Raw genomic sequence first — 72,089 nt, forward strand, 5'->3', positions numbered from 1 at the left:
CCAAAGACTAGGAATATCCCACACATAGGGTGCATCTACGCAAGACGTGTTAATGCACATTAGTCTAATTTAATGTGCATTACAGGCACCCATCTAAATGTGTGCGCCCTTAATGCACATTAAAAATGGCAAAACTAGGCTAATTATGCTTAAATTTAATACCTGCAAACAAAGGTATTAAATTTAGGTGTGATTAAAATGCATTAATGCATGTGTAGATGTGATCCGGCACTAACTTTAGTTACACGTGTAGACACCTGTCAAAAATAGCTTAATGCACATTAAATTTAGTCACACTTAAATGAACGTGTAGATGCACCCACAGACTCCAAAACAGCTCCAAGCCAGCACACCCACTGCATAAGCATTGCCTTCATTGTTTATGGATCTCCACATTTCTTTAAAAATTTCTCTTCCTGGGACATCTGACATTACTCCCACTGATCAGCCATTTCTCTCAGACGTCTTTTCTATAGAGGAGTTGATTTCCTCATTACAAGCAGACAGTGCTTTAGATGCCCTACACAATAATGTCTCCTTCTGCCTGTGTCTGGCATTAGCAATTTTTCTTGCCTTAGTGACACAATGGCAAGGGATATTTAGCAGTTCTAACCACTCCCTTTTTTAAAAGTATGCATCCCTCAGTTCCTTGGCTAAGCCATATTCCACAAATCATAAAGATATACAGGCAACGTAACAATCCATACAGTGCTAACAGCAGCCTGAATGGATGCAGTATAATACGGGCTTTTCAAAGAGACCCAACACAGCATATCAGTGATATAAACACAAGAAAACATTCATGAAGCCCCAGACCATTCTGGGATTTGTGACACATAGCTAGCACGAAACTTTTTGTGCCTGATCTACTCACTATTTATATAGGCTACACCATTTAACCCTCATACTATATTTCAGGTGTTTTCAACCTTTTTGGATCAGTGTACCCCTGGCAGCCAGACGCAGAGCTGGGGGGACAGTGACACACAGTCAAACGCAGAATGTCAGCAGTCACCACGTGCAAGCTCCCCCACCCCTCCGTGTCCGGCTGGGCAGGCAGTGCCTGCATGGCAGTGCAGGATGATGCATGGCTCCATCCTTATACGTGTACCCCCAGTTGACAACCCCTGCTATATTTAATATGTATAGCAGCCAAGTTGTTCTGAAAGGTCGTATCATTTGAACCTTGATGGATGTTACTTTGATATCACACATGAAAATATCCTGTGCATTAGTCTTGTTGGTCCATATTGAATCCTGAGGAGCACAGTTGGGCTCGGTGCAGGTACAGGAGTTTACACATATGAAACATCTTGCAGAACTGAGACCTTTACTTTTACTATCTTAGGAACCAAAAGAAGAGATAGATTTTGCCCCAGTAAGTATAAATCTTTATCTTTTTTCATTACACTTAAGCAGAACATTTGTTGTATAGGTTAGATTACTCACGGGTCCTACCTAAATCTCCGAATCTGATGCTGTGGAGATAAGGTGAATTTTTTTGACCTGTATGTATCACTGGGCCAGCCTATTTGTCCGTCACAACAGGTCTTCTGTTTTTATGGAGTTCAGAGAGCACAATTCTTACATTTGTCATAATGACTTTTTTAAGTCTATCCAAGTCTCAGCTCCTATGGAGGAGAGTAAACTCTTCTATTATCTCGGGTCTATCAATTTAAGGCCTTGTCTATACTACAATTAAATAAATTTAGAGAGCACAGTTGTGCCCTAAACATTTTATAACAAGTTTTGGTTTTGCAAGTGTAACTCAGACTAAATTGTATTTAACCATGAACAGGAAACATTATAAATCCCACAGTTTGAGCTGGCCTACAGAGGCAAATTAAATCATGTTAAAATATGGTTAAGATAAAAACATATTGCAGCAGACTCCCCTAACATGGACAAATTGTAATTCAGACAAGGCCTGAGTCAAACCTTTAAAATTATTTAAACCACTTATTTTATTTGGTTATATAAAGTAAGGTTTCAGATTCATAGAACTCTTCTCTCTTTTGTGAAACTTATCTTCCAAGGCTGAAGGAAAACCTTCCAAAGGGACATAAAAGCAATCAGCCATCCATTAATAAAAAAGCTGTGATTTATTTTTTATTGTATGCAGGTTTAATTTAATTTCATTTTTCAATATGTCTGTTTCACATAATTTACTACTCGACACTTTTTATTTTCAGTCATTTTGGCTGCTTATAAATAAACATTCATTAATTCCAAGTGAATCAGCATCCCATTATGAACTTTATGCAGGTTGAAATACGGGTCTCTCTCTGTCTGGGATGTGCATACATTCAGCAAAGCCTGTCTGGAGAATTAAACACTGGCATTTTTTTAAAGCTTTGCTAAATAGAAACAGTTCTTAAATGGGGACAGTGATTTTCAGAGGAACATTATGCAGGTGTGGATCATGCATTTTAATGATGCTCCATTTAGAATTTAATCTCGAAATAATTTGAATAGTAGTTTAAATAATGGCTCTCTGAACTTATTAGAGGTTATCCAGTAGCATCCAAGCTTAGCAGCAAGACCATATATGTATAAATAATATGTATGATTTCTTTTTTCTTATTAAAAAGGTTGCAGATACTTGACAGGAATTTTTAAAAATAACACCAAGGTAAAAGTCCATGCAATTAATCACAGAACTGCAGAGAGGTGTTTACTGGCAATTGTGAGCTCTGCCGGGACAGGTCCTGCTATGCTTGCTAGGGTGCACAGTTAGTCTCAGATTGACAATCAAGATCCTAAGCTGCCCCTGTCAACAAGAGCTGATCTAGGGTTTTACTGCTGTTCTTTTCTAGAAGTTTCCTTGGTCCATATGTTTGCCATGTCAAAATATAATAATATTGTGGCCTTGAAGTTAATTAGTTGCAATTGTATGGTACACAGAAGGATCACACTCAGCCACATATTGCAGTCAGCAAACTCAGGTTTTAGAGAGGGCCAAGCTACGTGTATAAAGCAAAGTTACTGTGCCCAGCAGCAGTGTCCTCAGGCATACTGTGCTGCTCTGGAGGCAGTGTAACTGCAGCCTTGTTGCATGAATGGGCTAATTGGCCCTGTCTCTCAGTAGTGCTAATTAGCCTGCCTCAAGTGACACGTAGCTACACATAGGTCCTGATTTAGCAAGTAGCCCAGAGCAAAACAGTGCCCTTGATGACACCACCAGTATGTTCACTGAATAGTGTAGGAACACTAGACAAAATGCACTGCATTTAGCAAGTAGCCTAGACTCTCTGTTTAGAGCAGGAGGGGCCAACCTGGGGAGGAGGGGGAAGCACAGTGTCAGATAATGCAGGGAGCAGAAACCAGAGCAGTAGATCTGATAAGGGAAAGGGATTAGAGTGGCAAATGGGGAAAGTGCAGGACTAATTTGTGGCATGCCTCACTGGCAATAAAAAGGTTGGCTCCCCCTGATTTACAAAAACAGGAGAAATTATTAGGTTTGCTGATGTTCATTATCTAATTGCCTCAATATATATATACACCCTTTATCTACATTACAACTGAATCCTGTCTTTTCTGTACTATGAAACATAGTTGTCATATTGAATGAAATAGTTTGAATGTTTGTAAAGGTTGCCCATTAGCCAGTTTCAGGAAGAAAATAAGATTTATCTCCTTATCTAGTTCATTGTTTTGGGGACTATGTGCAAAAGGTCCTGACTTTGCTTAAAGTCTTAATTTAAATTTCATCTTTTAGAAGTCTTTTACAAAGAGAGCAAATATCCTGAATTCCAAGAGATCAAACCCTGGGGCCTTTTGACCAGGTTGGTAAGAAAAGGGCATTTGCAGTGATATGGAAGTTTCCCAAAGATAATTTAAAATGCTCAACAAAGGTAAAAGAATCTGTTGAGTAAGATCCGAGCCCAAATTTGGGAGCAGTGATATATTGAGTAGGAGGAGCCCACTGATGGCAGCTCGCTCAATAACAACCATAACTTACTGTCCCAATTTGGAGGTGACTATACTTGTAGAAAAACGAAGGAAAAATCGCAAGTATAGCCCGGGTCCAGACTGATCACCTGAACCACCCTCTCCGTGAACACGAATCTCTTAGTTCACGCTGAAGCCGCGGAGCACCTGAAAAGGACTGAAGGAAGGGGACTTAGTCCTATCACTGCCGAGGCCAGCCTATTGAATTGTATTGCTGAGCCCATTTCATTGAACCGTACTACTGAGGCCAACCCATTAAATCGTACTACTGAGGAATGAAACCATATTTTGGTATTTGGCTTCTTGGAATTCTAGGATTGTAAGTATAATATGAAAAATAATAGTATTGATTCAAATTTAACTTTGAGTTGTAATTGTAGTTGTTTTTGTAACACTAATTCTTATAGTATTGTTTGGGAAGGAAGTGCATTCGGAGCATTGTTTCTGATATATGTAATTATTGTGTTTTTAATGTTTGTGGTGTTTCTTAAAGCTAAGCAGTGTTATATACGTAGCAAAGAGTTTTAAAATAAAATTGTGTTGTATAATTTAAGTGGGTAATCATTGTGAAATCGTGCAATCAGTTAACTACTCCCCCAGCCAGTGCATCAAAACGAATCAGTAAATTGTGTGGGATTTTCTCTATTCCATAACCCACTAGAGACATGGTGTCACGAACAGGATGCGCTGGTTGCCCATTTCAAAATGGGATGAATGTGTTGCAGCATTGCACATTCCACAACGATAATGAGGGAACTTGGAAGGTAAATATAAGAGATCTTAATAATGAGGATGAAACAATCACATATAGTTTTATGTTTACACAAGAAACTTTAAGATGCTGTCTGGGAGGAATTCAGAAATCATATGGTCCACTAGATTGGAGTTTAGAAAATAAAGAAGTAAAGCCAGAAGTAAAGGTGTGTAGGAAGAAAGAAAGTAGAAAAGAAGAGGGAGATTTTTGAGAGATAATGCGAAAGGTGTTAGGGAAAGGAGTTTACGATCAGTTAAAATTGCCACTAGCAAGGGAGGTAACGTGTTTAAAAGCAGGAGAGATACTAAGAGAGTTAGAAGTAAGTTGCAAACAAGCAGCAGGAGGTCCTTTGAAAAAACCTAATTATCCGTTCCTCTTAGGAGAGGCAGCTCGGGGAATCATTCACTTATTGCATGAGGTAGAAAATTTAGCAGCCGAGAATAATGTTTTAAAATTGGTTATGAACCAGAGCAAAGTGAATGAAACAGAGGAGCATGGAGAGAAACCAAGTAAAATATCTGTGCAACCTACTGCACCCTCTCCAATTACTCCATCCACTCCACCACCATATGCAGAAGTTACAGTAGAATTGAAAGAATTAAAAGCTGACTATGAGATAGGAGAAGTAGCTAAAGGTAGAGCAGAGCCAATACTGGAGGCATGTCCTATAGTAACTACTAGTTGGAAACAACAAGGCACAAATCCTGCAATTAGGCAGAATATCTATAGAGAAAGGAACAGGGAGGAAATAGAGGATTTGGCTAGGAGAACAGCACGACGTACTAATGAAAATTGCTATGTGTGGCTAGGAAGGATTATAGAGGAAGAAACTGGAATAGGGACCCTATTAAGTTCAGAGGAGGCCCTTCCACTAATAAGAAATTCGGGATGGAGTAAGGGGGCAATTCTCACAAATACCATGAATATAATTCCGGGAGGCATGCATCCCATAACTTTAGCTGGATTAATTGCCACCGGGGTGAAAAATCATTTGGGAGCTCTAAGCTTTCCCCTAAATTTAGAAGGGGGTATGAATAGCATCAGGTACATAATATGGGGAATTAGTTTTGCCCATTGGACAGCACCCCCAAACACCCTATCGGCAGTACAACAGAGATTAAGGAATGATTGTTTGTTTATCAGCGCTCCTGAACAAATAACTTGCAACAGGATGTCATTAGAGGTAGCATCAAATGTTCTGAAAACTCCAGGAGTAAAAGCCTGGCTACTGCCGCTGGTGGGGCAGACACCCTGGGAGGTAGCTGATAAAATAGGAAACATAGTGCAGGAGGAAGAAATGAAGAAAAAGCCCAAATTAACAATATAGAACACCATGTGCACACTCCTTATCATCCACAATCTAATGGGGTTGTGGAGAGACACATTGGTATTTTGAAGACACAATTGAAAACAAATTTAAAATCAATTTCTTTTAAAAACTGGGATGCAGTATTGCATGTAACCTTAATTCAGTGCAATAATGATAAGACCATGTGGTTGAAACACGAAAAGAAAGAGTTTCCAGTGTGGACATATAAGTATAAAAAAGGAGATAAAGTGTGGATACACTTACCCAAAGAAGAAAAAGTAACAAAAGGTGTAATTGATCAATTGGGGAAACATCCCAACACTTATTTTTGTTTAACTGAGGAAAATCAAACAATATTAGTACACCAAAGTTGGCTAACCTCACGAAGCTAGGCCTCACAAGGACCTAAGCAATCATTTAATTTTGTTACAGGTGTCAAGGATTGAAGTGGCAACAGTGGGAGATCAAGGATGAAAATGATCCCAGAGATGAAAACTGGATGTGGCTAACCAATGTAACATAATGCAAACCAGTACATAGACCACCCAATGTGATTCTGGGATATAATGCTGATGTATGGAATCTCACAATACCAGGTTATTCCCTTAAATGTAATATTCCTTGGGAAGGACCATGGAACCCCTCCAAATTATTAAATCCTCATGATATAATTAATGGACCATATTCGTATGGCATTAAATTAACAGAAGCAGGGATAAATGAAACTGAGTACTATCCAACACCATGGGGTTTTATGAGAACACACCCAGAAAAAGGTGTATTTGGGGTAAAATTAACTATTATACCAGTAGGGTTATTTGAAAATGCTACAGTAGACCCCTATGGTATCATCCAATGTAAGTGGAATAAACTTTTCTGGAAACCTAACACTGTCCAGAACAGTGGCAGGCTTACCACTAGCACTTGGTGTCGGACTATAGTACATACTAGAAAAGGGATATTACCTTATCTCTTAATTATAAGGGATCCACAGCACCAAGAACAAAGCACAATAGCCTGGCATTTAAAATCTCCTGAATATTCCCGCACTGCCATGCGCATTACATTTAACATTAACTGCACGCAACCACAAAGAAAGCGCAGGTCAGTCTGGACAGACTGGGCACAGCAAAATCAAGATAAAGAATGGGAAGAAACAGTAAAACTTAAATTCATGTCACTTTTGGGATTTGCCACTGCACATGTAACTATTACCAAAAACATTACACAAAGAATGCAAAATTTCATAACATTAACTGAACAAAATGAAAATATCACTAATTCTAACATGAGGAAAATCCAAGCTAGATTACAGTTCATCACCTGTACACAATTTCATGAATCCAGTACCTTTGAACAACTTATTGTAACAAATTTAAAGAAAAAATTCACAGATGCTGGACATACACCTTATGTAGAATGTCACAGTTAAATAGCGTAATTATTTAGTCACGAAAATCAGGGAAGTGTACAATGGCTTTGTTCAGTGAACCCACTAATGGGTTGGACAGTACATACCCGCATTGGAGGAAAACATACAGGTACATTACCCACCATGCGGTGTACTAAGCATAATTGCACACAAGTAAACACCAACCAAGTAAAATTAAATGATAAATGTTCTGAATTGGAAGCATGGAATCAAACCCATATTGTGCAATGTACTGATTGCAAATGTAAAATCTACACTAAAACTGTTCAAGTAAACATATTAAACTATGATTATGCTTTTGACTTAAACCCCCAAGATGAAGCAACCCAGTATTATGAAATAGTAGAAATGGGATATGATATTCCTCAACTCCAGCCCTGTAAGCAAGAGGGTCAGATCTGGAGAGATACAGGGGAAATAATGGAAATAAAATATAATATCCCTCAAGACTCACCCTGTGAGCCTGGAGCTCAGTTATGGAGAGACACATTTGCAAGGAAATGTGTGTGCATAATAGAGCCAAAAATTAATAATCTACACTCCAGTATGGAGGTAGTACTTTGGTCCAAAACAGGTATCCCATGGATCGCTGCAGATCATTGGAGCACGACTGAGGAGAATAAGGTGCATTCCCAACTATCTGCGTGGGACATTGACTTGCAGGAATTAAATTTGACTCATATATCGTTTAACTTGGAAACTAGACAATTAGTGATGTTGTCAAAGGACTATGGAGAACACATTACTTACCTGAAATTACTCAACGCCAGCAAGATCCTCAATGCACCATCTGCTTCGGTGTTAGAAGGACTAACCACGATTGGAAATGCAGTGGGGAATGGTGTTAAATCTACTATACATGAAATAGGATCGATAGGACAACAACTATGGAACACTATAAAGACTGTATTTTTGGGAAAATGGGTCATATATGTTATAATAAGCATCATAGGATTGTTTGGGTTAATCATTTTCGGAAAATTAATTTTGTGTATGTTGTCATGGAATCATCATAATAAGTTTGTAAGGCTTAGTAATGAAATATAATTGTAATCAAACTGCCTAATGGGCACGGGGGGATGTCATATTGAATGAAATAGTTTGAATGTTTGTAAAGGTTGCCCATTAGCCAGTTTCAGGAAGAAGATAAGATTTATCTCCTTATCTAGTTCATTGTTTTGGGGACTACGTGCAGAAGGTCCTGACTTTGCTTAGTCTTAATTTAAATTTCATCTTTTAGAAGTCTTTTACAAAGAGAGCAAATATCCTGAATTCCAAGAGATCAAACCCTGGGGCCTTTTGACCAGGTTGGTAAGAAAAGGGCATTTGCAGTGATATGGAAGTTTCCCAAAGGTAATTTAAAATGCTCAACAAAGGTAAAAGAATCTGTTGAGTAAGATTCGAGCCCAAATTTGGGAGCAGTGATATATTGAGTAGGAGGAGCCCACTGACGGCAGCTCGCTCAATAACAACCATAACTTACTGTCCCAATTTGGAGGTGACTATACTTGTAGAAAAACGAAGGAAAAATCGCAAGTATAGCCCGGGTCCAGACTGATCACCTGAACCACCCTCTCCGTGAACACGAATCTCTTAGTTCACGCTGAAGCCGCGGAGCACCTGAAAAGGACTGAAGGAAGGGGACTTAGTCCTATCACTGCCGAGGCCAGCCTATTGAATTGTATTGCTGAGCCCATTTCATTGAACCGTACTACTGAGGCCAACCCATTAAATCGTACTACTGAGGAATGAAACCATATTTTGGTATTTGGCTTCTTGGAATTCTAGGATTGTAAGTATAATATGAAAAATAATAGTATTGATTCAAATTTAACTTTGAGTTGTAATTGTAGTTGTTTTTGTAACACTAATTCTTATAGTATTGTTTGGGAAGGAAGTGCATTCGGAGCATTGTTTCTGATATATGTAATTATTGTGTTTTTAATGTTTGTGGTGTTTCTTAAAGCTAAGCAGTGTTATATACGTAGCAAAGAGTTTTAAAATAAAATTGTGTTGAATAAATTAAGTGTGTAATCATTGTGAAATCGTGCAATCAGTTAACTACTCCCCCAGCCAGTGCATCAAAACGAATCAGTAAATTGTGTGGGATTTTCTCTATTCCATAACCCACTAGAGACAATAGTATACAAAGCTAAGTACAGCATGGGACTACATTATAGGTTTTCCCCATACGTATAATAAAAGTCAACACAATCGACTTGGTTTGTTTTGGAGGAAGGTCAGATGGAATTTAAAAGCAGTTTCATTTTCCCTCTAATTTTGAAAACCCTTACATATGATCCTTGCACATAGGATCAGTTATGTATATGTAACAGGGCATGGCTGGGCTGGGATAATGTATAGGTAGATACTAGGGGTGTGCAATATGGGCCATATTCGATTTGGATTTGGCCTGAATCAGGGACAGTGATTCGATTTGTTGATTTGGATCACTGTCCCTGATTCAATTTGGTAGAATCTGAAAATTTGATGCTGATTCAGAGAATCAGCAATTTGGACATAGACACAACTTTATATGTTTTTTTCTACGTACCTCAAGGTACCAGGCATGGCTCATGAATACTGTAATGCTGAGGTGCATGGAGCATCCCACAAGAGCATGGGGGGGGGGGGCCTCCCACATGCTCGGCGGTGAACCCGGAAGTGGACCGGACGTACTTCTGGTCTACTTCTGGGTCTACCAGGGAATGCATGGGGGGCCGAATCGCCGCTGAATTGAATCAGCAATGGAAGCTTTGCAAAGCCCTAGTACGTGGGTATAAGCGTCCAAATGTTGTGGAAAGGAGGAATTGGGAGACTGGATGCTGGCAGATAATTGGTCCTGCTATGTGAGATAGGCAAAACAGAATTAATATTGTAGCTCTGAATGTTCACTCAGATAATATTCTAGCACCTATACGTCACAGGATCATGCTTATAAACTGGCTGTAAGTGTTAAACTTTACTCCCAAGACTATGATACCAAGGATACAGCCCAAGTAGATTTTCCTTTCTAAACCACTCTGAGATCTGTGTGTAAATTTTCCTAGCTGGTTTTTGACTTTTTTTGTACAAAAGGCATAATTTAGCACTGTTCACTATCAAGGGGTGCATCTACAATACTGCTAACTCTAATAAAAGCAATGACATCGTGACAAAGTACCAAAACCAAACAACAAACCAGACCAAAGAAAACAGTAAAATCAAAATGACTGCTATACCAAAAGCACCAGGAAAATACCAACAGTAAATAGATACTAGAGCACCCTGCCATCAGTGAGACAGAGGTTAGCTATGCTCCACTACACAGGTAGGATTAGTTGAGAAAAGGCGGGGAAATAGGGAGTCTCTTCATTTCCTCAGGCCCTGCTGAATAGGAGGCCTACATTATCTATGAGGATAAGTGTGGGCAAAAATTAGGTTAATATGTAGTTTTATACTTGTGTAGCACAATTTAAGTAATTGACATTACAGTTTTGTGTCAATGGCATGACATAGGAATGAATCAGGTCTGGTGTATTTAAAAAGATACAAGATGGCTTAAAGAAAATCAACAAGATAGATAAAAAGAGAAAGTGACCTAAAACCCAAATCATCAATGGACTACAAAGGAAAAAATAACCTAATTTTAAATTGTAAAATATTTTCAGCTCATGGCTAAGCAGTAGCAGATTCCATTGCCTTGCAGGTCAGTTTACCACTGGAAGGGAGAAAAGAAAAATTAGTGACACAGAAGCAGAGTATTTCCTTAGCATGGCTTGTTTGCTTAAAATATATCTACACTAGCCCTGGACGCGGGAGCGGTGAGAGACGCGCGGGTGAAAGCTCGCTGTGCCCCCGCTCCCCCGAAGCCCCCCAGAAACCCTCCAGCAGCCGCGGAGCCCCCCCGCTGACCCCCAGCACAGCCGGGGTAAGTGGGGCCCGTGGAGAGAGGGGGCTAACCCCTTAGTGTGTGTGTGGGAGGCGGCGGCTGAGTGGAGCCGGGCCGGGTCAAGCCCCGCCCAGGCCCCTACTTGGCCCAGCCCCCCAGGGAGCAACGCGACCGGAGCCGCACAAACAGGCTGCGCAAACAGGCGCGCTTCTCTGCCGGCGTGTGAGTTAGCGCGGAGTTTGCGTGGGAGGGAGTGCGGGTGGGCGCCGGACCCTGCCTGCGCACCCCCCAGAGTAGACAGCCCCAGCCGTAGCCAGCCTACCAGAGGCATGACACAGATGGGCACGCGCTGCACCCCGAGGGTCCCCTCGGGCTCCGCGGGCCCCCCCCCGGCACCTCAGAGACGGCCACCCAGACGGAGCCCCTGGTTCCGGGCTCCATGCAGACGGAGCCTCTGGCTCTCGGCTGCGGGGGCTGCCTGTCCCTTTTTCAGGCTCTGGGGCCTGGGAGCATGGCGACCTCCCCTTGCGGGGTCTGCTCCCTTTTGGCGTCTCTGGTGCGCCAGCTGGAGGAGCTCCAGGCCACAGTCCAGAGACTGCGTGCCATCAGGGACTGCGAGCAGGAGATAGACTCCTACTGCCAGGCCCTTCTCCCCCGGGAGGCAGAGGGTAGATCACAGTCTCCCTCCACGCCAAAGGAGGACTCTGGGACCTCCTGCTGTGTCCAGCCAGGGGCATGGACCAAGGTGGTCAAGGGCCCTAAGGCCCGCCGCACCAAGGCCCCTCCCCCACCAGAACTGAGCAACAGGTACGCACCTCTTGCTGCCCCAGCAGAGCCTGCTGAGTTGCCGGCCCCCACAGGCAACATGGGCCTAACTGCAGCTCCCGCCCCCGCTCTCCCCAAGACAAAACGTAAGGTGTTTGTTGTGGGAGACTCCCTCCTGAGGGGAACGGACGGGCCAATCTGCCACCCTGACCCCTTAGCCCGGCAAGTCTGCTGCTTCCCAGGGGCCCGCATCCGGGACATTGCGGAGAGGATCCCCAAGCTCCTCAAACCCACAGACCACTATCCCATGCTCCTTATTCATGTGGGCACCAATGACACGGCTCAGAGCACTCCCAGCCAGATAATGAGGCGCTACAGGGATTTGGGAGCGGGGCTTAAGGGTCTGGGGGCACAGGTGGTGTTCTCGTCGATCCTCCCAGTCTCAGACTATGGGCTGAGAAGGGACAGGAGGATCTATGTGGTCAACCAAAGACTGCGGCGCTGGTGTCGTCAGGAAGGCTTTGGCTTTCATGACCACAGCCCGCTGTCTGGCGAGAGAGGCAGCAAGCTGCTGGGAAGAGATGGTCTCCACCTCTCTCCCCTAGGGAGGAGGCTCTTCTCAGCCAGACTGGCTGACCTGCTCCACCGGGCTTTAAACTAAGCCCGTTGGGGGACCGGGGGGACTACCGCCACTGCTGGCCTGCTGAGCAATCCTTGCAAAGCCAGCGGATCATGGCACTCAAGGGAGCCCGCCCCAGCCCCAGCCCTGGTAAAATCTGTGGGCAGGGAAGGAGCCCCCCAGGGGGCACTTGCCTGCCTATACACTAATGCCAGGAGCCTGGGGAATAAGCAGGAGGAACTCATTCTCCTGCTCAGTGCAAACAATTACAATGTCATAGGGATAACGGAGACCTGGTGGGACTCCACCCATGACTGGACCACGGGGATAGATGGCTATACCCTGTACAGGAGGGATCGTGTAGAGAAAAGGGGCGGGGGTGTAGCTCTCTATGTTAAGGAAAGCTACGCGTCTCTGCAAGCCGATATTGGCGACCAGGGTGGACGACTGGAGACCCTCTGGGTCAAAATCCGTGGGGAACACGGCACAGGGGACACAATGGTGGGAGTCTATTACAGACCTCCCACCCAAAGTCCTGAGCTTGACCAGGAGTTTGCCCAGGAACTGGCTGAGGCAGCTTGCTCCAGGACCATGGTTGTCATGGGTGACTTCAATTACCCAGACATCTCGTGGGAGGATCGCTCAGCAAAATCTGAGCGGTCGTAGAGCTTCCTCTCGTGCATGGATGACCTCTACCTGACTCAAGAAGTCTATGGGCCAACGATGGGAAGCTGGGTGACAGCGACCACGAGCTGATCACCTTCACCATCCACCGAAAAGCTGGCAAGTCAGTCAGCAACACGGAAGTCCTTGACTTCAGGAAAGCCGACTTTGACAAGCTCAGGAGTCTTGTCAGTGAGGCCCTAAGGGACTGTGACCACAGGGAGAGGGGAGTTCAAGAAGAGTGGTTGCTCCTCAAGGGAGCGATCCTCAATGCACAATCTAAGTCTATTCCATCTCGGAGGAAAGGCAGCAAGAGGGCACAGCAGCCCCCCTGGCTCTCCAGGGACCTAGCAGACCTCCTGAGGCTAAAAAGAAAGGCCTACAAAGGATGGAGGATGGGAGTCACCTCCAAGGAGGATTATGCTGCACTGGTCTGGTCCTGTAGGGAGCTGACCAGGAAAGCCAAGGCTGCAACTGAACTCCAACTAGCTTTGAGCATCAAGGACAATAAAAAGTCCTTTTTCAGATACGTGGGGAGCCAGAGGAAAAGCAGGGGCAACGTTGGACCCCTGCTGAACCAGATGGGGCAACTGACAACTGACGCCCAGGAAAAAGCCAACCTATTAAATAGGTACTTTGCGTCGGTCTTTCATCAGCCCCATGGGATGCCCATGCCCGCTACAGGGCCGGGAAGTCCGGGTGAGGGTGATCCCCTGCCCTCCATTAATGCTGACTTCGTGAAGGAACATCTTGAGAAGCTGGATACCTTCATGTCAGCCGGCCCTGACAATCTTCACCCCAGGGTACTCAAGGAGCTGGCGAGCATCATAGCCCAGCCTCTAGCGCGGATCTTTGAAAACTCTTGGCGCTCTGGTGTAGTGCCCGAAGACTGGAAGAAGGCCAATGTGGTGCCTATCTTCAAGAAAGGGAGGAAAGTGGATCCGGCTAACTATAGGCCCATCAGCCTGACTTCTATCCCGGGGAAGATCTTAGAAAAGCTTATTAAAGAGGCCATCCTTAATGGACTGGCCGACGCCAACATCTTAAGGGATAGCCAGCACGGGTTTGTTGCGGGTAGGTCTTGCTTGACCAATCTCATTTCCTTCTACGACCAGGTGACCTATCACCTGGACAAGGGAGATGAGATTGATGTCATATATTGACTTCAAAAAAGCCTTCGATCTGGTGTCCCATGATCGTCTCTTGGAGAAACTGGCCAATTGTCGCCTTGGGTCCTCCACGATCCACTGGCTGGAAAATTGGCTCCGGGGTCGGACCCAGAGGGTAGTAATTGACGGAATTCACTCATCGTGGTGTCCGGTGACCAGTGGGGTCCCCCAGGGCTCTGTCCTTGAACCCATACTGTTCAACATCTTCATTAATGATGTGGACACTGGAGTCAGAAGCGGACTGGCCAAGTTCGCAGATGACACCAAACTTTGGGGCAAAGCATCCACACCAGAAGACAGGCAGATGATCCAGGCTGACCTGGACAGGCTCAGCAAGTGGGCGGACGAGAATCTGATGGTGTTCAACGCCGATAAATGCAAGGTTCTCCACCTTGGGGAAAAAAAACCTGCAGCATCCTTATAGGCTCGGCAGTGCTATGTTGGCTAGCACTATGCAAGAAAGAGACTTGGGGGTCATCATTGACCACAAGATGAACATGAGCCTGCAATGTGAGGCTGTGGCTAGTAAAGCGACCAAAACACTGGCTTGCATCCATAGATGCTTCTCAAGCAAATCCCGGGACGTCATTCTCCCCCTGTACTCGGCCTTAGTGAGGCCGCAGCTGGAGTACTACGTCCAGTTTTGGGCTCCACAATTCAAAAAGGAGGTGGAGAAGCTTGAGAGAGTCCAGAGAAGAGCCACGCACATGATCAGAGATCAGGGAAGCAGCACCTACGATGACAGGCTGAGAGCCCTGGGGCTCTTTAGCCTGGAAAAGCGCAGGCTCAGGGGTGATCTGATGGCCACCTACACGTTTATCAGGGGTGACCACCAGTATCTGGGGGAACGTTTGTTCACCAGAGCGCCCCAAGGGATGACGAGGTCGAATGGTCACAAACTACTACAAGATTGTTTCAGGCTGGACATAAGGAAGAATTTCTTTACTGTCCGAGCCCCCAAGGTCTGGAACAGCCTGCCACCGGAGGTGGTTCAAGCGCCTACGTTGAACACCTTCAAGAGCAAACTGGATGCTTATCTTGCTGGGATCCTATGACCCCAGCTGACTTCCTGCCCTTTGGGCAGGGGGCTGGACTCGATGATCTTCCGAGGTCCCTTCCAGCCCTAATGTCTATGAAATCTATGAAATAAATCTATGAATGGAACAGAGGTGCTTGCAAGCAGGCAAATCTCTTTTCAGAGATCTCTGCACAAGTACAAGTGTCACATTCTTACAAAGCCACTCTTCTCCAAGAATCCCTTCTAGTTAAAGGGTGGAAACAGATGCTGTCAGGATGACTCACTTGTGCTGCCATTGCTGGGCCACATAAAAGGAAAATCAGTGGCACGACAAAAGGTGGTAGTATACTCTGTTGCTTTGTTGTGCTGGATTTCTATTACCTCCGTGGCAGAAGAGTACATACAGACTGAGCTGCTTGCACGCTCCTGCCACCTTTGCACATGCTCTTGAGGGCCTCTCAAGCTCCCAGAGCACCATCCCACTTTCCCTGCTTACAGAAAAGTGCCTTGGGAAGTCTTGGGGAAGTCCTCATAAGGCACCCTGGGAAATCTTTGTCCATTAGCAGGAAGAGGGCACTGGTCTGACTGAGTTACATAGGCTTAGCCCCCTCCCTCCGCCCCAAATGTGGGGTAGCTGTAGGGCTGCAAGGCCTGGCCGCGGGCTTCTGGCAGCTGCAGTGTGGGGGAGAGGCATGCACAAAGGGATGAGGGAAGAAGCAGGGCTGAGGCTATGGTGGGGGGAGGGGGCTGCAGCCACCCCAAAATTCGCTGTTGCCCTCCCAATGCCCCTCCCAGCACTGCCACCGTCCACCCTTTGTGCAGCCCATCCCAGCCTTCCCAGGCCAGGAAGAGCCTGGTGTAGCCCCAGCCTCAGCCACAGCGGCCTGCCCTCGCCCCATGCAGATCCAGGGCAGACTGCCCCATACCTGCTAGGGTGTGTCCAGTGGCAGGAGCCACCACCCCCTCCCTGCACTGGGTGCCCTCCGGATAAGCCATTTGTGGCTCTGTCCTGCGCCCCACCCTGGCTGTGCAGAGCCAGCCGCAGCCCCATTTCCTCCCTCACCACCATGGTGGGCTTTGATCCCTGCTGCAGCTGTGCCGTGTCCCCTGCCCACCCAGCGGTAGGACGCACATGCCGTTGTGCAGGTCTTGGGGCAGCGGGGCTCAATGCCCAGCATGCAGTGGCAGTCATCTCCACCCTGCGCACAGATCGAGGGGCATGTGCCACCCAGGCCCTCACTTGTCCCACTACCCAGCCCACCCAGGACCCTACTAACCCCAGTCCCTGCTCCTGCCTGTGCCCTGCTCCATCCCTCAGTGCTGGGGCTTTCATCTGCCCCCTGGCCCTTCCCCCCACAGCCTTACCTGCTGGGGGAGGAAGGGGACATGTGCATGCATGAGTGCATGCACTCAGCCCCCCCCACCCCCAAATAATTTTTCTCCCTCCACCTATGTTGAGTGGTGAAAGTGGGGCTTTCACCCACCTAGTCAGACCTGCTGCTCCACTGCAACTGTGGAGACAGGTGAGACAGGCAAAAGCTCTGTTTTCCCAGTTCATTCAGACCCATACCCCAGTGATGTGTTGGCTGAACAAGGGAAGTGGAGAGATTGCGTAGCCCTTTGTCCCATACCAACAAGGGCAGGGCAAGGGGCATGGAGTGTCTCCCCAATGTAGCAGATCAGCTGTGCCATTGGTCACAACATTGTGGCACAGCTGATCTGCTTCATTAGGCAACATTAAGGCAAATATAAATACCCTTGTTGTTTACAACATTTCCCTCAAAAAGCTATAATATTACAAACAAATAGGCACTGTGGTCTAGGAGACAGCACCCGACTGGGAGGTTATGTTTAGGACCTATCGAAATCCTGATTTTGTGGATTTTGTGAAATCTGGCATTGCCTGTGAAATCCACAAAGAAAAAGAAGTATTGAAAATAAAATGCTGGCTCCCCAAAGAAAGCCAGCAGTTCTCAGGGTGTTGCAGCAGCCTGCCAGGGGATGCGGGGGAAGGGGGCTTCCCACTCAAAGTGCTGCCAGCAAGATGTCTGTTACCCTTCACCTCGCTGCTTATTGGCTGGGAGGGCTGCCTGTCATGCGGCTCCACCTCTCTCCAATCAGTGGCAAGGGACAGGGCCCCATGACAGACAGCCCTTGCTGCCAGAGGCATGGGGGGACTCACCGTGCTCCACCCATGAAATGGCTGCTGGGCCTCATGTTCTGCCCACAAAATCAGCAGGCACCCACCTTGAATTTGGTAGGTCCCTAGTTATCTTTCAAGCTCTAATATGTGACCCAGGGCAAGTCACTTCCCCTGTCTGTGCTTTGCTTTCTGTATTAGTTCAATTAAGATAATGATTGAAGATAATGATTTGATAATTATTTGAGATCTATGCATGAAAGGCACTATATGAGAGCTGGGGCCATTACAAAAACAATACAGCATTTCCTCAAAGACTACCCTAAAAATAAAAGGAACCTGCAAAATGATGCATAAGGCCCCATCACAAGATGTTTATTTCCTTTTTTTATGAAATGATTGATACAAAGTTTAGAAATCTGTCACCTTCTCCCCTAACATTTTTAAGAGACATCACTAAATCTGTGCAAGGCAAGCAACTCCCTTCCTTTGAGAGTAATTGGGGGAGGGGGTTGTTTTTGTTTTTTATTCTGGTTGGGGAAATACAGGAGCCTGAACAAATGTTAGTTACATTTTGAGGCAGACAAGGTTCCTTGGGTGAATTTGATATCTTTTATTAGACCAACCCAAATAGTTGGAGAATATTTATTAAGCAAGCTTTTGGGTTCAAAAACCTTTCGTCAGGCTAAGGAAGTTTCATTCCATCCAGGAAGAGCACACACCAACTGCTGAAACCTAGATTGTCTAGAAATCACAAGTAACCAAATGTATGCAAACTCCATTACTGAAGGTACACGACTCATACAAGCAATCTAATCCCAACACAAAACATCTCTCCCCCTAGTGTACTTATGCTCATTTGCTTTTTATTGGAGGTTTTTCCCATGGCCACTGAGCCAGATCCTACACCTTTTGTGTACCCAAAACTCCAATTAACTTTAATGGGAAAGTTGGGCTTGAGGAATGTAGAATTGTGCTGTTTAGGTGACATACCCTTTATGTTTGAAGAGCTCTGAGAGCCTCTTATTGAGGCAATGGCAGGGGATCACTGTCTCAGTATCCATGTATGGATTTCCCCCTTCATACTAGGAAAGAGTGGGAGAGTGTTCAGTCGGGTTCTGCAATATCATTAACAAATCCCACAGAGGACACTCTAAGAGTCCTCAGCTTTTCTGTGGTGGACAGCAGGGGCAATGCCAGGCACCAGACAGTTTTCTTTGGGTATCACAAATATGTTTAACAAAATATTAATACACCCTAAAGCTTAATTAATTGATTCATATAGAGTCCCTTCTTCGCTGTGTAGTATCTGTATGCCTCCCCCTTTCATTAAAGGAAGGATTCAAGGGTGTGGAGGGAGCTGTATATGACCCCTACCAGCATGGCCCTTAGACCTTGGAAACCAGACACAAAAAAAAGACCGGTAGATGGTGTCATATTTACTGCTGAGACATAATGGGCACGTCTACACATCACAATGCTTTAACTACTGCTGTTACTGTGCCATGTGCACAGTGCATGGTTAGATTTTGCCATTACATTGCTGCAGTGGCACACTATACCGGGAGAGTGCACCACTATGGCAACACAGCTGCTGATCAGGTGTAGACCCACATGATTGCTACATTGTCGTAGTGCATCGCTACATGTAGGGTGATGTGTAGATGGGCCCAGAGCTTGGTGGGGACACGCTAGATGAGATTCATTAGGAGCTAGCTTGATCCCTGAGCATGGGATAGCATGTAGCTGCATCAACTCAAGAGAAGCACGTGGAAGGGATTGTCCCTCAACCTTTGCATCAGCACAAGTAATTTAGTAATCTCTCTTTTCAGGATGAAGTGTGCTCATACCTGCCCTGGGCTGCAGGATAGTACATGTTAGGAAGCACAGCTGTGGCTGCGCCTTTTATAAGTCAGCTACACATGGTGGGTGGGATCAGGTAAGCAGCACAATCTCATGCCTAGAGCAGCAAGACAGACAGGTGATAATCAGCTAAAGGGTAAGGGATCCAGGCTCTCCATGGTCCTTGTTAAGTTTGAGTACCATCCAGTCCTCTCTGAGGCAAGAGTATTTAGCATGCCTCCCCTGAGCAGTAGGGAGAAAAGTCTTTTCCCCTTACACAAGGGAACTTTGCCTGTCTTTTTTCCCACCTCTTGCTAAGCCAAGAGAGTCCCTGACGCCAAGACTGCACAGCTCCATTCCACTATAGTTGTTAAAAATTACTCTTCTTCTAAGCATAACCTGAGCCCATATTTAAGAACTGTACATAAACATGCTTGTATTAAAATGTTCTCTGTGGTAATGTTCTGATTTATCTATAGATCTTTATTTTTGGGTACAGTGGCTTTTTACAGCTTTCTAATTTATATAGCCATTTGTTTAGGCTGTCAAAACATTTTTAATTTTAATTACTGTGTATCATGTCTCTGGGTGTAAAACTGTCAGATAAATCTGAGTCTCTGCATAAACATGTGGGGAACTGCATGTGTTATCACTCAACAATTGCTAGTGGGCAGTTAGCAAATTCTTGCCTAGTATTATTCTTATTCAGTAGATACAGGATAGCACTGGTAAGATGAATTGCTGATTAGTTGTCCAACCACATACAGTTATGTCCTTGACTCTTAAACTGGCAAACTAGTGTGATTGAATAGCTCCTCAGCCATAGGAGGCATGGTTTATATGCAATTCTATAGCACAACAGATCGCCAATCAGATCCAAAGCATTTGATTGGCAGAACAGCTGCACTGTTTGCTTTTTTTTTTAAGTATGCTCTCTGACTTGATGGAATGGCCAGCAGACTGCTTCATTTGGCACTACTGGGGAGATTTAAATGAAAACACATGCATACAAAAAGAAGCCTATTTCTTAATAACCCTTGAATTAATTGGCTAGTGTACCACTGCTCTCTGTTGGACAGAATCAGAGTGGCTCAGATGTGGTACAAGCCCTGTTCTACAAACAGCTAAAGTACAAGGGCTTTGCTTCACTGTTGCCTGCTCCCTGGGCAGTCACTTATACCTGTGTGAAGTGTTTATAAACTACACTCAAATTGGAATGGAGCATTCTATATTTCCTTGGCACAGCTAAACAATTACCCAGGCTGCTGGGTATTACTGAATCAGGCCCAAGAATCGTGCCTTTGGAACAGGAGGATCTAAATGCTCTTTTCAGCAATGTCATGAAGTTCCAGCTGGCTGTGATTGACAATGCTGTGCCACCCCAGAACTACTGGGTATCTTGTACCTGAAAGTAGCTTTCACTTTTTCTTTGGATAATAGCGAAAAAAGTGCTCCTGTACACAACTGGCTCTCTGTGCTTGCAACAAATTCATCAAAACATGTCTTAATACTTGGAAGAGAAAGGCAAAGTTGGCTCTTCCATATATCTACTTGGGCTGTGCGAAATTTCTCCGGGTGTTTCATTTCGAAGTTGTTTCGCTGCATTTCGAGCTCAAAACAGAGAAATCAAAATGAAACAAAAGCCTTTGAAACAGCTTTGAAATGAAACAAGGGCAATCGAAATGTTTTGAGTTTTGAAGTCAGGCTTACTTGGCTTCAGAGCTGGTCCCAGCCAGCAGCGGCAGCCTCCTGTTTTTCAGCATGCAGATCCAGGGGCCACACCCCCCGGGGGACTCTGGCACATCCCCAAAGCCCTCTTGGGGGTGCAGGCCCTCAGATCTGTGCACAGGATGACAGCATGCTGTTCCTGCTGGCTGGGGCCAGTGCCAGCAGCAGTCTTCTCAGCACTTGGCATGGGCTGTGCCCAGTGCTGGTCCCAGGCAGCAGCAGCCTCTTGTCATTCGGTGTGCAAATCGGGGGCTCACCCGCACTCCCAGGAGGGCTGTGGGGCTGTGCCAGATTCCTCCCAGAGTGCAGGCCCCCAATCTGCATGCTGGATAACAGGAGGCTGCTGCCAGGGACCAGCACTGGGTGCAGCCCGTGCCAAGCACTGGGAAGACTGGTGCTGCCGCTGGCCCCAGCTGGCAGCAACAGCATGCTGTCATGCCGTGCACAGATCTGGGGGCCCGCACCCCTGGGAGGGCTGCGGGGTTGTGTCAGACTCCTCCTGGGGTGCATGGGCCTGCAGCTCTGCATGCAGATGACAGGAGGCTGGCGCTGCTGCCTCGGGCCAGTGACAGCACTAATCTTCCTGGCGCTAGGTACACATTGCACCCAGTACTGATCCCAGGCAACAGCAGCAGCCTCGTGTCATCTGGCGCACAGATCTGGGGTCCTGCACACCTGGGAGGAGTCTGGCACAGGCTTGCAGCCCTCCCCAGTGTGTGGGCTCCAGGATCTGCAGACCGGATGACAGGAGGCTGCTGCTGCCGGCAAGTGACACGAGTTTCATTTGTCAGTACCTTGAGGTGCAGTTTTCCAGAAATCTCTGCACCTGTCTCCTTGAAACATGGCAGGCTTCATGCCCTCAGAAGGGGCTAGCATCCCTGTAAGTTTCATTTGAATCAGAAATGACAGAGTTTTAGGCATTTTCATGATTCCCCATTATAGCTTATGGGTGAAACATTGAAACAGCGAAACAGTTTCAACAAAACGAACCAGAACAGCGCTTTCAAATCAAATGAAACTCAAAACGAAACACTGTCCCATTGAAACAGCAAAATGGAAGACAAAATGAAATGGTCTGTTTTGCACAGCCCTAATATCTACCTATTTTTGTTCCTCATATTTATATTGTGAGCTTTGGCAGTAGCTGTGCCTGTGTACAGTACCTAGGAATGAGGTGCTGGCCAATAGACATGAGTTCCCTCAGCACTCATCTCAATAAAGGGGGGAAGGCTGTGGTGATCCAGCAGTCTGATCTTCAGCTGAAGCCACCAAGGAAATGAAAGGAACTACACCAGCTTATATCAGTTTAGGGTTCCTGGAAACAACATGACTTAGGACCCAGTAGCATAACTAAGGGAAGAGGTGAGCAAGGCAGCAGCCCTGGGTGCCAACTTGTGGGGGGGAGCAGATCAGGGAGCACAAAAATAGCAGCTGCCCCAGTTGTCAACTGGCCGCTTCTGGCAGCCCACCCACCACCTCTGCCCCATGTGCAGCCACTGCACTGTTATGCCTCTGTTAGAACCGCTTAACTGTACTGAATGTTAAATTACCTTTTATATTAAACACACACATCTTTATCTCTTTACTATAAGAGAAGAGAATTCACATATTTATTATTATTATTCTACTTATGGCTTTTTTGATATTTTTAACCATTAAAATGCATTGTTTCCCTTTATGGCGAACAGCTTCAGTAGGGCAGGAGAAACATTCTGCTCTTTTGATATATATATTGTTAGCTTTTGATGTTCTGCCTCAGGTGCTTGCACTGAATGATCTTTACTGCCATCTGGAGATGGAGCTTTATTTCTGTTTGTCACTTTGCTTCTGAGTTCATAAATATCTCATTAAATATCCTCATTCTGTAGTCAAAAGCCACAGTAAACACACACACAGTAGTGTGTCTACATGTCTTAATGCAGCGCCCATTGCTATAGCATTCTGGCATTCTAATGAGGGTGAAGTTGCAGGTTACATTTAGACCATACTAAGGACACGTAAAAACACGAGCCTATAGACATTAAAGCTTGCTAGCTTGTGCTAAGTGCCCTCTGAGCATCTTCATCTAAGTTATGTCACTTCAGACAAATGTCATTTCTAGGCTGTACTACCTAGCTTGTGTTAGGGTAACTTCAGCCTGTGCAATGGGGAGAAAACAAGTAATTTGTAGTCCTCCAGCATCCCAGGAGGCACCACTCCAGCTCCCCCTCTATTCCTACCCAGAGCAGGGATAGACACTAGGTGTCCTAGCTCCTAGCCACACCCCTGCTCACCAGCCTTGTAGTGGCAAGTCAGAGCTGTGCAGGCAAGAAACAGTATTAACCCTTAACATGAGACTGCTCACAGCACATTGCAATTTTAATGCATCTTAACTTTCCACATAATTAGTATGTCTTAAGTATAGCATGTAACTTCACCCTGACAATTAAAACTAAAATGCATATGACCATTTTTAGTGGTCTCAGACTCAGACTATCAGAGGACATTTATAGACATTCTTTAGGAGTGCGGGGGGGCGCTTTAACTAGAGCAGCCAGAGCATCACAGTGTCTGTATAGATCACTATACCTCCAGCAGGGCTTTTTTGGTGATTTTATCTAATAGCTGATTCAATCATCTATTAGAAACAAAGTGCCAAAAACCCCTGCTGAAATGTGTGATCTATACAGACATTAGGCAAGCTGGGTCAAACTAATGCAATGCCTCTTTTGGGCATGCGCTGTGCTCGGCACAGGGGTGCACTGAACTTACCGCAAAGTACTGTTTGGTTGTTTTCACACCTACGAGCAGCCAGTAATACTAAATGCAGATAATGCTTCTCCTTCCAGTTTAGTGGCATTTTAAACCCACTCTGCAGAGGTATAGAAAACTGAATGAAGAGCAGGGTATGCTGAATCTGGACTGTGGAGAGCAAGTCTGTTATCACCCCTTGAAAATGGTGTCAATGTTATGTCCTTGATAATGCATTGCTGGAAAAAAAATGAATCTAATTAAAGATTTTTAAAAATACTCATTATTTCAAAGCTGTTTTATAGCTTGTAAGCTTAAATTTAATTTACTGGCCTACCATATTTTCTTATCAAGAGTAATGCACAGCCTATTTCATCATAGCATAACCAGCTGAATCCTGACCACAATTTAAATACAGAGTACCATTTTGCATCAGTGACCTCACACTGCTTGTGCCATTAAATATGACCATTTCTAAAACCTGTTTCCACCCCCAAAAAGAGAATTTTCTATTTATGCTCTGTCATGACTGGTAAAGGAGTAGTTTAGTTTAGATTCAGAATTAAAATTGTTGTATTGGAATACATACTATTTCGTACTTGATTAGAATAATTTAATGTAATCTGTAGCATATCCGTAGCTATTCACTTATTTACTTTCAGAAAAGCAGTTAGTATTTATTTCAAAGTTCTTTTTTTGCTCTTAAAATGAAATATTGGTTCAAGATCAGATTCAGTTGAAACTAGTTCGTTTATTTGCAGACAGAAGAATGGCACAACTTTATAAAAGATGGGAAACCTGGTAGAATTAGCTGTCACCCTCATTGCTATACGTGCCCTGACCCATGTTTAGGATTCTGGTTCACACCTGTGGTGTTTCAGATGCTGTGTACTGGCTTGCAACAAATTGAGGACTTTGAAGGCACTGTCTACCTGAGGGACATATTTGCACACATTTCCAACCGTTTTTAAGACTGCTTCAAGTCTATCACCAGGTGACTTCAGTGTTCATTATACACTCTTGCCTTCTTTCATGACCCAATTGTGGTCAGTTATTAAGCAATAGAACCCATGTCAACAGGGATTAATTGAGACTAACTTAGTTTCCAATTACTAGTTGTTCAAGGTTTATCAAGCATTGTCTCTTTAATTAGGGAACTAAGATGTAAACTGTGGTGTCCTTTACAAAGCCAATCCTGTGGGGATAATTTCAAGAGCCAGTTGCTGTTGTATAGTAATTGGGAACCAAAAAAAGATTCACATATGAATAGTAAATTAAGATGCAAAGTACAAGGAGGGATTTATACCTGGAATGTTGGAGTTCTTAATGACCCCATTAAAAGGAATAAGGTCATTTGTTATTTAAAGGATCATAAGATACTACATTTTATAAGGATACAACACCCATACAAGATTAAGGCATACTTTGACAAACTGGTTTCCTTTTTCTTCATTTACCTGAAGTGTTAAAAACTGTACCACATTTTAAAGTGTCACACAATACAGACAAATTCCAATGAGCCTCCACTGGGAGACTAGTAGGCTATAGAAACATAGACAACCCAGAGGTAAATATTTCACGGGGCCAAATTTGGAGGTGATGTGTAAGGAGATGGGAGGGCTTAAAGAGCATGAAGGGACTTTAAATCGGGGAAATTTACATCAAGCTAAATCTGCATAGACTCTTGTTGAATTTGGCACACAGCATTTACTTAATAGACAGCAGAAAATTCAAGGCAAACCTCAACTTTCTGGGCCACACTAGGATGGAGCAGGGCTAAGAAATGAGGAAGAGGCATATGTTTAATGCTGCTCTTATGCAAGCTGTATTACTTACCCTGGCATTTGATGCAGGGAAAGCAAGCCTGAGTAGGAGACACGAGTTTTCACAAATGCTCCCTATCACACAAGGCAGGATGTAACAATGCTCCCAGAGAGATTTTTTTGAAGATCACAACTTCATGTTGCATGACTGAAATGAGAGAATAATTAGACAGAATCAGGTGTCTGTTTTGAACCTGTGGGTCTGAACAGTCATATTTCACCTTGGTTCCTGAAAGGGTAACAGAAGTGGAAGTAGTCTGCTCTGAATCTGCCTTACATACAGCTCACAATAGCAGAAAACACAAATACCAGCTTGTGAGAATGTCTCAGTAGGTGTGTCTACCTGTGCATTTATGCTGGCTTAAATTTACTGTGCAGTAAGCGGGAATAAGCCAGAGTCTACACATGCAGGCATTAAAGTGCATTAACACTGTGTGTGGACTGCCTTGGGACTAAAGTTAGTCATTTGATGAGGTTTAGATAAAGTGCCCCTGCAGCAATTTGAAATCCTGGAGTCGGGGCTTATACATGTGACAGTGAGGCCACATGAGAGCGTTCTAATTAGAAAGTGAACCAGCACATGTATAGGCAGCCATTGGCTTTATAGCTCAGCTGGTAAGATACGAGCCTGTCATGCAAGGCCTACATTCAGATTCCTGGTGTGCATCAGGCAAAAAGAGACTTAATTTCAAGCCCTTATGTTCCAAATCAGTACCTTCATTACAGGGTGATTCGCTGTTTTGGAATTTCTCTTGATAAACTAGGGAAGGTCTTGGTTTCATCCTGATGTACAACAGGAAAAATTATGTAAGCATAAATGTAATTGGCTAAAGGGAAAAAAAGTCTTCCACCCTTCCTCCAAATTCAAAACATAGCTTGGACTTTTCCCTTGGTCTAAACTCTAAGACTTTCTCTTAAATCAAGGGCAAGGTTTCAGAATGCAACTTTTATAGTAAGTGAAGAAACCACTTCTGTAGCTTTAGATGGGTGTTTAGGCCCATCCAAGGCAAATGGCCCTGTATGTGCATTCATGGAGGAGGGAGTACAGCTCTAAGGCTTTAGTAGTGGGTGAGCTGGCAAGAAACTGGGATCCTCAACCAAGTGAAGTAGCAGCAGGCAACCCCCTCGCACCCTTTACCCACATGCAGCATACAATATTTGCAAGAGAGACCGGGAACAAACATGCAATTACTTCCTCTGCATCCATCTTGAGAGGACGAGACCCGCATTCCTTAGTTGTCTGGCTGCACCAGTATAGTGTAAGAGCAGTTAGATATTTCAGGACCAAAATGGCATGAAACTGCCAAACTAGAGAGTGTAGATCAGAGCAACTCTTTGATGCCAAAGTGCCCAACCCATTGGAGTTTAACGCTGGACAGAAGGCTTTAGACAAAGCCTAGACAACGTCCTTTAGTTTGTTCATGTTTTGGGAGTTCTCCCTCACCATCCTCTTTTTTAGTGACACAGCATAAGGACCAACAAGGGGCCAGCAACTGCACCTCCTCTGGATCTGCCCCTGGAGCCAGACATCCCAAAGGACAGAGCAGCCTGCACAGTTCCTCTGAGGACAGGGAGGGCTGCTTAAGGGAGCCTGGTCCCTCCCCATAAAGTAATGTGGCTCTGGGCTTCTGTCCCCAAGAAGCCAGTAGCTAAAATGATAGATTTTGATTTTTTCTCAGGAGATTTTGCAGTTGGATCCTAAGATACAGCTTAACTCTAGGGTTTTGTGGGCAATACAAAGTAACAATTGCCAGAAGTGTGGCATATCTTGCCTTTGAACACAAATTACGTTTCTAGATTTTGTGGCCATTGCTAGGTAAGATTGCCTTCAATAGTTGTTTTCCTCTTACAGGCACATGACCAAGTTACCATCTCAAGAATTGCCTAATTTCTAGGTTAGGAAGGGCTAGTTTTAGCAGGATAATGGTAGTAAGTGGTAAATCCACTTCCATACATGCATTCAAAAAGGAAAGAGTCTCTCTCAAATATTTAAAGTCTACAGCGGAAGAGGTAAATATTTGATACATTTTACTTTGAGACAAATTTTTGCTGTCCTGGGATTAAGAAACACACTTTATAAACTATTAGAGAGGAATGCAAGTGATAAAGGAAATTAATATTTGAAAACAACTCTAGCTTCTTACATTACTCTAAAAATGTACAGTCATCTAATCTACCTTTTAGTGAGTAAAACATCTCAGTCAGCTTATTAGCCTGTTGCAATAGCACTGCTTTTTTTGAAGGCAATCAATACTTTTTAACGGCTATGCAGTGATCAATATACAGGAGAACATTTATTGATTTAACTAATGTTTTTCATCAATAAAACACCAATTACTGTGTTAACTGAAGTGTGCTATGTTAGGCATTCAGAACTACAGTGGACTTGTTCTCCGATGGCTTAAAGTATTTCAGACATCAAATCAAAGGCAATTGATATTGTGATGTTAACTCCTGTGCTACCCTGCCACAGGTCTGATTCCTTAAAGGGATAATTGTTGGGTGCTGATTGTTGATAAAGTTAATTTACAAACTTGTCCAGCAGTAGAAGGAGGCTTAAAGGTGCATCTAAATGTAACATAATGAATGCAAACTAGATGCCAGCTGCCTTTTGCAGTAGCTTAAAAAATCTCCATTAAAAAGGCATCATTTCCTTATTATTGTGTTTTCAGTGTTAAATGCCAAGAGAAGTGTTTAAAAACTCTTCTGGCATATCTTGAATTTTTTAGATGGAAACATACACACACTAGACGGGGCCTACAGAAGCCTCCTGTTACCTATAGGGCACCCTGCATACCAACCCTTCAACTTGAGTTCTCATATGAATGGGTGGTGGTTGGGGGAAATCTAATTAAGGCCTGAACCTGTTCCCATTGAATTCAGTGCAAGAACTCCCTTAGCTTCAGAGGGAAGAGATTTGAAGCCCTTCCTGAAAGCTGCTATTTGCATCTGGCTCATTGATTTGGGGGCTCATTGCAAGCAAAAGCATCTGCCCATACAGAGCTGCACTGAAGCCAGGTCTATTCAGGCAGGTATGAGCCCATTTGAAACAGTCAGTATGAGTGAGGCCAGAGGGTGCAGTCCTGGCATCTCTGTGAAAAGGAAAGGAGTGATTTAGTGCCAGATTTAAACAGTGGTGTCATGAAATTGTGATAGCTCAGTGTGAGGGTTCACATGACACCCTGGCTTAAATACAGGTTTCCCTCGCTTTATGCTGTACATGCATTCCTGGAAAATGGCACATAACTTGAATTCGCATAAAGGGAACCCACTTTACCATGTAACAAATAGGGATACATTCCACGACCTTGACTGTACTGACCCCCAGACCCATTTCTACCACTTTTACAAAACTATTTTGGTACTCACCAACAGCAGAGAGGGGTAGGAGATAAGCTAGTGGGATACATAGAAGCCATAATGGGGATGGCAACTACAGGAACACGTGTCTCAGACAACAAGCGAGGAGCGCAGATCCGTACGGGAGACTATATTTCGGTGTACATCACTCCCACAATGCACCGCACAAAGTAGCTGACTGTGGGCTTCCACCACACCGATAGCATAAAAGTGAATTTAACTTGCATGTAATGAATTTTTGGTATAAAAAGGGTCATCGCATAAGAGCTAATTCGCACATACAGAACCCACATAAAGCAAGGGAGACCTGTACTTTTCCTCTCAAAAAAGACCTAAAAATTGTGTATTTCTTCCTTCCTCTGTCAAATGTGTTATTCCACACCTCCTCACCACAGCAAAGTATGCCCTATGGTTTCTGCTGGCAGAAGCAGTGGGTTGCTATTTATTCTCTAGTCTCCAACAAAGGGGGAATTGGTTCAGTGAAGAGTAAAGGCGCAAAGGGTGGTCATCTGGGAAAACTTATGGACACTGGTAGATCTCCCTTGACTCCAGGAGTTAAGGGAGCCTCCAACCTAATAGAGGCAGGCTGTCACAAATAGGTAGAAGGAAAGACTACAGTGAATTGAATGACTGCACCCCTACTTTTGGATTGGAAAGCACAAGAGGAGCCTCTGGGGACTTTTTAAGTCCCTAAATCAAGTGAAAATTCCCCTCCCTTCCCTTGGTGCTCAGAGATACATCCCCTCCCCCTTTCCCATCCGTCGCTCCTGCTTTTCCCGCTGTCCTGGGGACAGGGGAAGCTCCAAAGATGCTTCTGCCTGCCTCAACCGGGGTGCAGAGTGTGTGGGTTCAACTAGGGAGGGAGACAGCAGCCACAGCAAAATGGGAGAGTAGTCATGATGAGAGTAGTCAGGAGCAGGCACAGGGAGGGGGAACCCCCTGCTGATCCCTGCTGCCACTGTCCAGTCCCCATCCCTGACCAAGCAAGTCCCCATGCAGCCTGACTGGGGTAAACAGAAAGGGCTCCGGAACTTCTCCCAAGGGCAGGGGGGAAATCAGCAGCAGGTGAGGGAGGAGCAGGGATGGTCCTCTGAGCACAAAGGGGAAGGGGGGATAGGATTTTCACCTGCTTTAAGGACTTAATGGGGTGAAGTGGGCACTAGTGGGGTGGAGAAGGCTAGGATTAGAGGGGTGCAGTCACCCCTTCTGTGTTGATTGCTATCCCTGCACCCCCATTTTGGGAAATCCTGGATCCACCCCTTGTAATGTCCCTTCTATTTCTCAGCCTGGCAGATAGATTTTAGCTGTAGCTAAAATCTCAGGTGCAGTCATTTTAACTCAAGTGAACAATAACTCAAGTGTGGAAATGAATAATGGTGAAATAATGGAGGCACAATAAGGCTAGTTTTTATATTATGAATCTAAATAAAAAGTACATTTAACTATTATGACTACAGGACTAATGAAACCATATTGTTTAAGTACTGTTGCCTAGCTTGTTGCATCTTTTAAACTTTATATGTAACATAGCAAATTAGTGAATATTCCAATATAGTTGGATTTAGCTTTGCTTTGGTCTTAAACTGAATTATCACTTGGCCCCTAGCATATTAGTAAATCTTCTAATTTCTCTTTAACAAGCCATCCTCACTCTCCTTTTCAAAATCCTAGATCTGCCCATGGGTGGGTGTGGGGAGAGGGGTAGGAAGGCGTAGACACCTCACAGTGTATGTGTTGGCTGGGGCAGCCTATAGCAGCTCTCTCTAGTAGGTTTCTTTTACTCTCACTTTCAGTAGTTTATGGACTCTGGCTCTTTGATTTGTTGATCAAGCTACCAAACAGTTACCTTCCCAACATGCATGTAAAGTTATTTGAGCCTCCCCAGAAATCAGCTACATATTCTTGCGTCTTCATAATTAATTTGTATCAGACTGTGTTTTCAAGACTCTCTTTGGAAAGAAAAGGGCTAAAGACATTTTTCTTACAACAAAGTTTGCTTTTATAGGCTCAATAATATATACTACTGCATCTCATGGCTGTGGCTAAAAAGAGTCACAATCAGGTCTGCCAGGGCATGTTTAAGATCCCTGACACACATGCACCTTCAAATTATCTTCCAATAACTGCTGCACATTTTAAAATAGGGCCAGAGAACTCATGTAGAATTTACTCTAGGAAAAAGAGAAAAATGCATACACAAATCCATCGGTTGAACTTACAATACAATTGGAAATCAATATAAAAGACAGCAAGAGAATTTGTGCGCTCTTGTCAAAGTGAATCATTCCCACAGCTTCTAAGACAGCTTGGGGAAAAACACAAAAGCAAAAACCCAACATTAAAAACAGATTATTCCAAAATCTCTACCTCAAGTGAATTGCAGTATGATCAGTTCTGAGGACTGTGCAAAGCACAGAGCAGACGTTACCTACACACTAATTCCTTCATATTCCCTTCTCCACATGTTCTTTTTCTCAGATAAATTACTAGTAACAATAATCAAAACAAGCAGTAGGAACTAGATGCAGGTACCATTCCCTTTGATTTTAGGAATGGTATCCAAATACATGTGTATTCATAAAGCACCTTGATCTTAAACCAAATTTTTATCTTGCATACAAAACTACCTACAACATCCTTAGTGTTGATGTCATACTGATTTGCATGAAACCCCTTTATTACAAGCACACATTTACAGCGAACTGCAGTTAGACAAGTCAGATAGGCTACTGTCTATTAGTAGATATTCCAATGAAATACTAAGATGGCCAACTCCCAAAGGACTACAAAAAAGGCTGTTTCTGGCCAAACCTATAAATAACACTTCTGCCTCACCTCACTCTCTCTTTTCTTCCTTTTTTCCCTTCCAGGCTCAATTGTGTGAACAGAGCCTGGCCTGGGAAAGGCAGAAGGGAAAACTAGCAGCCTTGTGGACTTGCCATACCCACCTTTTGATCCTGTCTATGGATGCAATGTGTGGGGGGAATTGCTTTGGGAAGGTACAGGGTAGCTGTTTTCTACCGGGCAAGGAAACCAATGCAATTCAAGAGAGAACACTAAGACCGTTATCCTTTTTGCTGGGTGTTTTTATTTTTGTTGATTTAAGCCCCGTTTTGGGAGGAGCTGTAGGCAACGGAAAGTTCCTCCTGTTGTACTATACATAAGACTAGGTTAGAAAGCCATATAGACCAGGGGCAGGCAAAATGCGGCCCGTGGGTCAGATGTGGCCCACAGAGCACATAAAAAATTTAGAAAATATTAATCTGACCCTGGCTGCCTGTCATGCGGCCCTCGATGGCTTGCCAAAACTCAATAAGCAGCCCTCTGCCCAAGATAATTGCCCGCCCCGATATAGACACTCTTTTCCTACTAGTTTTACACATCTCAGGGCAACTTGGAGTTTGCCTGTTCCCTAAATGAAAGTTTGTAGGAGTTTTCTGTTTTTCATACATGGGGAATGGGGCACATTTCAGACTATAAGAGCCTGGTGGGAAATCTCTACGATATTTCCTCATAGATGTTGCAAAGCCTTCTGACCCTCCAGTCGGAACCCAAAAGGTCAAGTGGGGTCTTTTCTTCTGGTGATGGTTCTGCTTTGATTATTCATTCCTATGTTGCCTCTTGTCTATGTAACATACAGCACAGAGCACATTGCACTGAATGAATAATAGGTATGCATTTTCCATGTATTCCTACAGCAGCATAGAAAGTAGGTCTCATTCAGCATGTATTATGCTGCCCAATTCTAACTTGTACGATTTACTTAAGGAAAGGGCATCTGTCCTGGGTATTAGAATCACTAGCTCACATTCCCTCAGTTTCCACATCATGAAGCATGGGAACCAGCCTGAAAAAGTGCAGCCTGATGGGTGATGTAAGAGAAAATTAACCCCTCATGATGCTCTTTTCCTTTTTCATTAACACTATAATACAATGAAACAATGCATAAGAAGTGCCAGTTTCTCAAGTGTACAAAGAAGGCACCAAGCTGGAGGAAGAAGACAGACACAACATAAGCAAGCCACTTGCAGAGCAGCCTTGTAAAGGCTACCCTTGCTTGATTGCTGTATTTAAGTAGGCCAGCATCAATAAGGCATTCTGAGGAGTCGGCTCTAATAAAGAGGTCACTCTGCAGCAGGAGGAATTAACTGAGACAAGGCAAATACTCATGGGGAAAGGGACTTTGTATATACTGAAGTCTCACATTTTACCTGTGATGGTAGAGTCTGTGTTAGAGCGAAGGTATGGTATTTGACCAGCCAAATAAAGTTTGGTCAATTGACTGGTCAAATATTGGTCAAAAATTGTAAAAAAAAAATAAAAAAATAAAAAAAACCCCCAACAGTCCCAAATAATATACAGAAAAAGTACAAATTTTTCATTGTGTCAAAAAACAATTAAAAATCATATTTCTGGCAAGAAAACTATTTAAAAAGTAGGTTTTTTTGTAAAATTGCTATAATCTTTGACTGATCAAAAATATGCAGTCAATTGACCAGTCAATATTTGACAATATTTGACTGGTCAGTTGACCAGCTTGCCAACCCTAACTAGACCAAGTGATAGAGCTAGCTTGACCCAGTAAGACACCATACCAGTAAAAGTGCAAGGGTTACACATCAAATACACAAGCATCCACACTAAGCATGATTCTTGCATGTGTATTACATTAAGCCTTAAATAGTTGATCTTTATATTACCCATGTATGATCTTTGATCTTGTGCAAACAGAGTGCTAATCACCTTTTCTGAGAAAAACATTAGCACTGGAGGTACTTGGTATCTTGAAGGATTAGATCTAAGGGGCAGACAGAGGTAACATCTGAATTATTTCAAAGTGTAACAGAGCTTGAAATATTAAAATTAATAAACCGATAGATAAATGGATTTAATTCACGGACAGATGTGCATACTGTGGCACACCCGGCTGAAGTGCTTCACAAAGATTGCTGCGCAGGTATACGGAGGCAATGCTCTCCTGCCAGGAATGTGATAGAGGGTTGTTCAGTCCTGCAGCTCCACTCCTCCTCAACTTCCACTCTCAGTGGCATAACAAACAGTTGCCACCCAGGGCAAACCCTACAGGAGAGCATTGAGGGGGGTGGCACACAGCTCCAAGAGCAAGAGGTGGGAGCAGGGGGCCACAAGGGCTCTGAGGGCAGAAGGCAGGGGAGCAGCAGATTACCCATAGTGGGACTCCTACACAGTCCCTGCTGAGTTGCTGCTGCTGCCATGTATGCTCTGTCCACACTGGCTCTTGCTTTTAAAGCAGCAGCAGCTGGGAACTGTTTTGAAGTTCACAGCATGGCAATCCTGTGGGGGCACAGACTCTACAGTGGTTAGGGTGCAATTCCAGTGCCCCTCCTAACTTGGAGTCCAAGATGGGTGCCCCTCTTGCCCACCCCTAGTTACACTACTGATAACCCTCCCCAGTGGAGGGAAGAGCAGAGGATACGGTCAACGAGCACTCCTTCCTGGTGGCTGCTGCTGCCCACTGCCCCACCATCCCTCTGCACCCTTCTCTGCAGTCTGGCTGTGAACCCAGGAGAGGGGAAAAAAAAAAGAGTACTGTGTTATAAAGGACCAGCCTGTCATATCTACACAAGACAGGACATTGCAGAACAACATGGTACGAGACGGTACCTGCTCCCTCCAAGTACACTCTGTCAGGCTTCAAAGCACTTAGCGGGCAGGTACGCCCATATACTCACCTTTTGAAGTGCTTCAAAGTCATTTGACTTATTTCAAACATTGTGTCTCCAGACAGATGCTGAGCATTCATTGACTTCAATGAGATAAAAACCCACCAAAAACTTTTGAAAGTTATGCCAGTTCTTTTACACAGAAAGATCTACATATAAAAAGTATTAATATTTGCAAAGTCAATTACACAGAAAGTAGGAAATGTCAGAATTCAAGTAACCTTAAAAGGGATACTGACCAGTGACCAGGTATCCATTCAGAGATCCATCATGGGTGGTGACTAAGGCAGGGGTCCTGTGAAAAAAAAATGGTGTGCAATCATTAAAGATTGTCTCACAGTGCCTACAGACACAAGGTCAAATAAGGTGGCTTGCAACATCTCAGCTCTGCATTTCTTAGTTACTGAATGCTTGGCTTCACAACCTTAAACACAGCCTTTCCCAGTTTTGTTTGGTTCGGTTGTTTTTTGAAACAAGTTCTTAATTGAAAGGGAAAAAAATGTTTTATCATGTGGCTCCATGATGATCCTCTACCCAGCTCATGAAAAACACTGGACAATTTAGACCTACAGCACTGCCTTCTATCACTCGATTTAACAGAATAACTGGCAGTAGTGGAAGGTTGATATCTTCAGTGGTCACCAACACATTGATCCTGATCAACAGGTCGATCCTGGAGCCTCTTTTGGGCAATCCTGGGCTGGGGAAGAGCTGGGTGCATGCCCATGTGCACACCTGCCCCCCCTCCCCTCAGCCCCAGCAGGTCAATCTGTTGGGGAGGGAAGAGCTGGGGGACCGATCGAGGCCCCCACAGTGAGTGACTAACCATGCGGCCCCACCAGGAGCAGGGAAAGGTAAGTGGGGCCCCAGCCCAGCCAGGTGGTGGTAGGATTGGAGCCTGGGGGGCTCCCCCCATCTCTGTGGAGGCAGAGGCGGCTCTCACTGCACCTCAAGTCCCGCTGCAAGCTGGCCATGTGTGGGCATGGCTCAGCTAAGCAGTGGGGACTCATGTGGGGGGAGTCCTGGCCCAGCCAGGTCTGGGAATATCTAGTCATCCAGGGGTATGTGGGGGGAGGGGGGGGCCTTCCACTACTGGGCACAGCCCAGCAGAGGCCCCAGGGGTCCCCTCCCCCACCTGTGCTCTGGGCACAGCAGGCAGCCCGCAGCAGCAGCTGCCTCATCCTGAGCACAGGTGGGGGGGCATGTGCTCCTGGGGTCTCCGCCGGGCTGTGCTCCCCTCATGTGCCCCTGGATAACCAGATCTTCCCAGACCCAGCCAGGTCGGGGCCCAATCCTACTTCTGTGCTGAGACAGGTCTGGGATACCCTGCCGTCTGGCGTGCGTGGGGTGGGGGGGGCAGGGTGGAGCAGGGGGTGGAGTGGGCGGGAGGGTGTGGTAGATTTGGGGGTGCCCATTACTTCCAAAAATGATCTTCACCAAAAAAAGTTGGAGACCACTGTTCTACATGGACAGGCTGCTGGGGGGGGCGAGGGTCACAGACATTGCTAGGAGGTTTCACAGCTATTTCTAGACAGCAAATTAATGCTGAGATTCAGGGATGCAGGTTCTGGAGAGGAATGCTTTCTAAAGGGTACAGCTCCTGTCCCCTCATACCCTGCTGCCATTTCTTTCTGCACAGACTTCTATCCCCTCTAGCCCAATCCCTCTGCTCCTGACTTTCCAAGATAGGACAGATAGAGCAGGGGAAAAGAACTTCCTCAGTCCACATCCTCAAGGCTTCTGCACTTAATAGCCTTCCCCGACCCTTCACCTGCATTTCTGATCCCTCTGTATTTGAATAGGCTTCTACCTGGGTGGCAGCACTGTGTCACAAGACAGTTTGATACAGCACAGCACCACCTGGAAGTAGCAATTGCAGGGAAAAGCCTGCTCACCCCTGCCTGTCCAGGATAGAGCAGCTCACTTGCTTTGCAGGGATGGTATTTACACAAGTTAGTTATTTTAAGGAACTCTGAGGTCAGGAAATTTAGCAGATACCCTTTAACAAGCCTCTAAGCCCACATGACCAGTGATTCTTCAGAAGCTTATAGCTCATTCAAATGTGGACAGTTTCACAGGGCAAAGGGAGAAAAAAAAGGCATCTCCCTGGTATTTTCATGACCCTGTTACCACATTTCAAGCACCAAAGCAGAAAGGTGCTAGTATTTCTCAAAAAAAAAAAAAAAAAAAAAAAGAGATTACCTTTAACATGGATATAAGATTTTATCTTGATCTCAATTCTTGGAAACTGAAGAACAATTTTGGTTGAACTTTTCCAAAGACGGTCAGCCTGAGGCAGACTTGCCATAGGAAATTTCAGCCATAACTATTAAAGCTTGGTAAAACTATAAGCAACTGAAAATGGGATCTTACAATGTTCTATAACAGACATTCCTACCTGCACTACCTAAAGTTAGGCATCTAAATAATAATCAACCCTATTCTCTACTACTCTATGCCTTGTGGAGACATGTACACCTTTGTAAAGCAAGTAGCCATTCTGTCTTTTATAATAGTCTTTTACACTCATTTAAAAGGTGTAAATTACTGCCCAGGATACAAGGCAGTGGAGAATCAAATCCAGCAGCTTTGGAAAGTATTATTCCTAACATCTAGGTATGTTTCTTTTTGTATCTCTTGCATACTCAGTATCATTAACTTCTTTACATCAAATACATGGTGTTTCCAGTATTCAACAGTATGCTAAATTTGTCTTCTACACTCCTTGAAACTGTCTTAGTAATGCTAAGTATGGAGATATCAGCAGTTGTTAATATGAATTATTTTGTGAGGCATTTAAGAAAGTTAAATGCACCTGCATTACATTTTATTTCCATACTTCTTTACAGTAGAAAGTTCTTTCAGGAATGATGAAGTGTTGGAACTGATATATACCATTATGTTCTCTCTTATTCATGAAATAATAACTTTTAAAATAAAAAAAGCTGCAGTTAGTTTCTGTGGACACCCTTCTAGAGATGAGAGGATTTTAACAAATGATGTCACATGGCATCATATCAGTGAATCAGCTGGGTTTTTACTTGAGGACTCTTTAAATTAATGGCCTAATCATCATAGATTCCATTGATTTTTTATTATAACAACATTAATCATCGTGAACTCATTTACCATGAATGAGGATGTCATAAGCACTTCTCTAGTATTTCCACCATAATTCAGCATTCATTACCTGGATCATTATGGTAAAGTTGCTACATTTTCTGACACTGTAATGTCATTACCAGAAGTACTGTAGCACTTTCCAAAAAAAGATCTATTCAGAGATGAAATAAAGCCAAATAGAAATGCCAGTAGTTGACATATAGTGACATTAGTCTAAATAGGTAGAATGGCACCTACATGATGTAGGGCATTTTGCATGGATATAGAGACTGGGTTTACCTGTTAAAACAGGTACCTTTAATTTTATAAGATTTTAGGCATCACTGAGTGTATGATCCCAATCAAAGGTTAAGCTTGATGATCATAAGGTGGACTTTTCTCATAAAATGGTTAGAGTGGTTCAAAAATATATACATGGGGTATGTAGAAAACATGATGTGTAAGTTTGGTGCTTTGAAAAATTACCTTTGTGGTCCCGTGCCATTAGCAGTCTCCTAGAAATGAGGTGTTCTATATAAGTCACAGTAGAACATTTTATTCTCTTGCTGTTTAATACATCATTGTATAATGATGTCTCTCTCCCCCTCATCTACATTTCTACACAAGCACATAACAGCCAACTTCCAGGCTCTGCTCAGTACAGGAACAAGAGGAATTAGGTGAAATTAGCTTTCTTTGCTTTTTGGATTTCCCTTACTCTGTGTCCTGTTGGTTCCCCAAGGGGGTGCCTACAGAAATGTTTAGCAGCATAAAATGGATGCAACACACAGAATCTGGGCCCAAGCATATGGAGCTTATAGGTACATGAGAAATTGGAGGTACATATCATAAGTTACTCCATTTCACAAAACTTACTCTCATTCCTTTAAGCCCCATGTGTTGCAAAGCAGGGCATAAGCGGTCTGTCCTAGTGATTAAAGCCAAATAAGTCCCCTAAAAAGCAGGACTGGTATGTTGTGGTAGATATCAGGTCAAGAACCACAAGATTAAATTTGAACCTACCAAAGAATCAGAAGACACTAGAACCAAGTGAAACACAAAGCAGCCAAAGTTTGCCTTTGGGACCTGGGGAAATATCTTGGGTTCAGCTGCCTGTAGCCAAGGGGATTATCAGAAACAGCTAGACCCAACTAGAAGTCAAACTGCTACTGTCAGGCCCTTGCCCTTAATATGTGATTCTTCAAGTAGCTCTCTCTTCTTTTAATCAACTTGACAGGGAAATATGTACTCTTTCTCTTCCCTTCCTCTCTAACTTACTCCTCAAGGTGGGGCAAAATTTGGACTTTGGCTAGTAAAGAACTTTTCTCCCGATAAAAAGCAGTTTTAAAGGCATAAATGTGCAGAGCCAGAAAACAAGAACTTATCCCAAGATTCCCATTTTCTTTATCTCTAGAAGACATAGGCTGTGATATTTTTAGGTACAGAAAAGCTATTTTACATCACTTTTAGGGAAAGTTCTGGCTCTCTGAGCTGTGCACAGTTGTGCTTGTGTTAACAGAAGCAGACAATTTTTACAGACCAAAATATACATGGAGAAATGCAATAACATTTTTTGTACCATATAGGGTGTGAGGTGGGATAAAGAACTTTTTAGATGGCATTTGGGACAATCCCTGCCTTGTTCATGAATCTGCCAGCTATGAGGTTTTTTGTGTGTAAACCAAACTTTCCCTAACCTTTATGAACCCAGTTTTGACAAGACTTGATATATGTATAATGAAACATTCCTCAAAAAAGACCCCAGGAGATTTTGCAAAAGAAGAGTTTTTGCACAAAGTTAGTTTTTGGTTTAGGAAAAAAAAAAAAGAAACAAATATTCTTTCTAAAAATACTGACCTCTTTCAAGTCCAGCTCTTTTCATGAGCAATATGGTCATTGCAAATCTGACCAAACCTCCTGTATTGGATAACATCGCTATATACTCCCTAGGTAAAGGATTTATTTATATGTATATAAAAAAAACCTGGCAGTAACCCAGGGAGAAGAAATTTTCATTGATCTTCCTGTTTAATTATATCTGTGGTGAGAATTATCATGCAGGCTAATTAGGCACCTGTTCTCTCTCCACTCACAAAAAAAGTTTCAATTAGAGTAAAGAACAAATGATTAAAGCACTATCCTTTTCAAGGTTTTTTGCCCTAGATAATTAGGAAAAAATTGACTTGAATAGGCAGACATTCATCCAAGGCTGGAGTCAGATTTTATGTAGTAAAACAGTGGGCTAAGTTCTGTTCTCAAATGAATTCAAAGCAGTACTAAGTCCAGCTGCAGAGATAGAAATAGACCTGATGAAAATGAAAGGATGACTATGTTTCCAGATCTGAGTTCAATATCTGGCTTACAGGGTAGATGACTGTCCCTTCCTTCCTCCTTTTTTCAATGCTCCCAACTATAAATTGGTGTATTTGATTTTTCACATGGTAATATTTAATCTTCCCCAAATGCTACGAAAGATCTAAATGTAAAGAAGTGCTAAATCCCTCATGGAAAGGTTAGGAAACTCTGCATGAAATACTTTTTACCCACTGCTAATATACAATTTGTATAAACTCACAGATGCATGAAGTTATTCAAGTGAAAAGTTTGCTGCAATTTATAGCTTACACTTGTTTTCACTATTTTTACAGCTACTTGAATAATATTTTTGGTGTGGGAGTAGACTCCCAAATGTTGGAGTTTAGATCCTCTGTCATTCAGTCTGTTCAAGCCTGACCACACCATTGCTCTGGTGTTTCTGCTGAACCCTTGCTATCTGCTTGGCTCTTAAGGAGACTTAGGAAAATGCAGACCTGCATTTCATACAGAAATTTCTTCCAGACAGACATCAGTCATACTTTCAGTAGATTAACATATTATTATTTAGTATTCTGAAGAGGTTTTATTTTCAGATCCAGCCATGGCTTCCAGTCTCTTTAAAGTATGCTCTTTTGGATACCCTAAAAACAATATTCTTTTTACTGTTCCCACCAATGGCACATTTCAAGGACCAACTTCTCTCTAGTGTATATTCAAAGTAACTTCACTTAAGTTGAGAAGTTTACTCTGGATTGACATCTGCATTCAGAGAATCTATCCCTGAATGGCTTTGTTTTCCAATGGCAAGGCTTGGGTAATATAATAAAAATGGTTTTAAAATATAATTGGACTATGAGCTAGCAGAAAAATGAGTAGGGTTTGTGTGTCTTTTAACTGATTACACTATATTGCATTATTTGAGACTGATGCATCACAAAGGGCTGAATGCGCCGTGGTCCCAAGTGATTGCTGTGTTTAGTGCATTCATTTGACGGCTGTAACATTGCTGTCATTTTGACTGCTTGTGATGTATCAATCCCAAGTCTTGTTCCAGGAAATGTAAAAGAAAATGGGGATGTGATGAAACAAAAATTCTCTTTTTAACATCTTGCATTTACACAAATCATCTAAACCTTCATACAGGACATGAAACCTTTCATCTTCATCGTTGTCTCCCAGTCTAAGGTAGACCAGGGTAGAAGTATGCTGCATTCACTGCTCTGCAGTCACTTTTCAGTCAACACAGTTGGTAGCCTCCATCTGGTTCCTACCAAACACATGTTGCCATGGACTGTCACCAGAGGTGTATCAGGGCAGCTCCACATCCAGAGCAGTCATGGCATTCAGGGCAGCACTGGCTGCCACAGTGCATGGTCAGCCACCACTGCATCAGTGGCTATTTTTGCATCAGTATAATGTTCAGTTATTGAAAGGATAAGAAGAATTAAATCATCTGTTTCTTTCAGGCTCATGGTTCTCATACTGGCAGAGTAGCGTGAAGAAATCTGCAATCCATGTATGTATTCCATAGGGTTTCGCTCTGGCATCTTTTCTGTGACAATGAATCGTTCTGAGAGCTCAATCCTCTTGAAGGGGGGAAACAAAAAACCCTGAATAGGTTAAATTTTGGCTTTCCCTAAACCCTATATATGGGGTAGTGGATTCTTGTTTTGTCCCAGTAGTGGCCCGGGAAAGACAGTGACTCAGAGCTACAGTTAGCCTCCCAGTTCATAACAGGTGCTACTAGGAGGAGGGGAGGACAACACACTGCACCTGTCCTATCTTTGGAATAGTCTGAGTCTCTTGGCACCTCAACACAGCTATGGTGCATTGGAAAGTTGGGGGATGCAGCCAAAGCTTTGCTCCTTCCCCACTGCCACCAAGAAATAACATTGAATTTTGTCAGAGGAAGGGGAGTTTTGGGGACAGCCATGGTCCACCTTGAGAAAAGAGGGCACTGGTTCGAGAGGCAAGAAGATTCTTCTGTCTGAGGCAGGGGAGTAGATGGAGTGGGACACTCTACCTCACCTCCTTGTGAAAGAGGGAGGTATAAGCTTAGGAGGAACATTAAGGGAATAGAGGGGTGGACCTCCCCTGCATGTGAAGGAATGTGGTGGGACTATGTTGGAGTGGAAAAAAATATAAGGAGAAAAGGTTTTGTTCCCTTTTATGAGCGTAGTGAATGGGGGTCGGGAAGCAAGTTTTGGTTGGGCAGTGGGAGTAGGGTGGCCATCATACAGGACAGTCCAGTTGTCTTTTGTCCTCTATTGATATGAAACCTGATGCCTTTATGTCCTCTATTTTTCTCTTGAAGAGAGAAAAACAAACTTCCTCCACCTGAACTAACCAAAAATTCAAAAGCAGGCCACCCCACTCAACCCCCCTGCGCTCTCCAGCTTCTGACCTAAGAGAGTGCCTCCCACTTAGGGTGGCCATCATAGAGGACATTCCAGTTTTCTGCTGCTCTGTCCTCTGTCTTCTATTGATATGAAACCCAATGCCTTTATGTCTCTTGAAGAGAAAAATAGAGGACATAAAGGCATTGGGTTTCATATTGATAGAGAACAGTGTAGCAGTAAACCGGAATGTCCTCTATGATGGCCACCATAAGTGGGAAGCACTCTCTTAGGTCAGAAGCTGGAGAGCACAAAGGGGTTAAGTGGGGTAGCCTGCTTTTGAATAGTTCATGGGGAGGAAGTTTGGTTTTTATACGCTCTTATTTTAATGTTGTATTCTGTTACAATAAGGTTTTCTGCCTTTTAAAAAGCCTTTTCTGGGAAGGGCAGCATAGAAATCTAATGAATAAATAAATAAACTTGTTTGTGTGGGAGGATGAAATCTGGTTTAGTGGAGACTTTCCACCCCCATGCCACTACCTGCAAAGCTAGTAGTCAATGCAGGAGAGTGAGGAAGTACCTTATACTCCATGAGTTGCCTGTACAGTCACGTATTATATACCATGATTTGGCTTTAAAACAGTTAAATCTATTCCAGGGGTTATTATTGCCTCATGCCTTTTTTCATCAACAGTTGCATGTCTGCAGATTTGTTTTTTTCAACAAGAACGCACATCTTCTGACAGAGTATTATTGCTTTCAATACTTAATGGAGATTTTTGAGGTCCTACTCTAAGCCTAGGCTCTAATTCCCTTCAGTATGTGGAGGAATGTGATGTATTAGACTATGAATATTAAATTTACTTTATTTTTGAGAAAAGTTCCTAGTATGTTATATTATCTGGGGGGCAGGGGGGAGCAAAACAAAATAAGAAAACAAAATTAAAAAAATCCAAATGAACTGCAAAATGCCTTCAGTAGGAACTAACATTTTATTTTTATTCTATTATCGCTCATTCTGTCTTCACTGAACTGTGACAAGCCTGGGCACGTTGTTTAAATAGATTTTGTCAAAAATGTAACACTAGCTTTCTAACACCTGTTTGCATTTTCATAGAGACCTGCATAGGGAGGAAATGTTATTCTAAATCAGAGCACACACAGTACTGTCTCAAATTGCACCTCTGTTGTGGACAAAGTCTTCTTCAGATGTTTTTCATCTGCACAGATATGTGCTATAGTTACCTTGCTCAGATCCCACCTTAGGGACCATGAAGGAAATCCTATCTTAAATATCTAATTTAAGATATTAAATCAACCTGCAAGAGGATGGCAGATATTACATCATTTCTAGTTCAATCACACACAGAAGCCCTAGCTGAGACTAGAGCTTTACCAGACTAAGCACAGCACAAACACGTAGTAAATAAGTCTCTGTCCTGATGATCTTAGAATCCAAAAAGATACAACAAGAGAAATAGGGAAGAGGAAAGAGAGGCATAGAGAGTAGGGCTGTGTGAAGCTTCGGTTGCTGATTCAATTCAGTGGAGATTTGGCCCAATTCGGTGGTCGAATCTCTGAATCCAGATCAAATCATAGGACCCTTTAATCTCCCTGAATCAAATTGGAACCCTCTGAATCGATCTAGGGAGATTCAGAAATATTTGGTGATTTGGACATAGACACAGTTTTAAATGTTTTTTCTACATACCTCTAGGTAGTAGGCAGCTTATCAGTGCTGCAATACTGGGGTGCATGGAGAGTCCCACAGGAGCATGGAGGGGTTCCCCAGTGCACTCGGCAGCAGACCCAGAAGTGGACCAGAAGCACTTCCAGGTCTGCCAGGGAGCACACGGGGGGGCCCCCAGCTTGGCAACTGGTTGTCTCCTGGGTCTTGGGGGGCACCCAGGGTCCCCCTGTGGCCAATCACTGAGCTGGGGGAGCGTGGGGGGGCCCTCGTGCACTCCCCAGCAGACCCAGAAGTGGACCAGAACTACTTCCAATCCACTTCTAGGTTCACTGCCAAGCATGCAGGAGGCCCCCCTCCATGCTTCTGTGGGACGCTCCATCCATCCCAGCATCGCAGCATTCATGAGCCGCACCTGGTACCTTGAGGTATGTAGAAAAACATTTAAAGCTGTGTCTATGTCCGAATCGCTGGCTCTCCAAATCAGCATTGAATCTTCAGATTCAGATCCAGCTGAAACAAATCAGGGACAGTGATCCAAATCAATGAATCGAATCACTGTCCCTGATTCAGGCCAAATCTGAATCCGAATCAAATACGGCCCATTTCGCACACCTCTAATAGAAAGGTGGAATAATTTGCCCAAGATTATACAGCAGGTCAGTAACAGAACCAGGTTTCCATACTCCCTGTCCACTGCCCTCTCCAATGGATCACGCTCCCAGGTCCCATAGTGATAAAAATGGTCTTCTCTGTTCTTTTGTTTCATCCTGATGTCCCAGTGCTTTAATCCTCCATGAAAAATGCAGAGGTATTTTGGATTAATCATTTTGAAGGTATGCTGGCTACTATGTCCATTGTTCTAGGACACTGGGTCTCAATCTCTTAAGTACAAGGCTACCCTCATTAGAGTCAAGGCACCCTTCAAAAATGCCAACTCTTGGCTTTTGCTTGTTTTTTTGACTACAGAGAAATAATAGATTCTTCTGCTTCAAAACACTCAGAAAGATCAAAACAGATGAGAATGTTTTTGACACTATAGATTCCTAGTTGAGTTTGGATGCATCTTCTCTGTCAAAATACCGAATTGCAGATCTAATTATGCTAATTTTAAGTGGAACTCTATAGCACCCTTAAAGGGGTCTTATGGCGCTCCAGGGTGCTATGGCTGGAATCACTGCTCTAGAATATGGAGTGTCTGTCAGAAGTAGAGATAACTGTAAGAAGATTGGTCTTACAAAGCCAAGTCTAAGGACAGCCAACTTTTGGGAAAGGGAAGAAAGTTTAAACTGACATTTATAGACTATTATTGTTTTTGTATTACCAATAGAGACAAACTCTTGGAAGGAGACAAGTCTGGAGTGGGCAGAGTGTGTCTGCTTTCCTCAGAGCAAGATGGGAACTCCACCTGCTTACACAGTTATATTCAAAAAGTTGAATATGACCAACTATTTCTGGAAGATTTTTGGACTATTTTGGTATCTTCCCTTGTGTGTTCCTCTTAAGATGGGAGAATGAGCTGCTATTGGTGCTTGAGAAACTTTGTGTTTCCTGGATATCAGGACGCAAATACCAATACAATTCAAAATTAAACATTTGCTTAGTCACTGTTCACCAGCTTGCTTGCTTCTTTTCTGATAAACAGGGCAGCATGTTCTCCCAAAGAAAAAATGGCCTTTCATTATTATGTGCATGTTGTTGATAAAAGATAAGGTTAAGACTGGACAAATCAATGCAGATAAAATGAGACCTGATATATAACTCTGCCCAAAATGCAGAATAAATTGGATCCTAGATCATTTGTTTTAAGGTAGAGAAAAATACCATCTTTCTCCCAGTCTTGCATGGCTGTGCACCTTCTAATTTTGACTGGGCTTGGACCCCGACTACTCACATGAGATCTCCAACCACTTTTCCAGACCAAAGGGATTTTGAATACATTTGCATATGCACCCTTGTTCTGTCATCTGCCATCTGTCCTGTGACTAAACAAGTGGCAATTTTGTATTTATTGTACAGAATTATGAGATCATTAAATGGAGGGAAAAGCAATTTGTGACAGCTCTAGATATTGATCTGTCTGAAAGTTTCCTAATTGCTTTAGCCACTTATAATGTACTTGGGATGCTTCTTATAAAACACTCGCACAGAGCAGTGTTACAGAAGACTCATCTAAATTATATCCTAGTCCATGTGGCCATCTGGCAATGCATTTAAAATATGACATTGTCCCACATTACCTACATTATGTTTCAAATTTGTAAGGGTTGCAAAAATTCAATCTAGATGCAAAGTCCAACTCTGCTTTGTCAATTAGATCAGTGCAGCATGTAATAAATTATAGAGGAAATGTACTTCTTGATTATACTGAGATATAATTTAGTGTGTTGGAGAAGGTCTTGGAGGTCATTTGATGATACATATGAGGTTGAAGTAAAGACAGATGACTTTGGTCTCAGTGGCCACAGTTGTTACTGTGAAGTCACTTAATACTTGTATAAGAAAGTACTAAATGACTGCACAGTAACCAGAGTTATTGTGCGGTCACACCTACAAGCTGTTATTTCATGACGCTGACTGCACAGCAGCTCATGAGTACTGCGTAGTAGTGTCACATCATGCTTGCTGCCACACAACGCTACTGCACAGTAGTCACGGGCTACTGAGCAGTCAGCGTCTCATGTAGATGCAGCCATTCAGTAGCAGATAACTATGCGAAAATCAAATTGGTTTGTGCTCCAACAAAAACTGAAGATAGCTAAAAAAATAAAATTTTGGGGGGGGAAAAAAATGAAACAATAAGTAGTTAGACAAGGAACAGCTGTGAGTGGTTTCGCCATGAAGTCTTTCTATTTGCATTAGAAAATAGCCACATTCATAGTCAATGCAATGCTACCAACTTTACAAGGGGAAAGTCACAACTAGTGCATATGAGTTACACTGGTGACAGAAGACTGTCCATGCTTGTGGTTATTTTTTGCAAATCTTCTGTGCAAAGTAATCTATCGGTAATGCTAAAAGTTGAAATCCAAGTAAAGTAGCACATTTTTGTTTGTTCTCATTTGAGGTATAATGCTAATCTCCTATACCAGTCATAATTGTTTCTGAAGACGTATCCTGGTCCCTTCTGAAAAGATGCTTAAGAACCAATTTAGGTAGTTAACTTCAGGCACCCAAATATGAAAATGTCAATCAGCAAGTGTTAGCCAGGAAACTCTAATTCAGTCTGGATGCAGACTATCAAGCTTCCCTATTCAAAATTTAGGGTATTTTGCCTTTGTGTTTTTAGTTTGGTCCCTCACTATTTAATAATGAATGCTGAAGTATGTTTCCTGCATGAGATTTACATGAAGATATTGTTTCAAAGATTATTTCTTGTTTTCCTTTGAAAATACTCAGTCCTAGGATGAGCTGTTCCTGGAGTGCCAAGTTCAACCTTGAGTGAATTTTTATGGCTAAGCTGCAGACTTCAGGCCCCTGAAAAGCAGGATTTGATAATGAAATGGAAACATAACTCCTTGCTCAGATGCTGGATTTTTGTAGTCATGTTTTGTGATACTCTGTGGTGCATCATATCACAAAAGTATAACTCACGTCCCCACACAAGTGTATTTAACATTGACTTGTCTTTCATTTTGAAGTTTATTTTTAGGCTTAAATTACTTCCTAAAAGATACAATGCTCTTGGAGATGGATGACAACAATGAAAACTGAAAACCTGCTAAAACCTAGAAATGTTGGAGTAAGGGTAGTTTGATCATAAGCAGCATTACCTGTCCCACTCTGCATTAGATCCAAATTTAGCCCTTATGCATTTGGAGCTTGTCACTAAGTGCTGAAGGAGTACACCTAGAAGACAGACGGTGCACATTGTTGTAAATCCTGCCTCAGCACCCCTGCTGGAACTTCAGAGCCCATGAATCCAAGAGAATGCTCTTTGGCCTGGCCTCCTGCTTCTGGCCAGTAGGGAATAGGGCTGAGTAAGAGTCTCAAGGGTACCAGGGAGCGAGGGGAAGAGATTAAGAGAACCAAGATAGGGAAGGAAAGCTCATAAATCTTCACCCTGCTGGAGTCTAGGAAAGCAGTCAGTAGTTCCATCAAAACCATTTTCCTGACTATCCATCTGCCTGCTACTCATCCAGCTCCCACTGTAGTGAACTGTGAGTGTAGTATACCCAGATTCCCAAGGCAGGAGCACACAAGTAATGTAGTGCCCCTCTTTTAAAAAAAAGAAGCAAGGAGGACCCAGGAAATTGTAGAATGATTTGTCTAATTTTGATACTCAGAAAGATACGTAGGCTCAAGCTATGTGTACTTCTTTCTCAAATGTGAGGAAGGACACGTTATGCCCAAAAGCTTGTCTAACACTAGGGCTATGCGAAATTTCACTGGCCATTTCATTTTGACACTGTGTCGACTAATTTCGAGGTCAAAACAACAAAATCAAAGTGAAACAAAGGCCGTCGAAATAGCCTTGAACCAAAATGAAGCTAGTCAAAACATTTCGATCATAGCGCTGGGGATGGGAAGTCAGTCCAGCTGAGCTGACTTCCCATCCCTCGCACTAGATCAGGCCTAGTGGGCTGAATCCCACCCCCGGTGCGATCTAGCATGGGGGATGGGAAGTCAGCCCAGCTGGACTGACTTCCCATCCCTGGCATGATCTAGTGCTGGGCTTGGAAAGTCAGCCCAGGTGGGCTGACTTCTGCCCCTGGTGCGATCTAGCATTGGGGTGGGGGGATGGAGAGTCAGCTCAGCTGACTCCCTGTCTCCAGCGAAACATTGAAACAGCTTCAAAACAGCCTTTCTGTTTCAACAGAACAGAATAGAACAGCTGTTTCAAATCGAAATGAAATTTGAAACAGAACGCTGTTCCCTTGAACCGTCAAAACTCAAGGTGAAACAGAACGGTGCCGTTTCACACAGCCCTATCTAACACCTCACCCAACTCCAATTGTTCCAGTAAAAGATATCCTCCAAAAAACCTTACCTGGAGCATCAAAGAATCCTTTTCTAAGCACCCAGAATATAACAAGGTAATAAAAAACAGCCGCCAAGGATTTTTCCAGAATAAAGCATGCCTAACCATTCTGATATGCTTCTATGATGAGGTGACAGGCTTTGTGGATCAGGGCGAGCAGTAGATGTGATATACCTCAATTTTAGCAAAATTGCTTTACTGCCTCCTATGAACTTTCTCAAAAAAAAAGCTAAGGAGATAGTGTGCATGACCCTACTGGAAGGTTGAAGCATAACTAGTTGTATCATTGTGCATAGAATAGTCATCAATAGTTCAATATCAAATTGGGAGAAGGCATCAAATGGGGCTCCCCTGGGGATCTGTACTGGGTCTAATATTATTAAATATCTTCATTAATGACTTGGAGGAAGGGGCTGAATGCACACTTACTCAATTTGCAAATGAGAGCAGGCTGGGTTATGTAGCTCAGTGTTGGCAAAATCATCTGGTCTTGCAGGTTGGATGAATGGCACCTGATGAGCCCATAGGCCAGATCAGGCCCATGGGCCCTCTGATCCCCCTCCACCTCCATCCCCCATGCCAGATCCAAAGCAGCAGTGCACACTCTGGGACTTGTATCACACATGGTGCCTCCTTCCCCCCACCCAGTCCAGGACATGCACTGCACGCTCACCCACTCCAGCCAGGCTGAGACCTACAGTGTATGTGGTGCCTGTTTCAGCTAGTTTGGGATCCCAGACAGGGTGCCCCATGTAGCGCGGATCTTAGAGTAGGAGCTGTGTGTGATGCACATCCTGGGTCCTGCACACGGAACCATTTTGGTAACACGTGGGTCAGCTCAAACCCAGGGGCATTACTAGGGGCCAAACAATGGGGCTCCATGGACCACATCCGGTCTTCAGGCTCTATCTTTGACATACCTGATGTAGCCAATTCTTTGGAGGATGGAATAAGGATTCAAATGACCTCTAACATTGAAAAATGGTTTAAAAGAATCAGGATACACTTCAATTAAAACAAGTTGTAACACAGTAATTTGTCCATTTAAGAAGGGGCAGCCAGCCCTGTTAAGGTGTTCAGCTATGGGACATTCTGCTAATGAGGGAGTGTTTCATTGGGAGGTTAAAACCCCAGAGGAGAAAGCAGAAGGTTGCAAACTATGAGGGAACAGTTTGCAAAGATGAGAAGCTAGGCTACTGTGCTGGGGAAAAGCCAAAGCAAAATATGGCTCTTGTCATGTCCAGAGAGAACAGAGAATTTTGTTTTTTTCTGTTTGTGTTGTTAGAGACTGAGGTTTGTTTCATGGGAACTGAAATGCCTAAAGGACTAATAGCAGAGTTAAGCAGCCTACTTACACAAGTACAAAGTACTGCACTTAAAATGGGATTATCAAATACAGAAATACAAATTAGGAAATAACTTGCTAGACTGCCATACAACAGAAAATGATCTGGGGGTCACAGAGGACCACAGTGGAATGTAAGTCAACTGTGACCTATTACAGCAAGAGAGGTCAATAGAATACCGGGATGTATTGGTAGGTGTTGTCTATACAAGTCATGGAAAGTGATTTGTCCACTGTGGTAAGAGCTGGTAAGGCATAACCTGGTGTATTGTACCTGGTTTGGGGTACCACATTTTCAGAAAGATGTGGATTGAAGATAGTCCAGAGGGGAGAAAACGGGTGAGGTCTAGAAAACATGATACTGTATTTATTCGAATCTAAGATTTTTTTTCCCCCCAACACTGGAGGAAAAAAAGCCTTTGACCCCAGGCCTGCTGCCTGTCCTGGGCCAAGGTGGACATGTGATGAGGGAGGGGGCCTCGCCAGGGAGACCATATGGCAGGGGGTTAATGGAGGAGACGTGGTGTGTGGCTTGATAGCAGTACAAAGGAGACCATACCAGACTGCCCCCTCTTCTGCCTGCCTCTGCTAACCACTTCCCACCCCCATTGTCTGCCACTTAGCTTCATGTTCAGATCTAGTCCCAGCTGCTCTGGCCCCAACCTGACTGGGCCCAGAGCTGCCTTGCTGCATCTCTCTGGATGGTCTGGGCCAGGGCCAGAGCCACTTCCACTGACTGTCCACAGAACCAACACAGAAGATAGTGGCAAGGGAAGAGAAGATGTGTGGAGGCAGCCATCAGAAGAGACAGGCAGGGGGTCAGGCAGTAAGTTAGGACAGCACTGGGGATAGGTAGCAGGGAGGAGGCACAGGAACAGAGAAGCAAGGGACCAGGAGGTAGCAGGCAACAGAGGGGGTGGGGGGAGGCACTGGGTGGGGTAAATGTCATGGGGGAGGCACAGCCATGGGAAGTAAAGGTTGCAGGGGAGGCAGAGAGCAAAAGGGACAGGGGTCTGGCCTCTTGCCCCCCACTGCTGCTTTTCCCACTGCAGCAGTAGGTGTACAAATTTAACATGATCCTCCGATAGGTAGATTGTATATATGGAAAACTGTAAGAAACATATAATGTTCTATGTATAGAATCTAATTACTGGGGCCTCATCTTAAGTTTGAAGTCATTTTGGGGCTCAGATAATTACAATATATGGGAAAAGATTGGAAGAACTGGGGTTATTAAGTTTGGTGAAAAGAAGACAGAGGAGTAATGTGATAACTGTCTTCAAATATGAAAAGAGTTGTAATAGAAAGGATGGCAGTCAGAAGCATAATGACATGGCCCAGTGCCCAGGGCAGCTGCCATACAGAGGGGCATTGGCGACTTCTGGTTGTCACTACCAGTATGACTGTATTGTGGTACCAGAAGACATTTTTTTCATGCCCTCCCCCAAGACACCATTATGGTTGCCCCACCATGCCACCCTAGAAACAAAGAATCATAGAAAATGAGGGTTGGAAAGAACCTCAGGAGGTCATGTAGTCCAACCCTCTGCTCAAAGCAGGACCATCCCCAACTGGATCATCCCAGCCAAAGCTTTGTCTAGCTGAGTCTTGAAAACCTCCAAATATGGAGATTCCACTACCTCTCTGGGTAGTCTTTTCCAGTGTTTTCCTACTCTCCTGTTGTGATTTTTTCCCCTAATATCTAACCTAAACTTCCCTTGCTGCAACTTGAGACAGTTGCTCCTTGCTCTGTCATCTGTGACCACTGAAAACAGTCCAGCTCCATCCTCTTCTGAACCCCACTTCAAGTAGTTGAAGGCTGCTATTAAATCCCACTTCAGTCTCCTCTTCTCTAGACTGACTATGCCCAGGTCCCACAGCCTCTCCTCATTAGTCATGTGCCCCAGCCCCCTTGCTATTTTTGTTGCCCTCCACTGGACTCTCTCCAATTTGTCCACATCCTTTCCGTAGTAGGGGGCCCAAAACCAAACACAGTACTGCAGATGTGGTACTCCAGATGTGCTGAATAGACAGGAATAATCACTTCCCTTGACCTACCGGCAACACACCTACCAATGCAGCCCAGTATGCCATTGGTCTTTTGGACAATAAGGGCACACTTCTGGCTCATATTCAGCTTACTGTCTATTGTAACCCCCAAGTTCTTTTCTGCAGAGCTCCTGCCCAGCCAGTTAGCTCCCAGTCTGTAGTGGTGCATGGGATTGTTCTGTCCTAAATGCAGGACTTTGCATTTGTCCTTGTTGAACCTCATGAGATTCCTTTTGCCCAATCCTGCAATTTTTCTAGGTCACTCTGAATCCTAACCCTACCCTCCAGCATATCTACTACTCCTCCCAGCTTGGTGTCACCTGCAAGCTTGCTGAGGGTGCTCTCTGTGCCATCTTCTAGGTCATTGATGAAGACATTGAACAAAACCTTCCCCAACACCAACCCCGCTTGATAACAGCTGCCAACTAGACATTGAGCCATTGATTACTACTCTCTGAACCCAATACTCCAACCAGTTTTCTATCCACCTTACAGTCTGTTCGTCCAGCCCATACTTCCTTAGCTTGCCTGCAAGAATGTTGTGGGAGACCATATTAAAAACCTTGCTAAAATCAAGGTACACCACATCCACTGCTCTCCCCACATCCACAAAGCCAGTCATATCATCAAAGAAGGCAATAAGGTTGATCATGCATGACTTGTCCCTATTCCTAATCACCTTTTTCTTCTCCAAGTGCTTTGAAATGGATTTCTTCAGGACCTGCTCCATGATTTTTCTAGGGACTGAGGTGAGGCTGACTGATGTGTAGTTCCCTGAATCCTCCTTTTTCCCTTTCTTATATATGGGCACTATGCCCTTTCCCAATCATCCGGGACCTCTCCTGATTGCCATGAGTTTTCAAAGATAATGGCCAGTGGCTCTGCAATCACATCAGTCATTTCCCTCAGCACCCTCAGGTGCATCTCATCTGGCCCCATGGACTTGTACAGCTTTTCTAAATAGTCCCTAACCTGTTCGTTCACCACTGAGGGCTGCTCACCTCCTCCCCAAACTGTGCTGCCTGATATAGTAGTCTGGAAGCTGACCTTGCCTGTGAAGACATAGGCAAAAATGGTATTGACCAATGCAGCCTTTTCTGCATCCTTTGTCACAAGCACTGGTGACACGTAGGGGGTGGACGCAGTTGCACGTGCACTCCCAGAGAGTCACCACCTATGAAAAGGCACTGCTGACACCACTGGCAGCATCTGCGGGAGCTCCCAGCTTACTGCCGTCGCGCTCCCGCCGCTGTTGCCCCCCAGCTGCCAGGGCCACACTTAATTCATGGTCACAAGTTTGCCTCCCCCATTCAGTAAGTGACCCACACTTTCCCTGATCCTCCTCTTGCTACAAAGATACTTGTAGAAGCCCTTCTTGATACCCTTCACATCCCTTGCTAGCTGCAATTCCAACTGCACTTTGGCCTTCCTGACTTGATCCTGGCATGCCCGAGCAACACTCTTATATTCTTCCCTAGTTATTAGTCCTAGTTAAATCTCTGGTGACAATCAACTATTCCCTGTGTCTGCAGGAAAAAGGACAAGTAGCAGACTTAAATTGTGATAAAAGAAATTTAGATTGAAAACTGGAAAGATCTTTTCAACTCTGAGAGTGGTTAAGCTCTGGAACAGACTACCTAGAGAGGTTGTGGAGTCTCCCTCCTTGGAAGTTTTAAGTACAGGTTAAACAAATGTTTGTCTGGGATGGTTTAGGCAAGGACAATCCTGCTTGGAGCAAGAAATTGGATTAGATGGCCACCTGAGGTCCTTTCCACTCCTATATTTCTATGGTTCTAACTGTACGTGTCTGGAAAGCTGGAGGATTTCTGTGTGGGTCTCAGGACTTATGCAGGCTACAAGGGGCATATACCCTGCCTGCTTTGTAGCTTTTGTGTTTCTTGCTGCATACCTGCTACCCCAGGAATTTCATTCAACTTTAGCTTTCCATGTTCCCTCAACCTTGCAGGGTCTGCTCCCTTTTGGCGTCTCTGGTGCACCAGCTGGAGGAGCTCCAGGCCACAGTCCAGAGACTGCGTGCCATCAGGGACTGTGAGCAGGAGATAGACTCCTACTGCCAGGCCCTTCTCCCCCGGGAGGCAGAGGGTAGATCACAGTCTCCCTCCACACCAAAGGAGGACTCTGGGACCTCCTGCTGTGTCCAGCCAGGGGCATGGACCACGGTGGTCAAGGGTCCTAAGGCCCACCGCACCAAGACCCCTCCACCACCAGAACTGAGCAACAGGTACGCACCTCTTGCTGCCCCAGCAGAGCCTGCTGAGTTGCCGGCCCCCACAGGCAACATGGGCCTAACTGCAGCTCCCGCCCCTGCTCTCCCCAAGACAAAACGTAAGGTGTTTGTTGTGGGAGACTCCCTCCTGAGGGGGACGGAGGGGCCAATCTGCCACCCTGACCCCTTAGCCCGGCAAGTCTGCTGCTTCCCAGGGGCCCGCATCCGGGACATTGCGGAGAGGATCCCAAAGCTCCTCAAACCCACAGACCACTATCCCATGCTCCTTATTCATGTGGGCACCAATGACACGGCTCGGAGCACTCCCAGCCAGATAATGAGGCGCTACAGGGATTTGGGAGCGGGGCTTAAGGGTCTGGGGGCACAGGTGGTGTTCTCGTCGATCCTCCCAGTCTCAGGCTATGGGCTGAGAAGGGACAGGAGGATCTATGTGGTCAACCAAAGACTGCGGCGCTGGTGTCGTTAGGAAGGCTTTGGCTTTCATGACCACAGCCCGCTCTTTGGCGAGAGAGGCAGCAAGCTGCTGGGAAGAGATGGTCTCCACCTCTCTCCCCTAGGGAGGAGGCTCTTCTCAGCCAGATTGGCTGACCTGCTCCACCGGGCTTTAAACTAAGCCCGTTGGGGGACGGGGGGACTACTGCCACTGCTGGCCCGCTGAGCAATCCTTGCAAAGCCAGCAGATCATGGCACTCAAGGGAGCCCACCCCAGCCCTGGTAAAATCTGTGGGCAAGGAAGGAGCCCCCCAGGGGGCACTTGCCTGCCTGTACACTAATGCCAGGAGCCTGGGGAATAAGCAGGAGGAACTCATTCTCCTGCTCAGTGCAAACAATTACGATGTCATAGGGATAACGGAGACCTGGTGGGACTCCACCCATGACTGGACCACAGGGATAGATGGCTATACCCTGTACAGGAGGGATCGTGTAGAGAAAAGGGGCGGGGGTGTAGCTCTCTATGTTAAGGAAAGCTACGCGTCTCTGCAAGCCGATATTGGCGACCAGGGTGGACGGCTGGAGACCCTCTGGGTTAAAATCCGTGGGGAACACGGCACAGGGGACACAATTGTGGGAGTCTATTACAGACCTCCCACCCAAAGTCCTGAGCTTGACCAGGAGTTTGCCCAGGAACTGGCTGAGGCAGCTTGCTCCAGGACCATGGTTGTCATGGGTGACTTCAATTACCCGGACATCTCGTGGGAGGATCGCTCAGCAAAATCTGAGTGGTCGCAGAGCTTCCTCTCGTGCGTGGATGACCTCTACCTGACTCAAGAAGTCTATGGGCCAACGAGAGGCAAAGCGCTGCTCGACCTGGTACTGGCTACTGGGGATGACCTAGTCGGCGACCTAGTGATCTATGGGAAGCTGGGTGACAGCGACCACGAGCTGATCACCTTCACCATCCGCCAAAAAGCTGGCAAGTCAGTCAGCAACATGGAAGTCCTTGGCTTCAGGAAAGCCGACTTTGACAAGCTCAGGAGGCTTGTCAGTGAGGCCCTAAGGGACTGTGACCACAGGGAGAGGGGAGTTCAAGAAGAGTGGTTGCTCCTCAAGGGAGCGATCCTCAATGCACAAACTAAGTCTATTCCATCTCGGAGGAAAGGCAGCAAGAGGGCACAGCAGCCCCCCTGGCTCTCCAGGGACCTAGCAGACCTCCTGAGGCTAAAAAGAAAGGCCTACAAAGGATGGAGGATGGGAGTCACCTCCAAGGAGGATTATTCTGCACTGGTCCGGTCCTGTAGGGAGCTGACCAGGAAAGCCAAGGCTGCAACTGAACTCCAGCTAGCTTTGAGCATCAAGGACGATAAAAAGTCCTTTTTCAGATATGTGGGGAGCCGGAGGAAAAGCAGGGGCAACATTGGACCCCTGCTGAACCAGATGGGGCAACTGACAACTGATGCCCAGGAAAAAGCCAACCTATTAAATAGGTACTTTGCATCGGTCTTTCATCAGCCCCATGGGATGCCCGTGCCCACTACAGGGCCGGGAAGTCCGGGTGAGGGTGATCCCCTGCCCTCCATTAATGCTGACTTCGTGAAGGAACATCTTGAGAAGCTGGCAAGATACCTTCAAGTCAGCCGGCCCTGACAATCTTCACCCCAGGGTACTCAAGGAGCTGGCAAGCATCACAGCCCAGCCTCTAGCGCGGATCTTTGAAAACTCTTGGCGCTCTGGTGTAGTGCCCGAAGACTGGAAGAAGGCCAATGTGGTGCCTATCTTCAAGAAAGGGAGGAAAGTGGATCTGGCTAACTATAGGCCCATCAGCCTGACTTCTATCCCGGGGAAGATCTTAGAAAAGTTTATTAAAGAGGCCATCCTTAATGGACTGGCCGACACCAACATCTTAAGGGATAGCCAGCACGGGTTTGTTGCGGGTAGGTCTTGCTTGACCAATCTCATTTCCTTCTACGACCAGGTGACCTATCACCTGGACAAGGGAGATGAGATTGATGTCATATATCTTGACTTCAAAAAAGCCTTCTATCTGGTGTCCCATGATCGTCTCTTGGAGAAACTGGCCAATTGCCGCCTTGGGTCCTCCACGATCCACTGGCTGGAAAATTAGCTCCGGGGTCGGACCCAGAGGGTAGTAATTGACGGAAGTCACTCATCGTGGTGTCCGGTGACCAGTGGGGTCTCCCAGGGCTCTGTCCTTGAACCCATACTGTTCAACATCTTCATTAATGATGTGGACACTGGAGTCAGAAGCGGACTGGCCAAGTTCGCAGATGACACCAAACTTTGGGGCAAAGCATCCACACCAGAAGACAGGCGGATGATCCAGGCTGACCTGGACAGGCTCAGCAAGTGGGCGGATGAGAATCTGATGGTGTTCAACGCCGATAAATGCAAGGTTCTCCACCTTGGGAAAAAAAACCTGCATCATCCTTATAGGCTCGGCAGTGCTATGTTGGCTAGCACTATGCAAGAAAGAGACTTGGGGGTCATCATTGACCACAAGATGAACATGAGCCTGCAATCTGAGGCTGTGGCTAGTAAAGCGACCAAAACACTGGCTTGCATCCATAGATGCTTCTCAAGCAAATCCCGGGACATCATTCTCCCCCTGTACTCGGCCTTAGTGAGGCTGCAGCTGGAGTACTGTGTCCAGTTCTGGGCTCCACAATTCAAAAAGGATGTAGAGAAGCTTGAGAGAGTCCAGAGAAGAGCCACGCACATGATCAGAGATCAGGGAAGCAGACCCTACGATGACAGGCTGAGAGCCCTGGGGCTCTTTAGCCTGGAAAAGCGCAGGCTCAGGGGTGATCTGATGGCCACCTAGAAGTTTATCAGGGGTGACCACCAGTATCTGGGGGAACGTTTGTTCACCAGAGCACCCCAAGGGATGACGAGGTCGAATGGTCACAAACTACTACAAGATCGTTTCAGGCTGGACATAAGGAAGAATTTCTTTACTGTCCGAGCCCCCAAGGTCTGGAACAGCCTGCCACCGGAGGTCGTTCAAGCGCCTTCATTGAACACCTTCAAGATGAAACTGGATGCTTATCTTGCTGGGATCCTATGACCCCAGCTGACTTCCTGCCCTTTGGGCAGGGGGCTGGACTCGATGATCTTCCGAGGTCCCTTCCAGCCCTAATGTCTATGAAATGTCTATGAAATAGAAAGCATAAATGGGGCCACTGCTTTATTACACAGCCACTATAGTATAGTCAGTGACAACCACACTAAAATAATGTAATTTAAATCCTATATTTCCAAGACTTCCGTATTACCACAGCAGCATTTGGAAAGTGTTAAGCTCATAGGATTTAAGATTTGGGAACAGAACTATGTATAGATTTCATTGAAATAGCATGAACAGCTTTTAGGCAAACATGAATACAGCCAACATATACTCCATTAGTAGCTTTTTTGGCATGCTCTATTCCAGTGGATTTCAAAGGAAATAATAGTATATATCATGTTTTCAAGTAGCCAAGGAGAAACCTTGCACAGTTTTATGTTTCAGTCTACTGAAAATTCATCCACATAATGAACCAAATTCTTTTCTGATGTACACTAATGTAAGTCCACTCACTTCAGTGGAGAAAATTCTTGATTTAGTCTGGTATAAGTGGTGGGGCAGGAAGGTATGCTCACAAAAAGAACGAGGCCAAAATATCTTATTTCAAATAATTTTATAGATTGTTTATGGTGATGGAGAAACTGGTGATTAAAGAAGGCAAAAGTGTTTCACAATGCCACATCCTAGAATACAGGAAGAGGGGAAAAATTAAAATGACTACTCATGAAATATGCTTCCCTGGATGCTGCTAATTACAGTTGGGCTTGTGGGTGCATCTGCTTCTGGATTTTATTGCCATAGCCAGACATAACACCCCTGGGCACAAGACAACCTGTATGCTTCATTTGTTGTAAGTGATTTCTTTTCCATTTCCTTGACAAACCTATATAATCTTCCTCCCTTTCCCCTTCTCTGGCCCTGCTCATGTGAACCAAACTGTTGACCTTCCCACAAGAGATTACTGAACACAGGTGGTTTGGGGGAGCAAATGCTCATGGTTCATTTCCAATTTGTTTTTAAATACCTGTAGTTTGCATTAAGGGACAACAGGGAGAAATGGATTTAAAATTTAAATAAAATGGGCTTGGTCTATACCTTCCATCAGTAGAAGAATCGTGTTTTCTCAGCACCCCAGCCAGAGTCCAGTAATCATAGCGTACATAATGAACACTAAGCATCCATCCTAATTTTCCATTAGTAACCAGAACAACAAGATCAAAAACAATAACAATGATAAAGACCAGATCCATGGATAAAGCAAGATAAAGTGAACACAGTTCAGGCATACCCAGTCATTATAGATTTCAAGTACCAGCTCTGTAACTCTAGAAGCACTGTTCTCTCTGTTTCATCTCTGAAGATCCAGTTAAGTCAAATGGTTGAACATAACCCAATTCTCCTTTGACTTGCTGTAACAAAGCTTGGTGTTGATATAGTGCTCTTGAGTCTTAAAGCACTTTACAGGCATTAATTAATCAATTCTTGTGTCTTTTGTGGAAGGGAGGAAGTAAGATTTACTTTCTACAGATGGGAAAACTGAGGAAGACTCATTAAATGACTTACCCAAGGTGAAAAGGGACCCACAGGCAGACTGAATGCAGCAGTATCCAGTGCATCACTTAAATTCTATCCCTCTCCCCTTGTAGTGATGCCGCAATATAGATGCTTTATCTTTTACATTTGGCTGCTGGGAGATGGAATAGAAGAATCTCATCCTCAGGTGTTCTAGTGGATTTGGTCATGGCACTGTCAAGATAATTTATAAGAGGCACGGAAGTTTGTTCTTACAGTGTTGATATGATATATTGACATAGTAAAGGCTTATTAAAAACTAAGCCACACTAATAAAATGCAAAGGTTGTCATTTAGAATGAAAAATCCTGTGATTTAAAGGCAGTGGCCAAATATTGGATCATCTTATATATTGTTAATAAATCAAAACAAGCAAGGTGCAGAATGTCTGGTGTAAAAGTTAAAACTCTCATCCAACTCACTGGAGTAGAAATTCCAGCTCTGCTGTTCTTGGCAAATCCTAACATCCGCAGAATATTTCCTCCATGTACACTGGCAGCAGTTTTCTTCTGGCATCAAGAGGGCTTGGGGATAGTGCTTTTACAAAAAGCATTTTTGAAGCACTGACTATCTTAAAGTATTTCCTAGTTTTGTCCTATACTCCCTTTGCACAATTACCAGTCTTATACTTTAGCCATTCTTATCCACTTTAGGCCAAATTTGTGCTGGTTTACTCCTTATACAGCCCCATTAAAGTCAATGAGTTTACAAGGGAAATAACTGAGCACAGACTTTCCCTGAATCTTAATAAAAAAGGCTTTTAGCACCTCAGCTGAAAGCAACTCAGCAAAAGAGTAGTGCATTACTACATACGCCCAAGGGATGGAGGGAGTGAAGTGTCAATTTGCCCCATAGGAACATAGGTCACACTTCTGCAAATGTATGTATGCTTAACCTTATGCCAGCAAATAGTCAAGCTGAATTCAGTGGGACTATCTGCGTGTATGTTAAGAGCGTGTGTTTGCTAGATTGGGACCTTTGACATTTTAAGTGTAATTAGTGGTAAGAGACTATTGATATTTGTCTTTGCTATACCCAAAAAAGCAGCCATCTGTATGATTTAACAACAGCAATAATTTAGCCCTTGAATGGTCGGCTATTGTAGCATTTTAGCAGACATTTTGTAACCTGGTGCTGTCCCTGGAATTCCCACTTAATGCCCTCAAACCTCAAGTTAGAGCTAGTTAAAAGTTTTCTAGAATTGGTAAGATCTCTTTTACTCCATTACATGACTCATCATGCCCTCCAGCAAACTTGTGAACAAGAGAATATAATTCTATCCTTTCAACCTCCTCAAGCCAGTGAGCCTTTTGAGAAACAATCAAAGAACACAGAAGGTGAACAAAAGGCCATTTGGGAGATATACAGCACAGAAATCCTATTTATTCTAGAGAGTGGGTAAAAAACCTGGGCAACAGGCTAGGATTGGCCTACTGTCTTTTGGTACATCACAAACTTGGGCCCCAATCTTGCAAACACTTATGCACACAAGCATTTTTAAATTCATGAAGAGTTTCACTACATTTAAAAGGACTACACACATGCATGAAGTTAGTCAAGTTTGTAGGGGTGGGATCTTAAAAAACCCACTGACAATTTAGATGCTTAATTTAAATATACAGAACCAAATTCTCCTCAGTCACACCAATGTAATCACAGTCTCGCTAAGAAGACAATTTGACAAAGGAATTTCATATAACAAAACTTAACATTTCCGTATATGAGCACAAAGGATCTTGGAATCTCAAAGTACTATATCAAGTTGAGTATCATGAGTCCTGTTCTTACAGGGGCACTTGGGCCAAAAGAGATCACTTTAACTCATGTAGTAAGTCACTGGCTAATCCAGGAATAACAACTTGGTATGCAGTGCTCTCCTGGTTGAAGTCAGTGACAGTTTTACTACTGATTTGAATGGATCTAGGAATTTTGCTTAGAGTTCTGACTCCAAGTAAAGTGCCAACACACAGCCTGTTCCTCTTTCATAACAGATTAGACTTCATATAAGAATAAAAGGTTTTATAAAATCTAATGGAGCCAACATTGATAGCAGTATGGGTTTTTATTAGGGCTGTGAGAAGCTTCAGTCACTGATTCAATTCAGCAGAGATATGGCCCGATTTGGTGTCTGAATCTCCAAATCCAAATCGAATCAGGAGACCCTTTAATCTCTCTGAATCAAATCAGAACCCTCCAAATTGATTTGGAGAGATTTGGAAAGCTTTGATGATTTGGACATAGACACAGCTTTAAATGTTTTGTCTACATACCTCAAGGTACCAGGCAGCTCACGAATGCTGAGATGGTGAGGTAAATGAAGTATCCCACAGGAGTGTGTGGGGGGGAGGGGCAGCGCACTTGGCAGCAGACCTGGAAGTGGACCAGAAACATGTTCAGTCCACTTCTGGGTATGCTGGGGAGCATGCAGGGCCCCCCCGCCCTCCACTCCCTGCATCCTCCTGGCTCAGGAATTGGTGCCTCCTGGGTCTTGGGGGCACCCGGGGTCCCCCTGCGGCCAATCAGCAAGCTGCGTGATCCTCAACAGAGCTGGAAGTGGACTGGAAGTACTTCTGGTCCACTTCTGAGTTCACCCCTGAGCAAGCAGGCCCACCCCTCCCCGCCCCTGCACTCCTGTGGGATGCTACATCTGTCCCACCATCGCAGCATTTATAAGCTGTGCCTCATACCTTGAGGTATGTAGAAAAAACATTTAACACTGTGTCTATGTCTGAATCGCTGATTCTCCAAATCAGCATCAAATCTTCAGATTCAGATTTGGCTGGATCGAATTGGGGACAGTGATCTGAATCAACAAATCGAACCACTTTGTTGTTTTCTGTCTGATTTGGATGAAATTTTAGGGATGGTAGACTCTGTAGAGAGGATGAAGCCTGCCAAGTTTCAAGAAGATTGGTGCAGAGGCCAGGGTGGAACAGCACCCCAAATTCTTGAAAGCAAAACTCATGTCACATCTAGGCATTACAACATAGCAGGGTGAAAACTGCAGAGGTGGTAACTCTTACTGGAGCCATAAAGGCTGACAAGTTTCAAGAAGATGCAGCGATTTGGGGGCCACTGTACCCCAAATTCTTGAAAGCAAAACTCCTGTCACATCTATGTGTTACAACACAGGAGGGTCAAAACTGCAGGGGTGGTAGCTCTTACTGAAGCCACAAAACCTGCCAAGTTTCAAGATCAATGCAGGGTTTTGGGGGGAACTGCCCCTCAAGCTGAGGACAAGCAAAACTCATGCCATGGGTGCTGTGGGACTGACTGTCTCTGTCTTGGGGTGTGGGGGAGACTGCAATCAATCATGATTCACTCAGGGACTTAGGGACCAGCTCAATACACAGGACCTAGCTACTACATAATGACTGAACAAGCAGCAATTAGCACCTACAAAACCAGGCAAAGGAGAGGAAAGAATCAAGACAATCAACTGCCCCAAGACAGAGACAGTCTTGGCATGAGTTTTGTCTGTCAGCGGCTAGGGATGCAGGGCCCCAGAACTGCCCTGCACTGATTTCCTCGACAGCTGGCAGGCGTCATGGCCACAGCAGGGGCCACCATCCCTGCAGCTGTCACCCCACTGTGCCTTAACACATGCAGTGTCACCCATGGCACCTGTTTTGCTTGTCCGCAGCTTGAGGTGCAGTTCCCATCCAACCCCTGCACTGATCTCCTTGAAACTTGGCAGGCTTCATGGCCTCACCAGGGGCTAGAATGCCTGCAGTTTTGACCCCACTGTGTTGTAACACAGCCGTAACATGAGTTTGGCTTTCAAGAATTTGGGGTACAGTTTCCCCCAAACCCCTGCACTGATCTTCTTGAAACCTGGCAGGTTTTATGCTCTCAGCAGAGGCTACCATTCCTGCAAGTTTCATCCAAATTGGACAAAACCCAACAAAGTTATAGATATTTCATTGATTCCCCATTATATCCTATGGCCGGATCTTGGAGGTGGCTCCAAAGCTTCAGAGCCACTTCGGCTGGATCAAGGCAAAAACCCAGTCTGGAGCTCTGGATCGGATCGTGGCCATCTGAAGCAGCTGGATCCAAAGCTGGATCGGATCGCTACCGACTCACACAGGCCTAATTAGCAGGGATCCTGGTTTTCTTCAATAGAAAGTCACAAATTCTCTGATAAAAACCCTAAAATCCACGATTAAAATGAAAGGCCACTATATATATACATATCAGTTAAACACAATGTTTTAGTGATATATTTACAGTCTTAAAGCAATTTGGAAGCCTACCAGTGCCTCAGTCACTAAAATAAATTATAAATACATATATATTTTGGTATTTGATTTTGGGTTTTTCATCATGGGAAATCAGAGCTCCTGCTGAGACCACTCTGTACACCCCTGGAAATTATGCGCAGAAAAATTCAAAATTATGCACAATTAATTACTTTTTTTTTAACAAATTAAAGTAAATGTAACACTATTTCAACCTTCTTTAGAAATATATGCAGGTACTTTGCATGGTTGGGGGATGGGTGTGGGTTGTGCATGTGAGGGGGGATTTGTGAAGGTGTGGGGATGTATGGGGGTTTGTGGGCATGGGAGTACATGGGGTTTGTTGGTGGGTGGGGGGTTTGTGGGGGATTGTGAAAGAGAGTGGGGTTTGTGGGTGGGTGTGGGATTTATGGGGGTGTGGATATGGGAGTATGTCTCTAGAAGCAAGCCATACAAATTATTTTTGGAGTAATATCCTGTAAAGTAGTGACTCTGCAAACAACCCAGGGCTCAGCCCCACTTGAGTTTCCATTGTAATATTATGACAGAAGGAGCTACTGTGATTTTGGGATGTAGTTCCAGGCAATAGGAACACTGATGTGATTTTACCTCTATGCATGACATTCGTGAGCCCAATACTGGACTACTACATGCAAGCCCCATATCCAAAAAAATTATGTTAAATTGAAGAGGGTACAAAAAAGAGCCACAAACATTATTCAAAGAGTGGAGATAATGTCCTACAGTGATAGAATTAAAGAATTCTCATTGCTTATTTAAGCTCTTTATTTAGCTTGTCAAAGAGAAGACTGAGGACTGGCTTAATTACACTATGTAAGTATCTCCCATGGGGAGAAAACACTGGGAAGTAAAGAGCTCTTTAACTTTGTAGAGAAAAACATAACAAAAACCAATGAGTGAAAGCTGATGTCAGGTACATTGAAACAGGAAATAAGGTATAACATGTTTAGAGCGATTAACCCTTTGAACAAAGTCCCAGGGGGCTATAGTGGATTCTTCATGTCTTCCTGTTTTCAGACCAAGACTGAATACTTTTCTGGATGGTATGCTTTACTGAACACATTACTGGCTCGACACAGGGGTAATTGGGTACAATTTAGGTGTTCATTTAATGGCCTTTTCTGGCCTTAAATTCAATGCATCTATTAGAATGTTCGAAGTTCCAGTTATTATAGAAGTTAAATTACACATTTCCTGGTTCATTTGATGTGTTATAGGCCAATATGATATGGTTTAAGTAATTTGCATGCATTTATCTTCTCCAACCCCAACATGGCATCAAGCAACACACTGGGTATCATAACCACCCCAGACATAGCATCCCAACATAAGTTTAATAATCAGTGTTTTTTATTAAGGCCAACAACTTATTTAGGTCACTTTTTGCTATCTCTATCAAAGTAATTTACATTACTGACCCTACTAGCCATGCTTTATTCTTACCCAGGTTTCTCCAAAGCAGGAATAATAAGCTTCTTAATACTTTTCTCATAAAAAATACAAGGCTTTATGCCACATTGGAATTGTGGCCATGTAATAATTATTGACACAGTAATAGCAAACTCTGGCAAAGATATTAGGACCATAACAAATGGGTAATCCAGTGTCATTGCCTAAGGGTATGGGTTGGAAATAAGTGTGGATGCCTTTGTGTGGTCATGCTTCGGCATAATTTTTTTTTCATAAAAGTATTTACAGTTACATTAAACTTGGCACGTAGCACAGGGATTCAAGTAAAACGAAACATGCTGAGTAAATAGATAACACATGGGGTATCTCTGAGATTAATAGCAGGAGACACTATAAGATTTTGGAATGTAGTCTGCATGTTATGGTAATTTGTATTTATCAGCAGAAAAAAGTGGGAGTAAGAGAATATTTTTCAAACTGTTCAGATATACCAGCTGCTTTAAAACAATCTAAATAGAGGAATAACAAGGAAAATAATTGTGGCTAGTTCAGCTTCTTTCAGAACCATTGATACTGCAATCAATGACGTATAGATAGTTCCCTCCCAGAATATGCCATGAAATAATCCTGAGATACATTTTGGCAATGTGCACAGAACCTAAACATTTCCTATGGAATAACTCCTAGCTGCACAAAGATTTACTATAGTCCACGTTCATAACCCCACAGGTACAAAACAGGATAACTCATGTTCTTCCCAATCCTCTTAACCTGAAACTGGTAATACCAATTTCAATTTCATCATATTCTTAACTTGGACCTGACTGGCCAGTGTCCAACAGGAGCTGACAAAGAGGCAGACCATTCTAGTCGTGCCTGATGATGCTAATTCTCTAACGCTTTTGTAGAAGGTGGGGGCCCAACTCTTACCTGGAGTACTCCTAAGGAGCATAAAACATAAACCTGAAAGGAGGAAGAGAAACCAGATCCCACTTAAGAACACCACAGTCTTTTCAGGAATGAAGATAACTTCTATGAGTGTAGGGAAAGACATGGAATTAGAGACTGGGCCTTAGCTTTAATTGTAACTGAAATATAGAAACCCATTCAACCTACCTTTTCTAGCTAAGATATTCTGCATAGACCCTCTCTCTTCATCCACATCTGGCTCTCTCGGTTTTAAGAGCAGGTCCAACTGTCCTCACATATCAGACTTAGAATTAATTGACTCTACCTCATAGTCTAATTCAGCAACACTTATATTTCTCTTTTACTTGAGGGACAGGGCATCTAACAATAGGATAATGGATGAGAGGAATCCTGAATCACTATGCATGGTCCTGTAGTCTGCCCTCTGCATTTTCAGTCAACAACCCTGTTGTTGTGAACAAAGCCTATTCTGCCAGTAGCTCCTTAGGGACATTCCTTATACAATACAGATTGAAGTGAGTCTTGCTTTTACTCTAACTTTTATTATGTTTACACAACAGTAAGTCACAAGGGGTCATTAATCACGTTGGATATCATGAACTTTTCCAATGCTGCATTTGTGTTGATATACAAAATACAATCATTTCTTGAATAAAAGGTCAGCAGAAAATCATTGTTTCTTCCAAGCCTTTTGTATTTGAGTTATGGGGGTTATTCTCTTTACTGTTGGAATAATAAGGATTATATTTCTCTGAAGTCTGCAGCGTATTATCCATCTCCTTCTTTTATACCCCAAGAGAGGTTTGTTCAGACTTTGCGGATTTCTGAGACTGAGAAGGAGAAATATAGATCCAAGTCCATATGTTCTGTATGTAACTCTGTATTAAATGAAATAAACAAAAGACAGGCTAGTACAATAACTCTGAGAGGTAATTATAAGGTTGGCTCTCATCATGTTACTAGAACCTCTCTATGGGATTCTAGGAAATTCTTTCTAATCCTCTCTTTGGGTAAATCACAATTTCTATGAAAATATACATGGAAAGCAGGTTTACAAGTTTGGGATTGTCACTATGGGTCAGATCAGTGAGGTATGCATTTCCTACACAGGTGCAGTTGCTTCCACTGGCTGCCAGGTTTCCCCTGATGCTCAGCTCCTGAAACACATAGGACTCGGACACATAGGGCATGTATTCACTTTATTTTGGTGAATTAAGTTAAGCACATGCCTAAATAGATGAATGATCATATTGAGCTTTTTCTCTTCATCCCTTTCCACTGTTGATGTATTACTGTAGAGGGCAGGAGTGACATCAGGCTTTGTCCTGCTTGACAGGAGCAATATTAAGAAATTAGGCCATTGTTCCAGAATGGCATAGGAGCTTTGTATGGCACTTTAACATCTATAGAACCCAACATACTCTACCCAAATACATGCACACGGATACATATTTTACTCAAGGGGAAGCAGAGGCACAGGGAAAATATGTGACTTCTTCATGGAAACACAAAAAATAGTTTGGAACTTGGATGCAGAAGCCAGGTTTGTTGCCCTCCCAGCACTAACACTTGTTTAGTAATTTTTTAAAAAATTACCCCTAAGCACACCAGTACTAGCTGGAAGGAAGAATCAGAGCATATATGTTCCAGGCCACTTACTAGGTCATATTCAGATCTGAAGGTAGGGTTCAGCTTGACCCAGTACCCCTCCTTTGTTCTGGAGGCCTGCAGTGTCTGATGTCATTCACATTGGGTTTGCCTCTGTGCTTGATCATACACAAACCTCAATAAGCCATGCTGAGTATTCAGCTTGTTAGAGCATACTAATGAGTTTCTAGCAGAGTTCAGTGGGAGAGTGGTTAAGCTATTTTGCTATGGATCTGGAGGCATGAGCTTGAGCCTTGCTCTTTGAGTAAGCACCTGATGATCTGTCTGGGGAGCTAAAGGCAGCTAGATGTGATACTGCCCCTATCTCTCTCTTGTGTGTTGTTGGCAACATACACTGGCATGCCTTAGATGATAAAGTTGCCTAGGCTCAGGACACAGGAACATATAGAACTTTTTCTTTGTGCTTTCAGGTTATACCCATTAGAATATAATTTATTCTAGGACTCACGAGAATGCTATCATTCACAAAGAAAGAATTTCTCATTTAAAGATTTGAATCAGCACCTAAAATTCTGAAGGCTCATTCAGACCTATTGAACCCAAGAGTCCTATCCAATATTTAAGCATAACTTTATTGATTTCTATGGAGATATGCCTATTTTACACAAAAGAGAATAACAGTGTAAGGGGGTTAGACTAGATGAACTCCTGAGGTACATTCCAGCCCTACTTTTCCATGAATCTAACACTGAGACCATAAAACTTGTCAGGAAGGTTTGCAACCATAGCACTTCTCCTGAGATTTCTGGTACCTCCTGTTTCCAGCTGGGCTAGAACCAGGAATTACAAAGGTACATGAAAATAATGGGAAAAAAGTTACAGCAAATGAAAATCTCATAATTCAAAAATGAGTAAAACTTCAAGGTGGAATGTAATACGAGCTCTTAGATTGCTGTACAGTTTGTGACTCTGTAATATGGTGAGATATTTTGATAAAATAAAAACACAGGCACAGTAATCCTCTGCCTGAAGAAAAGCAGGTGAGCCCAAGCCTTTAAGTTTCCTACTGGATGTAGAGCAGGCTCTCTGTCATTCTCTGATACTTTTCCTATCCTCTTGACTACAGCTCTCGATCTATTTTTGATGTAACTCAACAGTGTAATCATTGAGCTCCTGTTCTCTGTAGCCTGGAGTTTAACTTTACAGACCTCAAACTTTTCTGTGAAGTTTGTTCCACTCTTTACCATCCATCTGGTCCTCTGTAAAAGCTGCCAAATCTCCTGTACTTTAGCTACTCAGAAAATCTTGACATTTACTGCTTCTGTGGCAATGAGGCCAATATGTTGCCACCCTATGCTAGGCATTTGTACATCAAACTGCTATTATAGATTCATAGATGTAGGGTTGGAAGGGACCTAAATAGGTCTTCAAGTCCGGCCCCCTGCCCTGGGCAGGAGAGACCCCAGCTGCGTAATTGTCAAGCCTCCTCTTAAAGACCCCCAAGGTAGGAGCCAGCACTACTTCCCTTGGAAGTTGGTTCCAGATCCTAGCCACCCTGACTGTGAAATAGTGCCTCCTGATGTCTAGCCTGAGTCTACTCTCAAACAACTTATGGCCGTTATTCCTTGTTACTCCAGGAGGTGTTCGGGTGAACAGGGTCTCTCCCATTCCCCGCTGGTCCCCCCTGGTAAGTTTATAGATGACCACCAGGTCCCCTCTCAGCCTTCTCTTGTGGAGACTGAACAGGTTCAGGTCCCTTAGCCTCTCCTCATAGGGTCTGCCCTGCTGTCCCCAGATCATGCGCGTGGCCCTCCTCTGGACCCTCTCAATGTTGGCCACATCTCTCCTAAAGTGCGGCGCCCAGAACTGGATGCAGTACTCCAACTGTGGCCTGACCAGTGTTGCATAGAGAGGGAGGATCACCTCCTTGGCCCTGCTTGTGATGCATCTGTGGATGCATGACAAGGTGCAGTTAGCCTTACTGACCACGTCCTCACATTGGCGGCCCATGTTCAATTTGGAATTAATAATGACTCCAAGATCTCTTTCTGCCACTGTGCTTTCAAGAAGGGAGTTCCCCAGCTTATAGGTATGCTGCTAGTTCTTTCTGTCCAAATGCAGTACCCTGGATTTGTCAGTATTGAATCCCATCCTATTCTCATTTGCCCCCCACTGTAACCTGTCCAGGTCCAGCTGTATCCTGTCCCTTCCTTCTAGCATGCCCACCTCGCCCCAAATCTTGGTGTCATCAGCGAATTTGAACAGGGTGCTTTTCACTCCCTTGTCCAAGTTGCTAATAAAGAGATTGAACAGTGCAGGCCTGAGAACTGAGCCCTGGGAGACCCCACTGCCCACATCCCTCCAGGTCGAATATGACCCGTCCACCACCACTCTCTGGGTGCAGCCCCTCAGCCAGTTTGCGACCCATCTGACTGTGTAGGCATCAATGTCACAGTCACCTAGCTTTTTAATGAGAATGGGGTGGGAGACAGTGTCAAAGGCCTTCCTGAAGTCCAGAAAGACAACATCCACCATGACACCTGTGTCCAATGATTTTGTGACCCGATTGTAGAAGGCAATCAGATTGGTCTGACAGGACCTGCCTCTAATGAACCCATGCTGGTTGTCCCTGAGCATCATCCCCCCTAGCTGGTCCTTCCCATATGTGCTCCTGGATAATCTTCTCAAAGAGGTTCCCCAGGATCAAAGTAAGACTAACGGGCCTATAGTTGCCTGGGTCCTTCCTCCTCCCTTTTTTGAAAATGGGGACCACTTTGGCCTTCTTTCATTCATCTGGCACCTGGCCAGAGCACCACGAGTGCTTGTAAAGCTGTGCAATAACCCCTGCCAATTCCCTCAGCACCCTGGGGTGGAGAGCATTTGGACCTGCTGATCTGAACACGTCCAGCCCCTCCAGAAGTTCCCTAACTCAGTCCTCTCCGACCCTAGGCCTGGTGGAGTCTCTCCTGAGTCCATCCTAAATCTCAGTGGGGGAGTCCCGGTCCCTGCTCAGAAAAATGGAGTCAGAGAAATTGCTAAAAAGGTCTGCCTTTTCCTCTGATGCAACCACCAGATTGCCAAGCATATTCCACAGGGGCCCCACATTACCCGGTGCTTTCTTCATACTCCCTATGTATTTAAAAAAGGACTTTGTGTTGTCCTTGATCCTTGATGCTAGCCCTAGTTCCGTATCTGCCTTAGCTTTCCTAACAGCACCCCCTACAGACCCGAGCAACGGAGGTATATTCTTTGGTGATAGCCCCTTCCTTCCACTAACTGTACATCTTCTTTTTGGCTTTGAGGCATTCCTGAATGCCTTTGGTGAGCCAGTGGGGCTTTTGAGCACCCTTGCCCCCTTTGATTCTCATTGGAACTGTCACCCCTTGGGCTCAGAGGATCATCTCCTTAAGGAACAACCACTCGTCTTGGACGCCCAGTTCCCCTACCCTCCAAGACCCCAGTGCCTGTCCTACCAATCTCCTCAACTTGTTGAAGTTGGTCCTCTTGAAGTCAAGGGTTACTGCCTTGCTGCAGGCCCTTGACACCCTGCACTGGATGGTGAATTCTAGTAGGCAATGATCACTGTCACCCAGGTGGTCAAGAACCTGGAGTCCCCTCACAAGGTCATCGCCTGTGGCCAGGACCAGGTCCAAGAGGACATTCCCCCTGGTGGGATTGTGCACCTCCTGGGTTAAGTGGAGGTCCTGTATCTCAGCAAGGAACTTTCGTGAGCGGTCCAACCTGGCTGACTGCTCCTCCCAGCAGATGTCCGAGTAATTTAGGTCACCCATGATGAGTACATCCCTTGCCTTAAGTGCCTCCACAAGCTGACCCGAGAATTTGC

At 44.3% G+C, this 72,089-nt stretch overlaps 1 long non-coding RNA gene across 2 annotated transcripts; it reads left to right on the top strand.

Moving 5' to 3' along the window:
• The first annotated feature begins 11,419 nt into the window (after positions 1–11,419).
• LOC132249499 (uncharacterized) lies at positions 11,420–45,929 on the top strand. 2 transcript variants are annotated; one of them, XR_009460980.1, is made up of 3 exons: positions 11,420–11,539; positions 41,761–41,810; positions 45,648–45,929. It is a non-coding gene; the product is annotated as an uncharacterized LOC132249499 (long non-coding RNA). The 2 variants fall into 2 exon arrangements; XR_009460979.1 differs by lacking the exon at positions 41,761–41,810.
• Positions 45,930–72,089: the final 26,160 nt, after the last annotated feature.

This window comes from Alligator mississippiensis, chromosome 3 (assembly GCF_030867095.1).
Source record: "Alligator mississippiensis isolate rAllMis1 chromosome 3, rAllMis1, whole genome shotgun sequence".
NCBI classification, from domain to species: Eukaryota; Metazoa; Chordata; order Crocodylia; family Alligatoridae; genus Alligator; species Alligator mississippiensis.